Source organism: Sceloporus occidentalis, unplaced genomic scaffold (assembly GCF_023333645.1).
Source record: "Sceloporus occidentalis isolate IW3139 unplaced genomic scaffold, rSceOcc1.0.p SCAF_72, whole genome shotgun sequence".
Lineage (NCBI taxonomy): Eukaryota > Metazoa > Chordata > Lepidosauria > Squamata > Phrynosomatidae > Sceloporus > Sceloporus occidentalis.
In genome coordinates, this window is record NW_028317052.1 from 4,085,252 (window position 1) to 4,156,766 (window position 71,515).

Below are 71,515 nucleotides of genomic sequence, written 5' to 3' on the forward strand. Positions count from 1 at the left end.
TACCAGTATTTTAGAACAACTGAGTATGACTATAGCTTATTAATTGGAAGTCTCAGGGTAATTTCTTGCTACTAATGTAATACATTTTTGCTTCCAGACGACACTTCACTCACCGACCTGCAGTCTTTTTTTGATAACCTTCCAATACAGTAAGAAAAATGGAAATGGTCATTTTCAGATTTTTTTCATTTTAAGAAGAGACCTCTGAGGTCCCAAAAGCCTCTGGGGCTCTTCATCTTTTTCTATGTTGGTCCATAAAAGGTGTTACCTTTGAATAAGGAAACAGACTCATCCAGCAATGATCAGGGGAGTCGGCCACCTGCTTCTACAACCAAAACTGCAGGTGTTTTATTTGAAAAGAAGAATATTAAACCTGAGAGTCATGCCGCTACACTTTGAGATATTTCCTGGCTCTTCAAAACCGCTCATACCCTCATATGTGAAGGTTTAACTTCATTACAAATAGCTATAAGAAGGAAGGTTAATATTAATGCCACATTTGGACTTGCAAAGGGTTTCTGCAAAGCAAGAGGCCTTTTAATATGGAATCCATATTGGGCTTCATGCAGAAATGCAATTTTTATATGTTACTGACTGTATTCCACCTCTACGGCTGCTTCTCCTTTAGCTCCTGAGCAAGTTAAAGAGGATGAAAAGATTAGGCAAGGAGGAGGAAGGATTCTAGCAGAGGAGTCTTCTTACACAGAGAGTACCTTAATGCATTTATTCTCATGTAGAGGAAGAAATAAGAGGAGACACAGGAACAAAGCCCGAAGTTTACTGTCCGTAAGTCAGATCCCTTTTTATGTTTGCCCAAGAGGGGGGGATCCATCCAGACTGTTCTCTGAGCCAACAGAGGAATCTCGTGACGATCGACCTTGCAAGAAGCGGATTATTTTCTCAATGGTGGCATCTTGATACTCGTGCGACCATCTAGGTAGGCGAAAGGAACACTTTATTATTTCATGTAGTGATTCAACATTCAAGATTAATGCACAGTCTTTGGATATTGCTGGTTTATTGGATCTGACAGCATTAAGAATTCATATGAAGGGTTTAATTCACACACACAGAGGTATCCAAGTCTGTTTGCTAGGAGATACTCCGTATGGAAGTTTGACTATGCAAGAACAATTTTCCATGTAGTAACTGACTAGACTTACTAGATGTTTTACCCAAATCTCAGGAAGAGAAGTCTCTGAAAGGGGGGGGGGGGGCTTTTCATCCTACTATCAACTATGCAGAATGTAGTTATTATAAATAATTTAGTACATAGTTATTTGCAGTAATAATTTAAAAAGCTTAGAGTATGTAGAAAGTACAGGCTATACAGAAATGCTTTAGAATGCAGAACCTGTACAGAACAGTTCAGAATATCACCACTATGCCCAAAGGTATTGGAAACTTACTTAATACCATTGAACTTCAACACTGCTCTCATGTCTTCTGGGAGACTCGTTGGATCTGGCCATTCAAAGTGATCTGTGACCGGCACAATGTTTTTTCCACAGTTCAGTGCTGTGACAATCTCCTACAAGGAAAATTAAGTGAGGGCGCACGCATACTGTATAACATCTAAAACACAAGCAAGTGATATTGGTTATATGGGAAGGTTGGATTTAAACAAAATGCGAAAGTGACATTCATTCCGTAGTACACATACCATACTTCACAAAGTTGCCTCAACGTGGTTAGTAATACTGAAAGTAATATAGTTTTGGTGTTCGCAACTCTGGAAATCTGTGCTTGGACAACACCTCTGAAGTGGAAAAGTGTCTTACAGTGCAAAAATATGTACTCCAGTAAGTGCACTTACGTGAATAGATGCAGATGGTAACCTATTACCTTAACAATAATACATGTGGATAATTAATCAGTATATAACCTAAATGTAGGGTCACAGGGGAGAAAATTGTAGCATCAGATCCTTTGCTACTAGTGTGGAAAATCTTCCTACGAGGGCAATAATAGACATCATAATTGTATTCAATGCTTCAATGAGGTGTCAGTTGTGTCCAGTAGTAATATTGGGGAATTATTGCAGTTGTAGAGTATTATGGATGTCACCTGTATATTGCTGTAAGTTATTGCATGAGTTTCCTGAACAGTCTATTTGTCATTCTACCTTATGCACCCAATCTTTGCAGTCCTCATCCTCCATGCACTTGTCTAAAGAGCCAGCAGATAGGACCAAGACAAAGTTCCTGGCGCTGATCACACTCTGAATTAACTTGTCCTCAAATCGTCCGGCCTCCAACTTCTCCACATCAATAAACGCGCTGAAGCCATGTAAGTACAGATGGACCTTCAATAGACTGTCAAAAGTAAAGCAGATTAAAGCATATATTCATGGAAATATGAATCTGTAAAGCAGGACTATAAACTTCATTGGGCTTGGAATTTAAAGCCCGTCATCTGGTTATAACTTTTTCCATGTAGGATTTAAAGGTAATAGAGGCCAGGCTTGTATTAATCGACCATAATGAACATAAATTATTTTCACGATCAGGCTGTTTATGAAGTCGCACAGTAGTTTTATAACTGTATTTAGCAGAAATGGCTGCTTCATACACATATTCCTCCAATCACATACACATCACAACAATGACTTCATGATCTCCTAGCCTTATTTTTGTCATTTAAATATATACAGTATGTCTGGACATTAATATATATACACACCATACCACAGTTTAGAAAGCAAATCACAAGTGGGCTGAACTACAAGAACTTATTGCACATTTACCCTGCTGTGGACTGAGCTGCCAAAGGATCTTCTTGTGCTTCACAAGTCCATTGTCATATACACAATAGTTGAAAGCTAAAGTTTAGTGTCCTTGGATTAGGGATTTTTTTGAGTAGATTGTACAATCTGTCTTGTGCCCATGGTTATCACTACACACCTGGCCAGTTGTGATCCCGTGCTCCGTCTGTAGCTGATAAACACATCAGGGCCATCAGCGCTGGACTTGCCTGCACTACATGGCAAGGGTGAGTGCAGCATCTCTGTCACACACACATAAGAGATTAATGTCAGGTAAAATAGCCCACGGCATATTAAAGCGACATAGACCACCCTTTTCCTTTAAAAATAGGGCAGGGTTTTCAAAGGGGACAGGGCCCAACTGCTCTAAATATACATAAACATTAAGTTAATAATATATCATGTTATTCATATATATATTATGTAGAAAGTGTTTACTGTGTATCTCAACAACGTTATTGGTCATTTAGTATTTAATATTTTGAAATTATTTGTCCTTAGGATTCATATCTTTTGGCATGCCAATGGAACACCCTCAAAAGGTATAACTGACTTGTGCACGAGGCCCAAAGTCATTTCGGGTGAATTTTTCATTCAGTTTTCGGACCACGACTTCCGTTTCCTGCCCTTTTGGTTTGGATGAAATTTAAATTCCCAATGAAAAAAATGAAAATGAGTGGCAAAACCACTGAAATGTCTTTGCTTTATTCATTTGTTTGCCTGCTATGGATGAATCATTGCCCTCTCTCACACATTTTACGGGTTGGTTGGCAATTATTACTTTTTGGGGGTCAGAAATGCTTAAAAAAGCTATGATTAGCATTTTAAGCAGCATTCGGCCCAGAAAACATGCTTAAGATTCAAAATGGGTACGCGTGTTATGCATTCAAGAGTCCAATAAATCTAACAGGTGCTGCTTATTAAGCATTAGCAAATGTAAACTCCCCAGGAAGCAATCAAGGACAGGGTGCAAGAGGTCAAATACAGCAAAAAAAAAAAATGGCTATAGTTACCCATTGCAGTGCCAGAGATACACTACATTTGTGAGGTCAGGCACTGATGCTGGAGTTACGCCTCCTTCAGCATACTAAGACATTTTGGAAATGCTATGCTTCCAACTTTTTTCCAAAAGTTTGGGGAAGACCATTTTTTAACAATCTCAACTAAAACACCAACTTATAAAAGAGAGGTGCAAAGATGAGGAAAATAAAAACCTCTGGGGTTCTGTGGACCTCAGTCTTCTTTTTCTGGAAGGCTGTTCCTCATAACCACCACCCCCTCAGTCAAGTAAATCTTCCTTACATTAAGTATGACTATATTACATTAAAAGTACAAATTGCAGGTGTTCTGTGGACCTCAATCTGTTTCTGCTGGGAGTCTATTCCACATATCCACCATCCTCTCATTAAAGTAAGCCTTCTTTACTTTAAGTAAAAGTAAAAATCTCAGGGGAGCATAATTAATTTGCAAATGACAATTAACCATTTCAGCGCCTCTAAGGAAAGCTTACCTCTACAAACAAGCAAGGATTATATTTTAATTTGAGGAAGCACCTATTGCGGGCACTGTGTGTGTGTGCACTATGCCCCTCTCTTCTTTCTCTTGTCATTTATTTTTCTGTATCAGGACACTGTCTCACATACTGACTCCCTCTACTCCCCTCTCTTTACTCCCAGTCAGCATGGTCTTTGCATCTTCAGGGAGAGTTCAGCGGAGAATAGAAAACAACTGGAAACCATAAGTGAGCAAGTAGGGTGAGCAGATACAAGGCAGGGGCACTGGCGTAACTACAGGGGTCTGTGCTTCTAGGGGGCCCAGTGTGAAGCCTTCTTCCTGTCTCCTTGTACCGGTTCAAAATTGTTTAGAAAGGGCCCTTTGGACCTAAACTGCACGATATTATGGATATTGTGAGCATGGGTCATCTGACATCAAAATATAGTCTTTTACACTTCTAAAGGGTGGCAACATTCAACTGGCCAAGGTAGTCTAAAACACATTTAGATAATACACTCCAGTGTCTGGCTATCCTCTAAAAATAGTTTTTTAACCCCTGGACAATTTATTTTTCTATTTCTATACATGCATATAAATTTCCGTATAAAAAAAAGCCCCCATCATCAGAACTGAAAGCGCAGGAAATGGAATTCGTTGTCTGAAAACTAATGAGCCAAAAGCGAAACGAGAAAATTGTCCCAAATGATTCGGGTCTTCTTTATAGTGCTTTGTAGTTTTTTCAAAACCTTGTGCTCGGAGAATATTATCAAACCTGCAGATACACACATGCCAAATGCCACCTAACTGGTATAAAGTATAAACATGACTTCCTGATTCGGTTTCTGTAGTCAAAATTACAGAGATTATCGGTGATTGGGGAATGGATGATGGGCATCCTCACCTCTTGCTGCTGATAAGATGCGTGCCCGATGGAAGCCCGTTGTAATTTGGCAATCCTTCTCTAGTTGTTGTTCTGTCACGTGATGCAGGAAGTTACGGTCAATGCCGCATGTAACCAGGTTGTAGGTGTACTGTCTGAAACGTGGCTCCAAGCTGCCCAGCCAGTCTGCTAGATTACTGCGATCACAGGTCGAGTAATTGGCAAAGGTCTTCAACTCTACTAGGTCCCGCAAAAATCTGCAGAAACAAGTATGTGCCACCACAGAGGTAAAACCAATGCTGGCAACTGCCATCCTCTGAAACAGAAGCTCCGTGCTACGGTTGCATGTCAATGTAATATTGTTTTTTTCTAGAATGCCCATTAAGCTTTAGAAATCGGCTTCATTTTATACTTGATGATCAGAAATAAACAATGACAGGTTTTGTGACTGACTTTAATTTGTGGCACATTAAATCAGAAACATGTAAATGTGGTAAACAAAAATAGAAGAAATTAGGAACAGGACAAGTACTTTTTCACAGCACCATAGTACAATAGAACGTGTGTGAAAAGGTAATTCACTGAGGTTGATGCACTACGTAGAGATAACAGTCTCTACATAATGGAGTGTGGAGTTCTCTCTAACCATATATCAGTCTCACAGTTTCAATGCCTCGAGGTGTCTTAATCAGTCAAACCAAACACATTTCTAAAATGAACTAATTCCTGGTTTATGGCTCACCACTGGGGTTCAGTTTGATATAACATAGTTGTCATTACTGTTAGGGATTAGGGTTGTTGGATACCTCCAATTCTAATGGTAATGTGCAAGATGTGCAACTTTTATTTTATTATGTCCTAAATGCTGCTGCTAGGCTTATCTTCCTTGCACGTCGTTCCTCTTCTGCTTTCCCACTCTGTGAAATCCTCCACTGGCTCCCAATTACCTTTAGAATTAACCCCTTAACGTCCATTGCCGGGTCAGGCACGTCATGCAAAACGGTCACTTAACGACCTATGACGTGCCTGACACGTCATGAGACTTAAACAAGCTTAGAAAGTGATCAACGATCACTTTCTAAGCTTAAACGGTGTTGCTGTAATGCCTCGATGTCCAGGCATTCAGCAACACCGAGATCGGCATGATGGGCCATGTCTGGCCCCTCCCCGGGGCGTCAACATCCGCCATACATTGTATGGCGGCGGACGCCCGCTTTAAAAGCGTTTAGGAGGCGATCAACGATCACCTCCTAAACTTCAATGGTGTCGCTGGAATGCCTCGATCAGGAGGCATCCAGCGACACCAAATACTTACCCCAGGGCGGGCTGTGACGGCTCCGGAGAGTGGTCACAGCCGCAGCTGCACCCAGTCTTCGCCATCCGCAAGATGGCAGCGGCCCGAGAAAAAAAATAATAAAGTTGAAAAAGTTCGCTAGACGCTCTCCAGACCCTCTAGAGAACTCTGGCTCCACTTGCAGGTTGAATACAGGTACTGCATTCAATCATACAAGTCAATGGAGCCCAGCTTTCTAATCACTATGTGATTAGTAAAATATTTTAAGAAAAAATAAAAAGCTTAAAAAAAACATGGTAACATTTAAAAATTATTATGCTTTAGAGGAACTATCCAGTTCCAGCAAAATGTAAAAAAAAAGTCCAAAAAGAGTAAAATAAATAAAATAAAAAAATAAAGTTTATTATTATGAGCAAGTGCTAAAATTAGCGCGGTACCTTCCCAAAAATCCTGACATGGAAAAATTTAAATTTCAAATACCCAAGGGGTGTCTAATTTAAAAAAATGAATGGTTTGATGGGGTAAATTGTAGTGGCCAGGCTCAAAGATAGGGCATAGGCACAGACTGACCAAAATAGGGAAAAAAAAGCGCACTTCCCAAATGTGGCCTTTTAACCCCAAACAGCAGTCAAACCCATGCATGGGTGGTATTACTGTACTCGAGAGATGTTGTTGAACACATATTAGGGTGTTGTTTGATAGTGACGTATACCTGGAGCTATAAATGTATACCCAAAGTACAATTTGTATAAAAAAATACCAAAAAAATACTAACACAAAGTGTGGCAAAGGCTGGTGGTAGAATCTCATGCATGGAAAGGGTTAAAATACTAGCATTTGAAATACCTTGGGGTGTCTAGTTTTCAAAAATATATGGTTTGATGAGGTAAATTGAATTAGCCGGCTTCAAAGATGGTCCTATTAGGACATGGGGGCAGAATGACCAGATGTAAAAGTTCCAAGTTAAAAAATGTGCACTTCCTAAATGTGGCGTTTTACCTCCCAAACAACCCGACAAACCCATGCATGGGGGGTATGACCGTACTCGGGAGATGTTGCTGAACACATATTCGGGTGTTGTTTGAAAGTGATGTATACCAGGAGCTGTAAATCCATACCTGAAGAGCAATTTTAGCGATAAAAAACACAAAATAAATTACTACCACAAAGTTTGACAAAGACTGGTGGTAGAATTAGTGCATGGAAAGAGTTAAAATTCGAGCATTTGAAATACCTTGGGGTGTCTAGTTTTCAAAAATATATGATTTGATGGGGTAAATTGCATTGGCCGGCTTCAAAGATACCCGAAATGGCACATGGGGGGAAGAATTACCAGATTTGGAACAAATGGTTTTGAAATAGCAAAATGCTACTTGTACTTAATGCTCCATAACGTGCAGAAAAAAGCAAAAAAACATAAAAACATTGGGTATTTCTAAACCCAGGACAAATAGTAGAATATATTTAGTAGGTTTTTTCATTAGCTTTTTTGGATGAGTAAAAGATTTTTGGGGTAAAAGTAAGAAAATGTGGAGTTTTTTTAAATTTTTTTATTTTATTATTTTTTTTATGGGAAATTAAATAATATGATTAAAACAATGGTATCTGAAGAAAGCCCTTCTTGTCCTGAAAAAAACAACATATAATTTGTGTGGGTTCACTAAATGAGTGAAGAGAAAATTACATCTAAACACGAACACCGCAAAAGTGTTAAAAAAGCCTCGGTCCCAATGGTACAAAAGGTAAAACACAGCCTGGTCCTTAAGGGGTTAAATGTAAAATCCTGGTACTTACATATAAGGCCATCCATAATACTGCTCCTCCGTACATCTCTGCCCTCATAAGCAAATACTCTCCTACTCGATCCTTAGGTTTTTCCTATGGGCTAAGGCTCTCCTCCTCACCTCTTCCTTTTCCCATCTACAAGATTTCACTCGAGCTGCCCCATATCTCTGGAATCTACTCCCAAGGAACCTGCAGCATTCACCCTCCCTCCTGACATTCAAGAAACATCTCAAAACCCACTTCTTCAGAGAAGACGCACCATAACCTCCCTGTCACTGATACAACCCCCACCCTACCTCTCACCCTTCCTCTGTGCCTTATGTTTGTCACCCCATTCCCTCAGGATTGTAAGCTTGCGAGCCGAGCCTCTCCACCTAATGTATCAGTTTGTCTTAGTCTGTCAATTCTTGTCATACCCCTGGAATATATGTATTGTATTAAGTGCTGCGCTATATAAATAAAAGATGATAATAATAATAATAATAATAATAATACAATGCTGAGAAGAAGAGCAGAACCTTACATGCGCAGGGACATTTTGTAACATTGATACTGAATTTGTCTGTAAATAAGAAACAACTGTAAATATCTGGATTCTTACACTCAATTAATGAAGACCATAAGATGCTAGCTTTATCATTTTTCAAATTTACTTACATAAACATTGTAAGTGACTGAGCAATGTACTAGGTATTAAACTGAAATGTCATGTGTATGGAGTCCAGAGTGTATAGATGTTGCATTTACATCAATAGGGTTAGACCTGCTACCCGCAACTTTCTTAGGAATATGGTGGATCAAAACACCTATACTGACCTAAATACATATGTTAATAAAGAAATAATTTAATACGATTAAGTAGATTGTTATTTATTCATTTTTTATTGCTTTTCAGAAAAAGGTTATGCATTGACGCTTACCTTTTGCGAGTTATACTGGAGCTCATTCCCAAGTCATCTCTCAGGTCCATCTCAGAAAGCCTTAGAAGGAGATCCCCATCAATCTGGTGTTCCTGCAGTTACATTCAGAATTAAAAGGTGAGATTTTCTTTTTCAAATAAATATTATAAATACACTTCATGTAGAGAAACTCACTAGAAAGGTCTGGGAGTATTTGTTAAATCCAATTTGCTGCAGCCAATTTTGCACCTCCAACGGTTTCCAGTTAGGGACGGAGCGAGCAATGCGGGAAGGAACCTCTTCTCCGATCATCCGTAGAGCCTTCTTGGCCAAAGTGGACACTGTACCATCTATGGAGTAACACACTATGCGCTTCAGACTTTGTGTGGCGCCAATTTCATTGAACACCTGCAAAAAAAACCAAACATTTTAGAATAGGCTATCTGGCCCAAAATGTCATTCCAGAGTTACTGGAATTTAACTTTTATTATTTATTATTTGTTATATATGGCACCATGGTATTCAGCAGTGCTGTGCAATTTTAAAGAATTCCTATTTCACATATCCCTACAGTAGGTGCTGGGATAAATTAATAAAACGCAGATTTTTAGGCAGCTCTTTTCATGATTAGATATTTTTCTGAGATTACTCAATCGGGGATTTTTGGTGCAAATTTATTTATTTGGCAAGAATAGCCAGTGCTCACTTAGCTTGCTTGGGAAGACTACATTTTCCATGGTGGCTTTTGGCATAATACTAAGCAACTTGGATGCATTTGGGAAAATGCCAGCATGTTCTTGTCGCACCAGTAAGACGTAGATTCAGAAAATTCATTTTATTGCTATATCCAGTTTTTTTTACTTTTTTTTCAACTTTATAAACTTCTTAAACTTGATATCTGGGAATTATTACAGATAATGAAATGGATCATATATATCTATGTATAGTAAACTGAAAGAGCTCTGTAACCTGATGTTTATAGCAGATATCCATTAGCTTAATATCTAGGTAGGTTTGAAAGAGGACACCTATAAATTCAATATGTATGCTAGTGTACAAACTCTTCATTATGCCAGTAATACTTCAAAGCACCTGCCATACGGTTCATATGTGTCCACTTTTAAATGGATGAGATTGTAACCCTTCTTTCAGTCTGCTGTAAAGAAGTGTCATGCAAATGTTGCTGTTTTACTGAATGACTTTAGTTCTAATTATGCAGATATAAATATGTGTATTCTCAGTACTCTCCTTTCCGGTATAGTGTGATATCTACAGACACTGTGGTGTATATGATTAAAAGTAACCATTGTTCACAAGTGAAATCCTGAAATTAATGGTCATTATTTAGACAGTATGACATAAACCACTAATCTTAAATAGTATTTACCCCCTGGGCTGCTCTGATTTAAAGATTTACATTCACAATCTGTCTAATTGCAATTGCATAAAGAACCACATGGTGTCTACAGAAAAAAAGGACTCTAAGCAGCATCTACACCCTTTCTGTCAGCAATGCATTTCTCCGCTCTGTCCTACAGCCACCGTTATTACATCAGGATATGATGTCATATCCCAGTGACCTTCCTTAGCAGGACACATGGTGCTAGATATGGCACAAAATGGAGGCATTTACCTAGTGCAGGGGTGTCCAACCTGCGGTTGTGGGAGATGTAGTCCTGCAGCAGCTGGAGGGCCACAGGTTGGACACCCCTGACCTAGTGTAAATGGACTGGATAGAGACCAAATATCTCTCTTGTAGATGGCTCATTGAACAGAGGAGCATTGATTGCCCAATAAGACAGTCTGACCCATTTATGGCACCCCTTGGACTTGTCACCCTGAACACGGACCAGAATGAATCACTTCTTTTAGTGTTATTTTACGGGCTTTTTTTTGGCATTGCCTCCTGTATGTAATACAGAACTAGTGTGAATTCAGCATGGTGTGGATTTTAGGCTAAATCTTCCCAGACCCCCCTGTCAGGATTCCACTGAAGTTATACAGTAAAAAGTGTCCCAAAGTATGGCTCTGTATACCTGCACTTGTACACATCTTTGGGCATAACACAAGAAAGCCTGCTGTAGCTAGAGGTAGTTTCCACTCTGCCAGGGCCTAGGTTACCTTATGGTTATCCCCCTATAGATTCTGATCCCATTTCTTGTGTTGTATCCCTTGCTTACTTTTGTATTCTTCTGTTGTGACTTGATAGCCGCTTCTACACATAGATAGAAGACAGCAATGCATTGGGCCTCCAGCCGGGAACTATCCAGTAATGGCACCAGGCGCTGTAGATCACCAACATTCCTGCCCTGTATATTGTCACTGTTATCTAGAAGGGAACTAGCAAATTCCTGAGGGTCAAGAGAAGAGATAAAAGGTTCAACTAGTGCAAGAGTTCCGGATCTTTCCACCTCTTTCTCAATTTCCTTGTTTGTTGCCAACACAGTGATTGCAAGGCATGCATGGAATCGGATCTGATTATCCTCTTTGGAGAAGACCAAAGGAAAAAGCCACTCAGCTGCTCTCTTCTCAATCATAAGTCGCTGGTTAGATGGGCCACCATACATGGCACAGTTTGCCAGGGCAATTGCACAGTGACGCAGAATCACTGGGTCCGTCCATCGGCACCAAAAAAGGATAGAATCTAGACCTCCATCAAAGATGAGCTGTTTGCAGGTCTCCTCGGTGTGTTTAAACATATGCTCCAGGATGCCAGAGAGGCTCCTAGCAAGTTTAGGGTCATCTTGTTCCTTCGTAATATTCAGGATAACTCCTAGGCCAACACGTGCAATGCGATCCCTGCGGAGAGAAGGGTGTAGATTACAATTTTACTGTAAAAAAAACCCCCACAATTCTAGCAAAATATTATTCTGTAAATAATAATGCATTAAAGGTGAAATATATAGCAATGGACAATAATGTATTAAATGTTCATTTTTATATTTTGTATTTATGCTAGTGATACTTCTTGTGTTGGTTACATGGAACAGATATGATCTCAAGCACTGATTACAGAATGTCAAGGAATAATCCTGTTTCATTTTTGTATTAGACTTGATACTCAAACAAATTAAACTGAAAAGAAGGGTTGGAACCCATGCCCGTGGCCGCTTTCCTCGCTACTGATTGCTGGGATATGACGTCAGAGACCTCTCTTGTAACTGGCTAATTGAGCAGTGGCATACAAGGGGCTTTATTGCCTAAGAGGGTGGTGAGAGGCACTATTACCTTCCTGACCCTGCTGCACAAGTCATACTAGGCTAGATTACGCCACTGGACACATGGTCATCTATTCTAGAGAAATATTCACCCTTCTAATAAAAGTGTTAAATATGTATATTGTATAAATATTTAGTGACTTAATGGACATGAAATATAGCAAGCACACCAAGTTCCCAAATGTTCCGGTTTTTAGCAACGTTACTAAAAAGGGCTTTCAATTCTCTAAAATTAGCAGTTCTGTTGGAATATATCCTTGCAAATTTGCTCTATATTTTTGCAAAGGAAAGAATTGTCTTTGGCAGCCTACCTTTTAAGCTCGGAACAAACTGTACCTTTGAACATGTTACATCCCAGATGCAATAACGAATCAATACAGGATGTTGCACCACAATTAGCAATGTTTGCATGCCCTGGACAAAACCTGACTTCATAACATACAAACATTGTATTTCTGAACATCTTTTTAAAGGTATGCTAACAGGGAACATGCTATTATGACACAACATCACATTAAAAAGTAAAACAATTGTCTTATGCTCTCGATGGTCATCTCTTGCAACTGTTTTCATGTTCTAAAAAGCGGAACTGTCACGGTTGCAAATTTATGTAAATAAGAAAAATGCATAGCTTACAATTTCTTTTTTTAAATAATGCACATTTCTTGATAATATTTGGTTTAAACGTAAAAGACTACTGTACTCAGGGAAGATGAGATCTGTTGCCAAACCGGCATATATAACACCTTTTCCTGGCCAAAACCTTTCTCCAATCTGCTCCCACTAACCTTATAAAGGCTGCTACCAATCAATATCAGCAGTATAACAATAGAAGACAGACACTTTAATGGAGAAGAAGAACCATTCTGACCCACTGAAAACAATAGTGGAAGCATTTTTAAAATAAATAGTATAAAATGAGTATATTATGAAAACTAAAGCATTTAACATACTGTTTTCTAATGCTATGCTAGAGCCACGTATTTGCACTATACTGTATTGCTTGTGTGTTTTTCTTTTATGAGTTAATGGGCATATGTTGTTATACAAGTTGTTTTCCGAGCTACTTCAAAGCTAGCTAAATGATAATAAATTGAAAATCCAGTATGCACATTGATTGTGCTTACTCCATAGTCATTTCGGTGAAATTGCAGACAACTCGCTTCTAAACTTCGGTGTTAACTGTAATTAAAGGGAATTGAGATCTCTGCTAGAAAGCTTTTCGTCAATGCAAAATGTTGATATAAAGGCACTTTCGTGTAAGTGGATTGCCAGTATAAGAGACAGACTACAGTTCCCACTGGTATGCCTGGCCATGGTATGTTAAATGGTTGTTGTTAAATAAGTCAGTTTAGGTGAGAATGTTGGTCCATGCACACCTTTCAACTTCTGCAGTACTGGAGGTAAAAAAGCCCCAAGAAAATCACCATCATTGTTTTAAGTCTGCCAACAATATAATGCAGATCACTTAAATATATGGAAATGTGTTCTTTGGAATCTAACGTGAAGATTTTGTGCCCTCTTTAGTAATTTGGTTGAGAGTCCAGGAGATTTTTCCATCACTTTATTATTACTTTAATATTATGGGAAGGAATACCTAGTTTGTTCCTGGCTTACTAGTGACTATTGTACTTAAGATAAAATGTCAGTAGGTGGAACCTGCACCTACTTGTGTGGATACAACCTAGCAAAGTCTAAAACCATTCATCATCACAATCCTGCTCTAGGTCATGTGAGTGATAAATGGAAATCTTAAAGTATTCAGGAAGGGCAGGTATATATCCAGATATCATGTAAAAACACAGAGGAGATAATGGGACACTATACAAGTGAGAAGGACAGGGCATGGAGAATGGTGACCACTCAAGACAAGGAAACCTTGATGGACACTGGACAAAAAGGGAATAAAGTAAAGCCATGTTACTACTTGGCAAGTTTACAGTTCAGTAAAGGGAATAAACCATATTGAAACTATATTTAGAAATGTGGCTACCATTAAGAGAACAGGCTGTATGGAATGTGGAAGTGTCTGTGTCTGACAGAGGACACACATTTGGCATGTGACAAGTATTATAAGGAGTCTTGAATTGTAATTGTGTTGTTTCTCTCTTCAAACGCAGTAGCAAAAGGTTGGAAGTTGAAGCTAATAAGAAACATAGACAGACAAGACATTTTCTTGATGATGTGTGACGTATGTCAGATTACAATCTGTAATAAGATTCTGCTTCTGAATCACCTCTGGTTTTTCAGATTGGAACAGGGGTTTTTATTGAATATGTATTTCTAATTGCTACTTTAAAATTACAGTGTATGACACATATTTCAGAGTCTGTTTCAGCCTTGCAAAGTATATTATCACAAATGTTTAATGGAAAGAGCTCTAAGGTTAAATTATTTAAACCCTCCAGGGACACTGCAAACAGCTAAGTATGTCTAATAATACACGGATTACTGTAAACTCTAAGTAATGGCCGAACATCAAAATTAAACATAATATAGTTCTGTATAAAGAAGAATTCCGGTGTGGTGATTGTGGAATGATAACCAAGGCAGTCTCAAGAATGGCACTATAGAGGGGTAAATAAAGGTCATCTGTAAAGTCACAGCTTCCTATGTTTATGTTATATTGTGGGATGTTTACCGTGTAGCATAGGCTGAGTCTGCACTTTCTTCCTCAGCAGTCCTTTTGATTAGATCATTCGAAAGTACCCTTTAAATAAAAGCTAAAGGTTTAAATATTAAACCAGGTATGCCATATTCAAAGCCAGATTAACCTGCCATGCATCATATTATAGGGGGTCCATGTTTGAGACAGTAATATTATCATGTAAAAGAAGTTGGACATGCATTATACTGACATGTATATTCATTTAATATCTTGGGAGCATGACTTTGCATTTAAATGTTTAACGCAAAAAAAAAAAATCTCTACATTGTAAATTCAGAAGCAATAGGCTGACTTTAACCTGATTTTATATGTTGGTTAACACAGGCTACACACACACATAATAATACAAAATATATTTTAATTTTCTTTTGTTGGTTACCTGTTCTCTGTCACCAGAATCTGTTCCAGAAGTTGACAAGCCTGGTACTTCACTTCTTTCTCAGTTGATTGAAGCAAATTAAGGAGGAAGTCCAGAGCACCCTCCAGCCTTATCGTTTCACACAGGCCCTGGGCAACTTCTCTTCCTACTGTTGGCATTACCCATGCTTCTTCTACCATTTGAAAGATCTCAGAGATGTTGTTGCAAATACTCTGGGCACATACGGCCTGCTTTAGGTTAGAAATGGCCACATGCAAATCAGGAAGGACTTTATCCAAAGCCCCTTGGACATCATTTTGAACCCCAGGTGAAACCTCCTGACCTCGGCTTGACCCTCCAGAGGTCTGCCACCAGCATATATTGTTGACATATCCAGGAACTAAAAGACGGTCGTTGCTAAACATACTTATTAACCTGCAAAGTTTATAGGCTGAGATAAGGAGGGTAAGGACCATGGGGCCCTATAACATCTCTGAATGGGCAAGACAAGCTTTTAACAACTCCTAAGGTGTAGATGATAGGAGAGCACACCAGCTAAACGGGATGAAATAATAGTTATTAATTATAGTGGACAGGAGAATACACCAACCTGGTTAACAAAGAACACAGAGCTATTCCACAAGTATGAAGATGCAGATTCTCATAGAAATATCACAAAGGAAACAAATAATTTATAAAAATCGCTAGAATAATGGTAAACACATCAATTTCAACAGAGTAGGACAGAACGACCCCTAGCTCATATTGTAATAACAAAGGCACCCTGTTTTTTTTTCAGAAACAATAGGCACTGCATAGGCTTTTCAGGTTCCTGGATAGAATTGTTAGCTTAGTAGAGAACTACAACAAAAACACAGATCTTCTATATTTACTAACAAAGGAGAAGCAAGAAATACTCTATCACACAAAGACCAAACCTTGTGGGAATTAGACCTCCAGTACTAAAAATACACCATCAACGTCACTCCCGTCTCAGAGATAAACATTGAAAAACCTTTCCAGATATCTTCCCTGAATTTGCTGATTAGAGAATTTCACCAATGGATCTTCTAGAGATTGCAGGAACATACAACCAGATAGTTTCCTCCAAACAACCCAGACCAAGTGAATGAAAGCTTGATTCCATGTGCCACCTAACCTCCCTCTCTAAGTACCACTTAAGGGCATTGTTCCTCCACCATCCTGCTGATCATGATTTGCAGTTACGTCTTTATGATTCCCTAAAGACCCCCGATTGTACTCTATATTCCATATGACTTTCTCTCCATAACTGCCTCTGCTGTCTGTGTTCCAAGCATCTCACTCAGACAGTGAGCCGCAGGGTGACGTCATGATACATCAGCCCCACCTCTTGGCAACAGCCAGACTTCGTTACCACGGTGACAACATCACCTGCTTCTCCTTCCCTCAACTCCAACTACCGCAGCAACCCGATGAGAGGCCTTGTCACTGGCGTAGCTTCGAATCAGCGAAGCCCCTGCTTCGGGCGGAAGTAACAGTGTCAGCGCAGAACACTGCTAGTGTTGTTAGAAGCATAACACGCTTGTTTAAAATGAGATAGAATAAGATGACCAAATTTTAAAACCTAGAGGGCTAGTTTAAAGAAAAACACATCACACGATAATGGTAGAAATGCAAAAAATACATACATATATTTATATTTTTACACATTATTTCATTGAATATACCAAGCCAAATACTAAAAATATCAAACACTACATTTATTCAATACATATGTTTGTACATATCAGTAAATTGCACACTTATTTGAGGTACGTGCAGCACACGTAAGATAGTTTTGTGCCACACTTATACAAAGGAAACAAAATCTTGGGCAGAAAATATAAATATACACAACCATGACACACGTTCGCACCTCTAGTGTAACCGGTTTTTGGACTGCAACTCCCATGGCCTCCGTCATCATTCATACGTGGTTGGCACTGAAAGGGTTAACAGGATTTAGAACAAGCAAATAAATGAATAAATATATTTACTTAAGACTTAATAGTGTGTCCGGGGACAAATAGACGTCTCAATTGGGGGGCAGGTCACCCTAAGATAAAGTTAATAGATACATTTAGATAAATTGAGATAAATAGATAAATTTAATAGAAATAAAATCATGCTTGAGGAATATGGGGGAGACGCTGCATCTGAAATCATAGCTATTAAAATGAAAGTTAATGCCTCTATAAAGTGGACGTTTGTGAGTTAAGATCATTTGTTCCCTTCTAAGAGCGAGTGAGGACATGTCCTAGACGCTGCATTTATGTGCAGCTATTTAAAGGTCCTTGTCTGTTAGTCAGTTACATATTGGTAAGAGTGTATTATGAAGCTATTGATGTTCTCCCGTCGTTTTATACTCAGTTGCAGTGGCTTCGATTAATCCATGTGTACTGCATGCGATTTGCAAAACAAAGTATTTAAATTACTATGTATTTAAAAACTACACAATAAAGTTTCCTTTCAGCTCACACTATAAAGGACAAATGTTATCTAGGCGCACAATTTTTAACATTTCTCTCAATATCTGTTGTGTCTAGGTCAAAAAAATGTGTCAAATTGTCTATAGTATTACTGTGACTATAAGCAAGTACCCAGGAGCGTACCTAGAGTATTTGGCACTGGGCGGATCCTATATTTGGCACCCTTGCCTCCACTTTCAAAAATGCAAAAACACCTACACTCTTACTCACTCTCTCCCACTCACTCTCTCACTTTTACGCACACTCTGTGACTACCTTCTCCTCCAACTGTTTCTCTGTCCCTGTCTCCTTTCCCACATCCACGCTTCTTTTCTTGCCTCTTCTTCTTCTGTCTGCTGATATCAGCTCCCCTGACCAGTCCTCATGAAGGGCTTCTTCAGAGACGCGGAGCCTCCACGCGCATCCTCTCTTCCGATTAGAGGAATGGGGAGAGACTGTCCACGTGGTGTACACTGTGGCTTTGACCTTTTCCAGAAGTACTCTGGGAGGCCTGGTCAACAGAGCTACACTGGGGAGAAGCATATGAAGAAATAAGACAGAAGAGGCAAGAGAAGACCTAGGAACATTGAGGGTGAGGGAATTTCTGTGATACTTGGGACCTCTGTGTTCCAGTTGGGCACCCCCTAATCAGTAGCGTACCTAGCGGGGGGCGGTCCGCACCGGGTGCCGCTCATCAGGGGGGTGCCAACTTGCCGGCACCCCTCCAGAGACGGACAGCAATGTCCGCCGCTGGAGGAGCAGGCTCGCAAGGGAGCGGTATCGGAGGTCTTTAGCAGACCTCCGGCTCCCTTGAGTGATTTTAAGCCGGGTTCAACCCTTGAACCCGGCTTAAAACCACTCAAGGGAGCCGGAGGTCTGTTAAAGACCTCCGATATCGCTCCCTTGCGATCCGCGCGGCAACAGCTGCTGTGCGCCGGGATTTGTTGTCAGATCCCGGCGCACAACACTGAAGCCGCGCCCACTGCCGTCCGTGCTCTCTGACCCGGAAGAAGACAGAAGAACTGAAGAAGAGGAGCGAAGAGGAGGAAAAGAAGCTGTAAGGAGAAAAGAGGAAAGGTAGGAAAGCATTCAGTGAGTGAGTGAGAGTTGACTGGTATGTGTGTGGATTGGTATGTGTGGATTGGTATGTGTGGATTGGTATGTGTGGATTGGTATATGTGTGGATTGGTATATGTGTGGATTGGTATGTGTGGATTGGTGTATGTGGATTAGTATATGTGTGGATTGGTATATATGTGGATTGGTATGCGTGTGGATTGGTATATATGTGGATTAGTATATGTGTGGATTAGTATGTCTGGATTGGTATATGTCTGGATTGGTATATGTCTGGATTGGTATGTGTGTGGATTGGTATGCGTGTGGGTTGGTGTATGTTTGGACTGGTATGTGTGTGGATTGGTGTATGTGTGGATTGGTATATGTGCGGATTGGTAAGTGTGTGAGAGTGATGGGTGTTATGCTGTACCATTTCCAATGTATTTTTCATTATATAATTATGCTCTAGTACATCATAACTCCCATCACTCTATACTGTTCCATACAGTGGCAGAGCTGGGAGACAGAGGCCTTGCACCCCCACCGCAGGACTCCTAAAAGGTAAGTGAACTTCAAAGTGGGAGAGGGTAGATAGTTAGGAGGGGGTAGATAGGGAGAAGGGAGTGAGACGGGGGGATAGGGGGTAGATAGGGAGAAAGGAGTGAGAAGGGGTAGGTAGGACAAAAGGGAGTGAGAAGGGGTAGATAGGGCAATCATACTCCTATCATGCCAAGTCTGTGAGTACATCCTGGAATCTGGGTATGCCTGGGCATGATACAAATGTGATTGCTGTTAACAATCATATATATATATATATATATATTAATATTGTTATTTAATTGTTTTGTCCTATTTTGGTGTGTTACTTACTTGAAATAAAAGTGTTAGAATTTTTTTTATGGTGTGGGGGGTAAATGCTGCATTTTCGGTTTCAGTCCAGAATTCGTTTCGGTGCATCCCTACTACTAATGAAGTGGTAGGCCTACACCACATCAATGTTTGGCTTAGTATATAGTGATAGGAGTTATGCTGCACTATTGTCAATGTGTGGCTCAATGTATAGTGATAGGGATTACGCTGTACCACCATCAATGTGTGCCTCAGTATATAGTGATAGGTGTTATGTTGTACCACCGTCATTGTCTGCCTCAGTATATAGTGGTAGGTGATATGCTGTACAACCGTCAATGTCTGCCTCAGTATATAGTGATAGGTGTTATGCTGTACCACCGTCAATTTCTGCCTCAGTATATAGTGATAAGTGTTATGCTGTACCACCGTCAATGTCTGCCTCAGTATATAATGATAACAGTAAGCGTTATGCTGTACCACCTTCAGTGTCTGCGCCGGTATATAACAGTAGAAGCTATGCAGTTTTAAAGTGGGGGGGGGTGCCACATACAGGATCTGCCCCAGGTGCCAAATACTCTAGGTACGCCCCTGCCCCTAATAAGTGGCACCCGTGGCGGACCACTTCCTCAACACCTGCCCCCCTAAGTACATCACTGCAAGCACCTGAATATGGTATATAGTTACCTCCATTTTAAAATTGGTATGTATGTTGCATGCATGGTGCACCAGGTCCTAGGGCCCCCAAATGTTTCTATTAAATACTTTGAATGAATTCAGTCAATCAACAATTTCATAAATATGAGGAAAGGAGGCAAGACACCTTGCGGTAGAGCATCTTTGTAGGGGAAACACTTATTAAATCTCTGATACAGTTGATTGTAGTGCCGTTACGTACTAATTTGTCATTGAAAGGGTTTAAGGAATCACAATTCCACTGATACCCCACCACAGCACCAGCTGAAGTCTCTTTTTTGAGTAATATGGAAACATTAATAGCAAGCTCCTAGTGGAAAATTGTAATAATAACGGTACTCGAGGCCTGTAATAAATTCTCTCTGCAGGATACTCTATCAGCAGCGGGATTTATATGTTCAATACATTGAGATGCTATCTTTATCACTAACCATGTTCACTTGTCAAGAGCTTAGCACTTTACTGAGGAACCCCTCTATACCGTGGGAGAAGCTTTTTTAAATCTTATATATAATTACAAAATGCTAAATATTGACAATAATACTTTCACTTAACATACTTTTTTCCTAATTTAGCGTTAAAATGCTTTCTTTCACTATTATGAACTTTAATCTGCTATTAATGTTAGTACTATACACATTTGGGATGTATGCATAAACTGTATACTTAATTATATTTTTTTCAGACTGAATATCTTTCTTTCCAGTCATTACGATTTATTTTTGCTTGTTTATATGATTGAAGCCTATGGATTTGTTGCTATATGGAAACAATCCATAATTGACATAGTGACATAATGCATCAGCCAGCTTGTGGGGATTTCTGAGCAGTCAGCAAAATTTTAATGATTAATGTTTTTCTTGAAATTATAAAAAATACAATGTGAGCTGTAACATTGTACTATATAATATTACCATTAATTTAAAGCTACTAAACACCTTAACTTCCTAATAATTGAGGTGATGTCAGCGCCAAACCTTAAGCAGGGATGAGTTCATTCAGACGAGACCAAATACAAGGCACAAGAACACATCTGCCACACAAAAGATGACCGTCTGTCGCGGATTTTTTCGTACAACCTGGACAATCTTATTCCAGGACAATGAATTGTTTTAGGACATTCAAAAAGCAAGGAAAAGTTGTGTTGTTGTTATCATATCAACCAAGTAAATGATGCTGCATATTGGACCATTCTATTGATTGCTATGATGAGAAAATATTTTTTCCCAGAATCGCTATTTATATATAACCCTTATGGAATAAAGAAAAAATAGTCCAGGAATAACTTGCATAATAATCCAGTTGACCCCTTGGATTTTTGGATTGCTACCTTCCTGTAGCCAGTACATTACATCTAAAAGTAATTGGTAAAACCCTGTTAAGTGAGCATATAAAGGATCCCATTGGGGGAGAAATTCTATTTAAAGGGTGTGGCTGCACCTTGTGGCCATATGTGGCATTACATATAACATGGAGTCACCCCACAGGCAGCTCATTGTCTGCATATTCTGAACAGTATTTCTGTAGTAGTAGAATCAGTGTTTTTGTTCAAAAACACAAAACACTTGTTTTCATTTTGCAAATATTTATATTACTTTAGAGATTATTCCCTTGCTTGATAAGTACCACGCACACCACAAGGTTAATGACCCGTACTGTAGTTCTGAGAGGGTTTGGTTTAATTTGTGGTGCAGTTTTTTCATATCTTATGACTCTGGTTTTGCTGTTCTCTCATTTTGTGGTGTGTAATTTGTTTTTGTTGTTTTAAAATATGTGCAAAAAATTTCTGAGGTCTGAATTCCCTTTTTTGTCCTATTAATTTAGCTTATGACGTGTATTACTTATACTATTTCAAAAAAGGATTTAGCATTAAATCTAGAGTAGAGGGCTGTTACATAGGGCAGGATATATATATATATATATAGTGTTGCAGGTTTGCACAGTATGCACAGTACTGCATACTACATCTTTATATAGGCACAGAACATAATAACATAATAAGAAAAAATATTTTCTCCCAAGTCGGCAGATATCCTGAAGAAGAGCTGTTCGATTGGCCACGTAGATCCGCAGAAGAGGCAGTATAAAAATGCCAAACCTGTTCTACGCTTCATCGCAAACAGAGAAGCTTCCTTAGCTGTGCGATGTGACATCACCAATTCTTGACAACACTCTTGACAGAAAAGTACTCTCTGTAGAATAAAACTTTAGCTTCTCTGACTGGAGAATAATCCTCCGGGGGCCATTATCAAAGGAAGCCAGAATACATAACTGGGATCAATGCTGTTTTTCCACAGAATTTTGGCATTTTGTGACAATAGCACTTAAAGCATTCATTATTTAAATGTATAAATCTACAGGGAATGTTAAAGGACCACATATGGTTATTATTGGTTCTTTTAAGATGCATTTTAAGTCTCTGAACCCCACAAGTATTTTTGTTCTTTCTACAACTACAACCCTTTTAAATCGACGTTGCAATGCATTTCTTATGCACCTCAACAAATGTTGATCATCGTTTGAATTTGCTTTACCTAGAGCTTTTCTCAAGTGTTCAGAATAAATGTAGGCTAACCGGGGAAACTAAAGTGCAAGTTTGCATGAGAATTTAACATTTTGACCCTCTGTCTTTACTCTTGATTATAAATGACCATGACCACTTGTACAGTGAGTTTTTTTCTAACAAGACTGGATATATCTCTCACACTATATATATAAAAGTCTTGTCTGCGGCAGAATTGTTGTTCACACTGGATGGGATTTAAAGCCCCATAAAGTGTGACCCAGAATTTGCATGTAGACAAAGGCGAATATTGCTGTGCGCGAGGAAGAGTTGGTCTGCCAGATAGTGTTGTATACAGTTGTAAGGGTATGTCAGATAGCCTTATGCGCAGGGTGTTAAATAATCATCAAAATAATCATCGAGGGGTTTTTTTTAGACGTATCCTAACCCTTACAATTATACATTGTTCAATAATGATCTCAGCATTTGTTGCTAAATTAAAATCACAACTCTTTTCCAAACTCACGTAATGTTATTAATCTTTTGTTTAGTGACTAAACGCCATAGAGCTGGAATAAGGCCAAACTCCCTCACAACATACATAGGTCACAGTGCATGACCAAAAGGAGAGGAGGTTGTGTTTGCCGCTATTACTGTTTCTGGTTTAGCTCCACTGTTCCCAAAATGATGAGCCAAGCTGGGCATCTAACCTGCCATTCCCATTTCAGAGTATTTGTGGTGGCTGTTGGTAACAATAGCAAATTTATATTTTTGGGCCCCAAGTCTCCTAGTTGTAGTTTGGTGGTCCAGACATTTGCGTCATTTGATCTTATAGCTGGGTCAGGATTGGCCCATAGCAACCATACTAACAAAAAAGTTAAAGAGAATTAAAGTCCAAATGATACCAACCCAAGATCTCTTTCAGGTTATTTTAAAAAAATGTAAAGGAAATCCTTCTCAAAATACTTTTACTACAGTTTATACGAAAATCCTTCTCTACTATTCTGGTAAGTATCAGGGTTGACCATTGGAGTTTCACTGTTGGGACTTGTCCAACCAAATCAATACAGTTGGCAAGTGTGTAAAACATGTTACAAAGATTAAAACAACCCGTCATGGATAGGATGCTAGATTCCTACTGAGAAATATTTGATATTAGATGGTTTTCTCATTCCCTGCCTTAGCATGCCTTGAAATTGACCAACCTGTCTCCAAAGGCATTAATTGCCAAAGGCATATGGACTAGCCTCAATCTGCCTGTTGTTTTATAGATTAAAAAAAGGTTATTCCACACGTCCCATACAGTCTATTGTTTCTACAGGGTCTAGGGGGGCTCGTTCATTTGACTGGGATTGGGTGGTCCTCCTTTATACAAAGTATGCAAAGTTAATTAAAACATCAAGTCAACTCCATATATAAATGTAGTTATAAAACTGTGATTGGAGAAAATAGATTGTTTTCACTCCCTTAAAAGTTAATATTATGACTATTGAATCAACAGCTTTAAACAATTTTCAAGGGTGAAGATTCTATTGATATATCAAATTTGGTAAAAGCAAACAGAACAGAATTAGACAAAAATGTCCGTTAGAACTGGTTGGTGGATGAAGTTGTAAATAGCAGTTTGGAAATAGTTAAATATAGCTTAGTAGATAAGGGTAATTGTTGGGAACATATCAAATATTGTTTCTCTAGGTCAGATGATGGTTATAGCCACGTAGAATATAAAATGGAGAAAAGGATTTTTCTTGGGCAGAAAGGGGATATCACTAATAAGGTCTTGACATATGTTTGTTATAGAGGCACTTTTGGTTGCATTCTTATCTTTTTTTTACTTACAAATGTATTCAGCTGTCCCAACCTTTAATTAAACTCCATATTGATCCCGTTTAATCAGGGATCAGCTTTAGTCATAGTTGGGCCCAGGACAAGCCTATCCCAGTGCACCCCCAGCCAAGTCATAGCTATTCCTGGTGCAGTTCTGTGGAGATCTTGGGGTTTTTGCGCCTCCTTATCTAGGGCAGATGTTGAAGGATCTCAATAGGCTTCAAATGTAAGCATGAGCCAATGGCTGCCCCTATTAATGGCCCTGCTTTTAAAATAGGAGTTATGAAAAGATTGGTTTTCATATCCTTGCTTGCGATGTCTACTTGGCAGTGAGATTACATTGATGAATGGATTCTATTACAGTAAACTGCTCAATAGTGTGTCATATTATAAGAGACAATGGGATTCCAGGAATAGGGCAAGGCTTTTTGATAATCTCTTTAATCTCTGTAAACAGAAGTGGTGAAACTGCAAACAAAGAAGATGATAAACTATCTGGTCAGAGAGCAGTGGGCTCCAGAGTAGGTCAGGACATGTGAGGAGGACAGACATGGCATCCCTGAAGCTGCTTCTGCTCCTTCTGCTGGGGGCTGTCTGTGTGGTCCAAGCCGCTGAAGGTAGGTGAGAAAGGGTGCAAGAGAAATGGATTTACTCAGCAAGCGCTAATATTGCGTCTGTTGTGTTAGAGAAAGGTCAAATAACCATTGAACACTGCTGCAGAATATGACAGAGTTTAATGTAATTAAAAATGACTAAATATTTATGTTGTGTTTCTTGGTTTCTATGCTGTTAAATCCATTGCTAAAAACTTAGAGCTGCCCTGATACTTTTAATTGCAAATCACTTTACTTATACAATAACAGATGCAAATGCAACTGTGGGTTACTTCATATCAGTTTGTTCATTGTGCCCTGGCCACATTTGTTAATGATTTCCTGCAACTCATGGCCAAGAGATATTGTGAAATATCAACAACAAACAAGATATTACATCAAACAGATAAGAGGGGAATGTCAGACTAGTAGATTCTATAGCAAGACATGAAAGTGGGTAGTATTCTATGGATATGTAGAACGCAAATCTCACACCCTCAGCCAGAGAGCGAAAACCCATAGAGCATTGTACACCTCCAGATCTCTTTGTCGAGCAATATGACATTTCTGCTGGACTGGGAAACATATCATCATCATTTACTCCCATCAACCTAGACAGTTGCCTGTGTACAATATATGGAATGTTCCTTGAAATGTTTTATTTGTGATCCGCTTTCATGTATAAAGAAACACTGTGGGTATAGATCAGGCTCATATACACTTCTAGACACACAGATACTGCTGTCTGGGGCAAAGAGTCAACCGTTTTTTATTAGTATAATTTTAAAGCAAGTTGTAAAAACACTGTGTCATTGTCAGTTTAAAAAACAATTACAGCTTTCACATAATACAAAACAGTGTATTTGTGCTTTGTATACTTCGTGTCTTTGTCTAATCTGCTAGTCAGTAATTCCTTATCATACTGCCTTGTGGCAAATTATACAATGTCTTAATCACCCAGGCCATCTGGCAAATCTACTTAATTGGCTAAGCAAGGTGATAATAAAATTGTTGCGTCAACACATATAACAACATGAGTGTCCTCTTTCAACAAAGAATATTATAAGTATTTTAGTATTTTATTCTATTATAATTATTTTACTTGCTGTGTTCTGTATGGTATAGGGCTTTTGTCATTTTGGGCTCATTATAAGCATACAGAAGCATTATTTTTCTTAATCTGCAGTTCCACACATGGCCACAGGGAGTGTCTGTAACTGCCTTATTGGGATCATTTCATCAACATTATTTTTGTGCTCCTAATGAAAGGTTGAATGAAAGAGCTGATGGAGCTGAAGCACCCTTCAATAGGATCATCAGTCCAACAACAGTTCCACAAATATGTTCTCCTTAAACAAAAGATTAGTAATACTTTTTAGTTGGAGGTTGTTGAGAAAATGAGGTGGGGTTAGAGGGGTGCTGTTGGAGGAAGTGGCATTGGTGAGTGGACACCTCATTGTGTTCTATACCAAACACAAGATGCTCGATGACAAGTGTGTTGTGCTCTTGTCTGTCCTCAATAAAATTAGCGCCATACCTTATGAGTCCCTTAATCCATCACTGTTGCTAGGAATTGGTTATCTTTAACTCTAGCTTCCTTCTATGTTTTGATTAATTTCTCAGCAGACTGTAAACGTTCTAAAGTAATGTTTGTTTAGATTTATATTAAGGTGACTAGAGGACCCTTTCATAAAACAGTAGTTAGGTTAGTTATTTTCATGCAGAACTGATGTAGGTGTTCCATGGCTATTCTTAACTGGTGCCACCCAGTACAAAAGACAGCCATATCATGCAGTTGTTGACATTACAAGCTAAACCACGCTGTAATAGAATAGGACTAGGGTCGCATTATTACACTCTAAAAGAAAGTCATGGAACAACAACTATTTTAATGAATAAACCACGTCATCAGAATAAATGTCTGTCAGACTATAGTTAAATGTTAACTCTAGGTTGGTATTTACCACTAAATATCATGAAAATATTAGAGATTGTATAATGTTTCCATTACATAGGACAAGAAATGTAGCTGCCCCTGGTGAATAGTGCACTTGAGTTTCCCGGTGACAATGCCCCTGTCCACCTTCAGGACTAGATGTGATGTCAGTGCCCTCCATCTGTGTCCCGGTCCTAGTTATGGCTCTGAGTTTATTATACAGTTCAAATTTAAAACATTACTGTTAAATTAAATACTAATTGTATTTTGTTAATTATTTACATGGTTTCATTACAGAGTCATGTGAAGGGTTTTGTTTTGATGGCTTTATCGCAAGTAGGAAGTGCCAGTGTGACATCCTCTGCACATATTACGGGAGCTGCTGCAGTGACTATGAGGAGGTCTGCAAACCAAAACGTAAGAACAATGTCAGCTAAACACACTCTGATATGTACAGTACAGTGCAAACATTTTAGGCAGGTGAGAAAAAAATGTTGTAAAGTAAGAATGTTTTTGAAAATAGACATGTTAATAGTTTGGTTTTATCATTTAACAAAATGCAAAGCGAAGAAAAATCTAAATCAAATAAATATTGTCTTCAAAACAGCATCAATTCTTCTAGGTACATTTGCACAAAGTCAGTGAGTTTGTAGGCATATAGTTAGGTGTAATTATACCAAAGACAACACAATCAAAAACAGCTGTGTAGGAGGAATAAAACTGGGTGAGGAACAGCCAAACTCACTAACAAGGTTAGTGAAGTTTAATGTCAAAAGTCAAACACCATGGCAAGACTAAGTACAGCAACAGGACATAAGGTAGGTTTACTGCATTAGCAAGGTCTCTTCTTGACAGAAATTCCAAGGTAGACAGGGGTTTCCAGATGTTCTGTCTAAGCTCTTTTGAAGAAACACAAGGAAACGTTGAGGAGACAAAGTGGTCGGCCAAGGAAACTAAGTGTAGCAGATAAAAGACACATCATGCTTACTTTCAGAAAATGTCTGGCAGTGCCATTAGCTCCGCATTGGCAGAACACAGTGGGACCCTAGCACAATCATCTACATCCCGGAGAAGTGGTCTTCATGGAAGACCTGGAGACAAGGCCAATCAATTTAATGGTCTTCCCAATGCTGAGTCGTACAGCCAAATCCTTATGCAATAATATCAGAAAGGCATCTTTCTGCCCCTTAATGTATTCTGCAGCATTACAACGACCCCAAACATACAGTCAATGTCATTAATCTATCTTCAGCATACAAAAGAACAAGGAGTCCTGGAAGTGATGATATGGATGCCACAGAGCCCTGGTCTCAACATCAAGTCTGTTTCGGATTACATGAACAGAGTGAAGCCACTGAGGCTGCCTAAATCCACAGAAGAACTGTGGTTAGTTCTCCAAGATGTCTGGAACAATCTACCTATCAAGTTCCTTAAAAAACCGTGTGCAAGTGTACCTAGAAGAATTGATGCTGTTATGAAGGCAAAGGGTGGTCCCACCAAATGTTAATTTGATTTAGATTTTTTTTTCTGTTCACTCACTTTGTATTTTGCCTCAAAATATGACTTCTAAATTATGATGGACAGGATTGTCCAGTGTGTGTATTTGAAGCAGTCTGCAAGTGTCAAATGAGTTGTTCAGTCTCTACATCACTTGTAAAAATTAATGTTATGAAGAAAATGTGTCCTTTTTTTCAGAGACACGAGGAGATGTGTTTGCAGTTCCAGAAGATGGGGACTATGGTGAAGCAATCGAAATATTGAGTGAAACAGAGACTGTAAACTCAACATTATTTGAAGATACAACAATCCTTAGTGAAGTCACAACGGTTACATACAGTACACTACCAACAACAACTGTGGCTGAAACAACAGTAAATGTTACTGACCAAACCCATCAGACACCAGATTCGCTGTGTAGTGGGAAGTCTTTTGATGCTTTCACCAATTTAAAGAATGGATCCATCTATGCCTTTCGAGGTACATGGTGGGGTTAAAATAAAATAGTACTTTTCATATCAATATGTTAAGTTCCGCACATATAATGTATGAAAATGTACATGCAAGATGAGACAAGATGAGACCACCTATGATAATTCATGGTAAATTGTGATATTACAGGAGTTAGATCACTGGGATCTTAAAGCCACTTTCCAAATAGATTGAGATGTCATTTTAGAAATATGAATATCAACATGAATAAGGTTAATCGTGCTCAGACATAGGATCTGATTAGTCATTCTACTTAATTTTTCATACCAACTTTTGACATAACCTAGACACAAATGCAGCTTGGGCCCTTTGTCATCTAGTTCCCAGGAATTCCCAAGTCTTTGCCACCCCCATTCCCTGAGAGCCTCCAAAAATACTGGGAACCCAATAACAGTGTCTGTGTTACCCACTACGACCAGTACTGGTAGCTCAATGCCATAAGCTTTCATAATATATAAGCAGATTTTTCTTATTTCTGTAGTGCTATGGAGAGTATAGGAAGTATGCTTGTCAGATGCAGCTACACTTGTTTTGTATGATGTCCATAGGTTCCATTGTATTATATAATTAAGATCATTTTATACCATTCAACCCTACAGCCTGTTCCTCTGACTTGTGCGAGGCTCTTCTAGTTAAAGGCTTAGACCGCACTGATCAGGAGAATGGTGTGACTGGGAAGCATGTACATTTTTATATGTAATAAGATGTTACTCTTACTGCTGTTTCTCCTGTTTAGGCAAATACTTTTATGAGCTTGATGATAAGAAAGCATTGGATGGTTACCCCAAACTTATTAAAGATGTATGGGGTATAGATGGTCCAATTGACTCTGCTTTCACCCGTGTCAACTGCCAAGGAAAGACCTATCTTTTTAAGGTAAAGGGATGCTGACAGAATAAAAAAAAAATTATATAGCTACCTAGAGAAAGGGCAATGTCAGATTTTTATCCATATTGTGAACCTATTTTACCTGGTGATCTAGTAAGTTGGCAGTGATATCTGTCTCTGCCATCTCTGGTCTCCTTGGTGTGTTTCCTTTTCTCCTGTTCCCTTGAATATGGAGACAGTAAAGAGCTTCTATCATATACCATCATATGTGACAGGGAGACAACATATCAGCCCCCTGCAAGAAAAGGGGTAAACATATTGTTCTTAGGGGAAAAAGGGCTAGTAGTGTGGGAGGACCATGCAGCAATTAGGACACAGCTGCAATAAACTCAGCTACCATTATAAAATTGTTTTAGGGTAAACATTACTGGCGCTTTACTGATGGAATTCTGGATTCTGGTTACCCCCGTGAGATCTCTAATGGTTTCCACAAAATCCCAGATGATATTGATGCAGCCTTCGCTCTTCCAGCAAATAATTTCCAGGGCAAAGAAAAAGTTTATTTCTTCAAGGGTATGTATAATCGTGTGCTCCTCCTTCTTATATCATGTATAGCACAATTAATATATATTTTATACATATTTATATAATTATTTTTAATTTATTTCTGTTCTCCCTGATTTACCCCAGGTCCAATGTACTTTTAGATTGTTACGGGTGTTTATTTTGCTAAGGGTGGTGGGAGAGGTTTGTTGAATGCACCATTAATATTCTGTACTATGAACTCAGTTATAACAGTCTTCATTTTCCTCTTCCGTCTGGGTGCCTAGCTATTAAAAAATATGCACCGCTCCATCTATAATGACAAATATTTCCTTGAAATCAGAACAGTATCTTACAATATGTTTGTTTTCTATGTTTAATATTTCTTACAGACATATAATATTGTCTATTTCCGATAGGTAACCGATACTGGCAGTATGAATTCAAAAACCAGCCCACCTGGGAGGAATGTCTTGAAACAGAACCATCAGAGCTGTTTACACACTATGTAAGGATACAGGATAACAGCTTGGAAAACTTATTTGAACTTCTCTTTGGAATCTGGAAAAAAAGTAAGTCGCAAAACAGGGAGTTCATTTCACAGATTTCAAGATTGTAAGCTTGCTTGATCAAGGCCCTCCTCACATGTTGTTTCTGTATGTCATCTTGTTATGTTATATACTAATTGTTACGTCCTGTCCACCTTTTGTTAAACTCTGCAGAATCTTTCCCCATTCGCAGTACCAGAAAAAATAGTCTGGTTATAATGTTTCAAGTGCATCGTACCTACAATAAAAAGAACATGCGATAGATCTTCATCTTCTCAGTAAGCTTGAGTAGTACAGAGTACAGTGTAGTTCTCTGTCCCCATATCCAGGGAGTACCAGTGGCACCTTCTGAGAGATTAAAAAATATATGCACTCATTAAATCATGCGAACCCCATTATAACCTCAATGTTAAAGAGACTCGGAGCATCCAGTCCACGAGCCAATGATTGTCCCGATATCCTAACCCCCAGATTTACTTATGCTACACTGTAATACCCCTAGGTTTTAGGAACCCAACACTTGATATATATACAAAGGAGCTGCAAATGAAACCCTAATTAAGGTCGATTCACTAAACAGTGAGTGTATGCGGATCCCCTGTCAATCAGGGGCAGGAGTTAAGTAATGAAATAGTAAATTCCTTACCTTGCGGCATGTTACCAGTGGGATGGGATTAAAATATATAAATTAACCTATGTGATGCATAGAGCCCATGACATACCTCCTCCCTATGGGGGACTTGAAAAGGGAGAAATAGGCCTAGAGACCCCCCATCCCCTGCCCATTGGGATGGGTAGGTTAAAGTAATTATAACCCTTTGCAGAGAAATAGAGCCCAATGTAGGGGAGAACAAGGTACTTCCAATGCACCTTGTGGGAGACATAATTACAGTACAAGCACTAAATTGGTGCAATTTACACTTACTTTTAATGACATCCAGCAATGATCATCAAAGCCATTGACTCCCTAATTATGCCCAAGTAAAGGTAGAAGAGCAATGATGTTTGACAGCTGTACTGAACCTTCTCATACTCTACTAGGGACTACTGGTGCACAGCATTATGACAAACACACTTTTTTTAAAGTTTTTATTTTTAAATAATTTTTTTCCGTTTATATATTTTTTGTTATTTAAGGTTTTGTGAAATACCAAACTTGCATGCCATTACCTGCAGCTCACAAATTCAAAGTCCCATTCTGTCACATATACTCCCAAGCATCTCATATATATGTGTAGTGTACTGTATATAGAGTAATATAGTTTTGCAGGCATTTGCATGTGAGGGCATGTAGCCTCTTTTGAGTCAGGTTGGTTGTGTTAACATAACGGACCTCTTAATTTCTCAGTGAACATGTTTGAAAACCAGAATATCAGGGAACCCACTCTTGAAAATATCCTAATGTTTTTGTACAGATCTTGCCTACAATATATTTGGACTTTTGTACATTATTCTTACCATGTTGTTGGTCTGGTCACCAGGTAGCACAGAAGGACCACGATATATTAGCCGAGACTGGAAGGGGGTTCCCAGTAATCTGGATGCTGTGCTGCCAAGCAGGATATATGTCCCCAGACAAACAAGATCGTCCTTACGTCGTAGTAAAAGAAGAAAGTCTCGCCGTAGGAACAACCGGAGGAAAAGTAATAGGAGGACCTTCGATCATGATTTTCTTTACAGCTTGTTTGATGATGATGACGATGAATATTCAGATCCCGACTGGCTTCCACCTGAAAACATACCTCGCTGCCAGCCTATCCAAAGTGTCTACTTCTTCAAGAAAGGTAGGTCGAGCCTAGTAAAGCCACCAGCTTTTAACAATAAAATAAATTCATTAACTGAAACTACCTGTTGCATGTGCCTTTTCTTTGTCAATCAGTGCAACCATTTCGGATACTTACAGTATATCTAGTTTAAAAGTTTGCGTAATCAAAGCTGGGGGCAGTGGCAGCATGTGGCAGAGACGGCATCGTCTAGTTACTTTCCTGTGCCAAACGTCCCTCCCTTCTCACCAACTACCTGAGCCAATAAACAACAATCAGCAACTTAACAATATGGCAGACATAACTGCAGGGAGTGGGGAGTGCTACATGTCCAGACCCTGAGAGCGAGAAGATAGAATACCTTTCCTTGGATAAATACATTAGCTGAAACTTTATTTCAAGGATCTAGGATTTGTTAAAAGTGACGGATCTGTTAGTCCCGTTTTTCTTGTTCCAGCCAATCCTATTTCTAAGTTTGTAGAATTTCTTCCATTTGTTGTGCCTGTGTTCACCTGCCATATAAACAAATCCCAATCATGACTCGCCAACCTAGCAATGTCTATGATGTTCACTTTTAGTCCAAATAAACCCAAGATAAGCATACTACCTATCAGGATAATTACTAATAGAAAGAAAATACAGAATAATCTAGAGCTGATCTTGTGTAGTGTCACAACAGCATTAATGGAAAAACAAAATGGACCATTGCTTTATAATTGGCATTATACAACGCACCATCAAAAGTCATTATAAAATGATTTTTAAAAAGTTGGTAAGTTGTATAAACATGTATGTTTTTGAGATATGTGTAACAAAAGATTGCAGAAACTTACAATTTCTGTTTTAGCAGAGTGGACATTAAACATCTGAGCCCAGATATTCTATTCCTGTCCGAGAACCTTACAGAGCTAAACCTCACCCCACTTCCCTGCTGCTAAGAGCCAGAAAGGGGCCATGACCAACAGGTGTAGCTAGCCACACATCATTTCAGGGCTAGTCCTAATACATATGAAAGACGTGGGGAACAGGCATTGTGAATTGAGCCGATAATCAGCTTTGGGTAGACCTGCGTTACGTTACGGACTAATTTTATACAGTTTATTTGATTTTACTGAGTGCCTTGTACTTAATACTGAATTCTACAGAGCTTGTTACGTGAGATACAATACGCATTGCCATTAAACTTTAATTAGACTCTAATGTCATAACCATAACTTTGGACTGGTAGGTATAATAAACTGCTTCAGTTTCTTGTATGTCTAGTATGATTTTATGTTTCTTTTTTCCTCCTCAGATAAATATTACCGAGTGAACCTACAAACAAAGCGAGTGGACAAGGTCTCTCCCCGTTACCCGCGGCCAATTGGAAAGTACTGGTTGGGCTGTGAGGCAGACTAAAGAGAGCGTATTATTCAGTAGAGAATATTCTATATATCTATTAATGTTCTCTCAAACTAGAGTTTCTTGCTTCTGTGTGTATATGAAATAAAAGGTACAATAAAAATGACATGCCGTGTGTATGTGCTCTTCTTTTCATATTTACGGGGCCCATAAAGCTCCTTACTGCTATTTTCTTCCGTATGCCTTTACTGGGTGTCCCACTGGGGTGCCCCATTCCTCAGGGTGCCAGACAATACAGATAATGACCTAATTACACTTTAAAATAGTAGTGGACAGATTTCTGGGTGATTTAATAAAAAGGCAGCCATTCATGATACTAACCTCCACATGTTAGGGTTGAGTGGATACCTCCTAATATCGAGGGCAAATGAGTCATTTTAACATTGCAAAGGAGAAAAATCTATCAAGATTTCCAGGCGTTCTAATGAGAAACCTTGCATGCATGCATATAAAGTGTTACCCCTTATATCATGGGGGTGATTTGATGCTTTGAGCAGCCAGGACTGTTGAGGAAAGAAGAACCACCGGGAAGTACGGTTCTTGAACTACAGCTTCTCCTAAAAGAGGAACTCTTACCAAACATTTTATTAGCAGTATCAGAGAAAAACATGTTTTCATGTTTTCTTTTTAGAAACCTTTCTAGGTTTTTCATAACATTTTTAGACAGCTGCATATTAGTGATTATTATGTGTCCCAGCAGTTTTATTTTAGCCTAATCTACTAGACAAGCACTTCCAACTCCTTATCACAATATATTGTGCGATAGAATCAAGATTGTCTCAATCACACTCAGTCACACAGCCTGACGCTGGCTAATGAAAGTCTATGGAGTAAAGGCCTTCATTAAACAAGCAGGATTTGGCATTCTTAGCATTGGCATAGCGAATCAGGTCAATGTGGTGTGTGAGCAGGTAAAGCCACCCAAAATATCACATGACTGATAACAATGGCAGCCTCTAGAACTTCAGATAAAGGAGGTGTATTGGAACAAAATTAGATGAAACCAAGTTTTGTGCACAGTACTGAGACTTCCCCTTTAATGTAAGGGGCTTTTTGCACATTAAAGTACTTACAAAGTAGTTTAGGGTACATTGTTTATTGGTGGGACTGCATAGGGGCAATAAACTCCTTAATTAGTTCTTTGTCGTGTCTTACATTTTGGATAACTTTAAGCCTGTCCCATGCATGTTAAAATTCCCTCACACTATTAGCATCTACCATATCTTCTGTTCCCTGCATAAACTTTCTTCCATTACTCTCCTCTTATCCTCTAACTTTCTCTTGTTCTAACATGTCTCTTCCTTTGACATAAACTTCCCTGTAAACTCCTGTACTTTGTTATTTTAGTATTATCTCTGAATTGGTAAACAAGCAAAAGATCACTAGTTATTTTATACCCTTTTAAATTGTAAGCTCTAGCTGCTCACATGTATTTTTTACATCATTGCCCTTCTTATAGTATTCATTTTTGAAAATAAATACATAGCTGTGACGTTTGGGTAAAGCTATCGCTCCCTCTAGTGGTTCTTACAGATAACTAGTCTAATAGATGAAGACTTGGACAACGAGTAGGTACTAACATTTACTTTTTCAGTTTGTCCCTGGAGGGCGCAAGAGGTTTCATAGAGTTTTTTTGGTAGTAGTGATTTTTACATATAGAAAAAAATTTAAAGTTTCCCCAGCTGCTGGTACCTACTATGGTGGCTTTGATCCACAATTGAAGGAACTCTGGTGCACAAATCGCAAGGATGTCCGCATGTTGTCCACAATACCAGGGCTTGTTAGAGGGGTAAATATCTGCAAACCAAAGTGCATAATTGAATTCAATAGGTCCATGGGGGGTAAACGTTTGGTAAAACAAAAATATGGCTTTAAAAATGTTGCCAATTATTTGATCTGAATTGCAATGTTTACTTTATTTATACTGTATCAACAGGCAGGCCTAGGAAATGAATATACTTCCCTACAATATAAGCTGAATATCATTCAACAATCCCTTAACCCTGGACTTATACAGCCTGAGAATTTTGCCAGGCACTGCGGCAAACTTTTTCCAAGCAGGATTCCACCAACTAACTGCAAAATAAAAATTGCTGCAGAACCATTGTAGCTTCCACCGCCATTCTTGTGCCAAGGACTTCCTGGTACAAGTGATCTTTAAAAATAATTTTATAATACAGTTTTATTTTTTTTTGTGTTAGTTGGAGGAATTGGGGAGTGCAATTTAAAGTTGGACTTGTAGGAAGTGAAAAAGTTTTTGTAAAACTGAAAAAATGTGGGGAAAGTTACTATATCATTATTTTACTTTTACAAAATATAAATGCTATTAAAGATGCAAGGCAAAGTGTCCTATAAATTACAAAAAAAAATATAACAAAATCCCCAATGCATGTGGGGTGTTTCTGTAATCCACCAACTTTTGGTGCAGTTGCTTGTAACATGCAAAAAATCCTAAGAAATGCAGAAAAGTTATTGATATTTTCTAGAAACGTGTACTTTTGTGTGCTATTCGTTGGTTCTTTGTTCATAATTACGGTTACAAACCCAACATACTAACTCAATATACACCTTCTAATATTTATTGCCAGAAAGACATGCATAATCTAATTTTTAAATCAATATACTTAATGTATATAAAAATAGTGATAAATATATGTATATATATATATATATATATATAAAATTAATCTAGTTTAAATGATTAAATGAAAATCATACATTTTTTTACTTATATCCTAAATGTTTCACTGTACTACCAGCAGCATTCAAAACAAAGTCATATTGGTCCTTGAAAGATATATGACTTTTGTGGGTATACTAACAATTTTAAGGTGAAAAAGGATGAAAATACTAATAAATGAAAGCCTATGAAGTCACCAAGGCAAACACAACTCCTAACTCTCCGGACAATGCACCTACTAAAAATATTGACCCTCAGTCCTTTGAAATGTTCCCCAGCTTCCTCATTATCGCAAGTCTTTTCTGAGGTGATTGGGGCCTGCATCTCATTCATTAGGCTAACAACCTATACAGAAGGTGTAATGAGGAAAGGATGAATGGGCCTCAAAGAAACAATAGCTGAACACCCTTGTGGCCGTCTGTCTGTGTAAAATACACATTGCAGCTATACATCAGGCAGCAACCAAACCGGGATACATCCTGCTAGCTGCCCTACAGAACGGGAAGACATTTCTAAACGGCTCTACAACTGGCCATCAACCCCAACTAATAAATACATATCTGTGCTTCACTCTCTTCCCAATGTATACAAATACATCATATATACGACTTGGATCCTGGAAGATACCACGATAGAGCAGCCATCAAGCTATATAATGAAGAAAATATCATGATGTTACAAAATAAAATAAATATCCAAACATAAATAAGGTGGGAAATTGCCATTTGAACTCACTGGCTTCGCTTTAAATTGGGAAGGGCAAAAAGGGCAAGAGTCTACTGAAAGATGGCCTAATCCATAGTTCATTTACTGAGGTGAGGCAGAAAACCCTACGGATTTAACCATGCATTAGAGCCAACCAGGACATGCTCGGTATGGTTGGCCACATCTTTGTCATATACACTAAAATTCAAGCCTGCACATTCCCATTTTAGTGAATAAACCTCAATATCCAAAAAGTTACTTATGTAATGTTTTAAATTATTTTCAATTATGCATGTGTAAGAACATGGGGTATGTATCAATAAAAGAGTGAGTGTCTGTAGCACCCCGCTGATCTCATGGTATATATGTCGCCTTCCGGTAGTTATCTAATGAGTTGTGAGCTTTAGTGAATACCCAAGGTGAGAACTCAAGGTGGTGTCCTTTACCAGACACTTCACATCTCAAATACACTTGAACATCTTTGACCCTTACTTAACATATACCAAAGAGGTAAAGAAGTAGAAGACTAAAGACGTCGGAGAAGCCTCTTACGCACTCTGTTATATTAAATGCAATATAATGACATCTTTCAAGAAAAAAAGGTTCCCACAGTTCCCAAACTATACTAAAAATAAGATCTCAGCCCAAATCTGGTTTTTAAGGATGTATCTGATTTTTACAATTACAGAGCTTTGATCGTTAGCATTCTTTGAAAAGTCATCACCAACACCAAAGCTGGTAGCAATACATCTTTTTTGCCACTGCTTTACTGGGCAGTATATAACGGTAAGATTCCACACCAATTATGTTGGTCTCCATTGGTCCAAGTTGCCCTTGAGGTGTGAAACCTATGAACATGTGAGGCAGATTACACATAATTATTACTTTACAGCTTTTATTAAGGAAGTTGTCATAAATACCGTGTTACTTAATGTATGTATTTTAAAATTTGTATTAAAGCTGAGGCAGAATAAGAAATGTATGTTCAGTGCTCTGGAAGCAAAGGCAGAAGTTTTTGTTGATTATGTCAGGAGACATCCAGGAATCTACAAGATTCAGTGGAGCCATGGTAGAGTTAGCCTTCGAACAAGTAGTGGAGCTTCTGCTCCAAGGGAAAGGACTACCAAGAGCCAAACACTAGCTTTCCGAATTCTGGTGGCTACAGCTCCTATGGTTCCATCACCCTGTTAGATTTATGGACATCATGCAGAGACACCCTTTGGGGCAGGCAAGTCGGGTGGCTGCTTGGGGTGCCTGGACCTGGGAAACAGTCACCCCAGAAACTGCCCCCAATATGTATAAGCCCGTCTGATACCAGAAATGAGTGCAATGGAAGCCTCCACAATGTGTAGAGGGCATACAAAAGAGATCCATGCTTACATTGGCAGTATAAAACTGGCATGGGGTGTATGCATGTTGAGGCTTATTGTCTGGGCTGCATTTTGGTGTAGGGCTAGCCCTGACATCATGAATAATATGCAGGAGGTTTTATACTGTATATCCTAAGGACTTCAAGGCAGTCAATATTACTAAGTATTACTGTGTGTTAAATGTTTATTGTGGAGTTAAAATTTGTTATGAAGTTATAGAGTAACATTCTTGTATCTCTCATAGTTATGTTGATATGAATAAAAGGCAGATGTGACACCTGGCTATTATCCCTACTCAGGCAACACTGCAAACATATAATCTGATTTAATAAACAGCTATATTATTACAATACTGAACATGAAATACGATGAACACACATGAAATAGATAGATATATGTGGAGAGAGAGAGAAAGAGAGAGAGAGAGAGAATTGGATAGATAGATAGATAGATAGATAGATAGATAGATAAATGATGGATAGATAGATAGATAGATAGATAGATAGATAGATAGATAGATAGATAGATAGATAGATAGATAATTAGATAGATAGATTGATAGATAGATAGATAGATAGATAGATAGATAGATATAAGTGGATAGATAGATAGATAGATAGATAAATGATGGATAGATAGATAGATAGATAGATAGATAGATAGATAATGGATAGATAGATAGATAGATAGATAGATAGATAGATAGATAATAGATAGATAGATAGATAGATAGATAGATAGATAGATAGATAGATAATTAGATAGATAGATAGATAGATAGATAGATAGATAGATAGATAGATAGAGGTAATATTGTGGACAGACAGAAGTTACTCACACTAAGCTGATAGACTCCACATCCAGACAGACATACAGACAGAGCAGGAAACTAATATTTTATTCCATTGATATTCATCCCCAGCTGCTAGAATTCGTTTTCTTTTCATCGTATCGCCTCTTGGTAAATTCGAGCTCCTGTAGAGGCAATTACACATTTTTCTTTAAAAAGTTATTATTTTTTTGGTCTTTTTAAAGGAAATCACAAACTAAATTCTAGTTGCAAATAAAATGCAAATCTATAATATTATAACGGTTATTATTACAGGCAACTGAAAAGCATCCCACCAGCGAGACATTAATACACACACCCTGTGTAACATCTAAACATGTATGCAGCACGTATGATACACATATGAATGCAGAGAATGGGGAGATGTGCCCCGGTGCTTCCTTCCTTTGCCCCCCCCAGCACCGTCTGGTGGGGGAGGCAGCCCCGCTTCCTGTGAGAGGAAGTGCCGGGCAGCCCAAGGTGAGACGCTGCATTTCCAAACGTGGATTGCAAAGACCCGAGGATGCAGCGGCACGGGCTGGAGTCCCAGGTGTCAGACACTTTGCATTGTGAGTCCGTCCCGATCAAAGGGGATGCAGAGCTCAGAGCACTTCAAAAGCGGAGTGAGGAGGAGCCACGGGGACCCCTGGGGTCTGCCAGAGGAGGGGGCTCACTGCGAGTATAAGAGGCTTAGACGGTGCGGAGCAGGTAAGACAGGGAAAGATCCAGTGCAGCCGGGACGATCACTCGCACTAACACATGGAGCGCATCCTCAGATCGGACTATTTCACCATAAAGCAGCCGCCGGTGCCAGACTGGAGCAGCCAGGAGAATGTGCCAGCACCAGGTACAGACGGATGGGCTGGGGGCATCGCTACCCCCGGACAGGGCGGTGCAGGGCATCGCTACCCCGAAGGAGTGACCTGTACAGGGCAGATGCAGGGCATCTCTACCCCGAAGGAATCCCGTGTAGGGCAATTAAGATGAATTAACTACACCCTTTATAAAGTTACAAAAATCTCATACCCCCCTTTTTTAATCGATCTTTCTTTTGTTGGCACCTGAAGGGTAAAATCTATAAGCACCCGGCATATGACATGATATATAATGTGGTTGTAGAGTTTCGGCATTTTATTGGAAGAACGTGTCCAGAAATCATAGTATCCAGTTCTCAATGGGTTAGAATAGTGTTTCTCTATCTTATACCAGTTGTGGTTCGGGAAGCAAGTTAATCATCAGCTCATCAACAACAGAAACAATTAGCAAACTTTTTTACTTTACCAAGATGGGTGGTAGATAAGTGGAAAAGCATCCCAGAAGAGGCTGTAAAGGCTAATAAAGTGGGGGGAATTTAAACTTTCCATCAGATTCTTTGCTTCTATCAGTCTCCACATTGCTCATCCACAAAATGCAATAAATAATTGAAAAAGAAGTAAATGCCTTATATATAACAGCAAATTGTATCCTCTTTATAGACAAATCAAAGCACTGCTTGCCCCAGGTTAATGGGGGTTCCCCTGCTCAGAGGAAGAGGAAGAGGACCCTGTACAGCAAGTGGCAGCAGGTGGAGCTGGAGAGTGTGTTTGCTGTGGTGCCTTATCCAGATATTAGCACAAGGGAGCACCTGGCCAAAATCATCAGGCTGCCAGAATCCAAAGTACAGGTAAGTCATACCGAATATCTGGGGAGGAGGAGGGATATAGATGCATCGTCCTCTACACTTGTTAAAAAAACATGTTGATCACCAGCTGTTGTTAGACTACCATCCCTATGATGCTCGGCAAGGAAAGTGTAAGATGAAGCTCACTATCACCTGGAAATATTTATTCAACCCTACTTGTTCGGGTAACTTTCCCTATCCAAATCCCACAATGAGCTGTTTATGGTAATACTAAAGAAAGAAAATGAAATCCTTTATCCATAGAGTTTCATTAGTCAGCTGAGTGACTAAGACTGAGGCTTTCTATTGTTTACCACAAAGCAGTATGATAAGGAGTCAGGGTGTCTAGTAGCTTGGGCTAAGATAACAGAACTAGTAGAACCAGGTAGAAATGGCTAATATGGGGTTGTGTGAAAACACAGTATGCAAAACGGTAATTGTTTAAAATGAATGTTTTTTTTAATAAAAAATGATTTCAAGATCAACATTCCCGTTTTATGTAAATACTTTTTATTAAGTAATTAACCATACTTCTTTCTCTATTGACAGGTTTGGTTCCAAAACCGGAGAGCCCGGAAAAACAAGAGTGGAAAGCTGGACAAATCTTTATACAAGAGGGGCTCTTCCACCCGGACACCGTACTTGCATCTAACCGCGCAAGCCCATTCACAGATCTGTAATTCCAGAGAGCCTCTGATTTCCATGCAGTTCCCATCAAACCAGCCTCTGGTTTATGGTTCATACTGTCAGCAGGAGGCTGGCGTACAGCAGGTGCCATGTCAGCAAGTCGTCGAACCATCGCCTCCACATTATCATCAGCAGTATGATGACACCGTGCAGTACAACCATGGACAGCAGGGGCTACAGTGGGGGTGTTATCCCCCCAATAAACAAAGCCCACACTACGGATACGACACCGTTCCAGCTCAGATGATGGAGCTGGAACATTATATGACTTCTCAGTTTTCATATTTAGGGGTGTTTCCTCAAGGAATGGATCAGAATGGATCTCAAACCTCATTAGGATCTATATCTGATCTCATATACAATTCTGCCATAATCACCAATGCTGGAGAATCCTAAACGTTTTCTTTGGAACTCAAAGGATTTATCAGATGATACATTCTACCATAAAGACTAGACTATATGAAGCCTATGGAAAACTCGAACCAGCCTCCAAGACACTTATAATACAGCTGGAGTTACGCGACAGTAGCTGCCGAGTAACCATATTGTGAACATAAAACTACAAAGGAGAAGGGTCCCTCGATTCTGGAGTTTGATTTGTTAATGCTTTGATTTCTAGAGAAGGAAGTGGTGTTAACACCTACATATTTCTGTTTTGTTTCAAAAATGAAAAGTCTAAAAAAAAAAAAAAAAAACAGTAAAAATTTAAAATATTTGAAAAAAAAAAACCACATAAGTTTGTTTTTTTACACAAACAATATGCTTTAAATATTTGGCAAGATAAAAGAAGATAAAACTTTAGGCCATATGTATCTACAAACTCTTTTGAGTGTGAACTCAGTAATGTACAATAGCTATGTTCTACAAAGAAGGCTTCTCATGTAAAATCCGGGTGACATGTTTTCCCGACTCACCCCGGGTGTTAGGTAATGTAATAACTACCAGCTATGTTCATAGTTATTAGTAGTAATTTAACCCCTGGAATGCAAGATGGTAACTGCTATAAGCTTCTTTCAGGATTGATATCATTTTGCCACAGTTATCCCAGTATAACCAGGCTGGATCTTGAACCGTACAAACGAAACACACAAATAAAGTATATCACACTTATATACTGAACACGGTAATTTTGTTGAAAAGACAAAACTTTTGTGTAGATTAACTGTCAAGGTGAAATTCTCTGTGTAAAAGCAGAGAAATCAGGTTATTCTCATTTACATGTAATCAAATATTGTAAAGTCTGGCAAGCATTAAACCCATATCCTAGCATTCTTGTCATTTCCTATTGTTTATTGAATTATAGATATAGCATCATGATATTCCTCACTGCGGTACAGTTTTTGCCATTAAGAACACAGTTTACACCTCCAGTTTGGAATTGTCGCATTCTCACCATACATCTTCCTTGATTTTACGTTGTTTGCAAAAACACGGACAGTGGGGTGAAATCACTAAAGTTGGAATTTCTTGGGATTTGAGTTTTAAACTCACCGGATTTTACTAAAAATTATGAAGGGCCAAACTGGTCATATGCAATAAATGGTCCAATTAGTCACTTTCAAGAGATCTCACTGATTTAAACTATGAAACCAGAATTCGGGACAGCTAAGACCAAACAGGTCCATCTAATCAGCCCATAAGCAGGTATTATACAAGGCCAAGTACTTATTGCAGGTGAAGCTCACTGTGGTTGGCCCTGCATAATGCATAGAGACATAAGCGAGTTGAAAGTATAAATTACCTGCACACCTCCTCTTTCGTGTTGTGTGGGAGGCTAAATACAGTAGTGTACAATTTTTCCAGCATATTCTTTTAATCTTAGCAAGGTGACAAAAGGTGATTATAAGTTTGTTAGCACCCCGAGTCACACAAGAAACAACTGCGCACATCAACTAAAAGCATCCTTCATCCCAAAGAAATGTAACGGTGAGTCTCTTAAAGTCACATGTAACACCTAGTATTAAGGGGATAGTATCGCATATTGCATGTGACAATATGGCAATTAATTTAATCACTAAATGTAGAATTGTACATTTCTAGATGCCTAAACTTTTAATCTTTACAGTTTACAATGCTGATCAAACCTCTCAGCTGAATAAGTTATATAAGTTATACATACCCAAGCCCAATTGCATCTGAAGGTCTCTAAACGTGATCATTGCTATAGGCTGAAATCAGACCGGATTCACTGCCGAACTCACCATGGAGTAACCTTACTACACTCAAGTTGGGCATATCTCCCATTCAGAGTAATCAGACACTAACAATGAATAGACCTTGTTTAGGGTGTGTGCTCACCCTCAAGCATGCACTCATTTCAGCAAATAATTGATTTGGTATTGTCTTGGGTTTTCTCCAGATGATTCTCATGCTCATTATATTGTGAACAACCCCAGAACCCCTTTCCTTGGCGTGAAAGCTGCCCCAACCTACATGACCAGAGTGCATCTCCTATACCGGGATTTCTTGTGTATGTAAATTATTACCACGTAAATCCCAAATATACAGTGCTGACAATCCTATAATCTTCATATTCCTAATCAAGACATTCAACCTTATCTTCCTTTGTGAAGACCACTCTCTGAAGCTCAATATTTGCGTATTAAAATGTCTATAAAGCAAGCTTTCGGTCGCTATCAGCTTAACTCCCCTTTTTTTTTTTAATTTTCAATGGATTGATAGTATTATATTGCAGTTTACTCTTGAAGAAGTTTGCAATCACATCCCTATGAGCTGCAATCCTGGAATATCACAGTCATCCGTAATGCCCACTAATCTTCATGAACATTGCTTTAATCTGGCCGTTTATTCACAGATGATTGTCAGAAAGATGCGGCTCTGGATTTATTTATATTACCTAATCCTGCCACAACTTCATAGCGCCAGGTTCGATCTCTACATCTAAAATAAAAATTAAGTGTTTTTTAGCAGGGGCTTAACAGATATCAGAACATTATTTGACAATGTTAAACACTGAAAATCTACCGCAGGATTGGATCATGCAAAGCTGTATTCAAAAGGTGAAACTTCCACAGCCCAGCCGTGACATGTAAGTTTCCCTATTTCCCATATGAATAAAATGCCATGCTGTCTAAAACAGCACGATACAATAGTTTTTGGAATAAAAACCACGCAACTAATTGGAACTACATAAGCCTTGCACTGTTTTATGTCCTCACTTCACAAATCTCTATGAATGCATTTACCTTATACACATCACCTTGTGAGCAGAGCCTATTGGAACGGCTAGCCTTAGTACGTCAATTCTAGTTTTGTCATACCCTTTGTATTGTATATGTCTGTATTGTAAGAAGACTGCGTACATTGTTAGCGCTATACAAGTAAAACAGAATATACACTGGGATTGTAAGATTTTATGCGTGTGTATGTCACATGTCCTCATGTAAAATTTACCTATTTTACTGCCCTGGTCATAAAATGTATCCTGGTTGAAAATGTTTTTCTGTGCTAGATATGTGTAGCTGGGCAAAAGATATGACTGTTTTCCCTATTATTACTGTAAGTCCTACTGCGATTCTGAGAAAGCAAGTGACGTAAGGATAGAGCGCTCAAATACATGCTGCTAGAAGAAGCAATAAAGAAAACACAGAAAGCTTACTTTAAAAAGTTGCTGTCCCACCCTTCAAACTAATTATTATTTATTTATTTAAGATTGCTGCCTTATTTTTGTCACGCATTGTCATACGGCACCAAAAACAGCCACTATTAGATTCTTAAACATGTTCCTGGTTGGTTTCATGTAATTAAACCTTCGAAGGAAACAAAAAAGTGAAAAATAACAGATCAGCTGACGTTTATTTGCTTATCACATTGTTTAAGTGGGACAAAACCTTCAATCACTGCACATTAATTTATACATATACAAGTAACAGCTTAAATGAGGTAAAATGACCAAGTTATTACTGGGGCAACACCTGAGGGGATAACCCTCTAAATACTAGACAAATGGTGTGTTGGTAGAGGCACAATATTGAATAATTGGTATTAAAAGACATAACTTTCTCAAAATCAAAAATGCAGCAGGGCATCAGCCGTTATTAACTAGGAATTCCGGCATCAAAATTATTCACATGTGCTAAACAACACGAGGCTCTGTGTACATTTTTATTGCAATTTTAAGCACTTTATGCAGTGACAGACTGTAAATAAATAGTTATACATACAAGGAAGTAATCTATTTTACATTTTGGGAACGCAAAACTATGCTTTATACCAAAAACCCTTAAATAACAAACATTTATTTATTTTGGTCAATTTGATTATTATGTGCTGGTCATTTGTTTAGGAGTTGTCCTAAAAATAAAAATCTTGCAGTCTGGCATTAACGGTGTAAGTCGGGATATCTCTCGCAGCTGCAACTATCTTACAATTCCATTAAATCCTGAGTGATCCCCATGGAAACCTTTACAAACTTTTTCAAAGTAAATGATTTATGGATAGAGGAAAAAAAGGATGGAAAACATCCAGTCACATGCCCAAAGTTTACTCCATGTACATACCTTAATTAGTTTTGGCTTGAATCCCCTTTCCGTTTTTCTTTTGGCTTCTCTCTGCGCCAGAGAGAGGCTTTGGTTTCTTGATATTACAAGAACCTTCTAGTAATATCATCCCAAATCACAACAACACATGTTCCTTGGGCAAATCATGACATTGCTATGAGCACCACCTTACTGTATAAGCTGAATACATGTTATGGTTCTAATGTCAAGGGGAGAGATGGTAAAAGCAAGACGATGCCAGTGAAAAGGATGGCAGACACAATCATTATCCCAAACGATGTCTTAGTAACATGTATGCAAGACAGAAGAAATAAAAGAAGTGCTGAATAATAGTAGTCGAGTGCAGTCTTCTTCAGGGTTTCCTGTTCATATTCAAGTATGATTTCACGCAAGTTGTTGACCTCTCTCCAAAGCTGTGAAGATTCTTGACGACATTAACATGAGTCCAGCTCAGGAACATTGTGAACTTTGTCTTGTAGCTTCTTAAACCAATGACTACAACTCTCCAAGCTCACCTTCCATTGTCCGGACCAGGACATACAGCTCTGCTAATCCGACCAACGATGCCACGATCACAGACGTGAGAACTCGCTAGAAGCAAAAATTTAAATGACTCAAAAAATGTATGCGACCTGAAGGCTGGTAGCTTCCCCCAACACCCCTCAAAGTTTAAATTGGGGAAGAAATTCAGATACCAATTCCACTGTCTTTCCAGTATTCTGCCAATGCCAGCTATAAAATATATTATTGGGTATGCACAGGTTGTTGAAATAATAATATGTACATCACTATGGCAACCAGAGCATTAATATTAATGAGTGCTACAAAATTAAACTGATAAATACCATAGGTAGTCTCTACTCACCGCAGATACTTCAGAAAACACATACTGGCTGCCAATGTAAGTGCAAGCAAAAGCAGCGGCAATCGTGACAAAGAAGTTAAAGACCGTTATCACCATCGTCTTCAACGGTCGGACTGCGACAGACAAAGAAAAAAGAAAGGACAATTACAATAGCAATTTTCCAATAATCTTTAAACAGAAATTCTTCACTGCAGCAACAAGTTATGGCAAAGCCAAGTCTGTGTAGTGCTTAACATTATTATAATGAGTATAACCAATCAATGAAAAAGTATCATTAATGAACTTCATTTTGCCGATATGTCATGTATATGGGATTGTGTTCACGAGTGATTGGACTACAATACACGCTTACTGAATATACGCTTACTAAATGGACCACTGAGTGTGGAATGAGCTTTCCACAAAGGTAATTAGAGAGAAATGTTTAAAGGGGCCACAAAATTGTTCCCCCTGCATCACTGCTGCACTCCTAAAACATGGACCTCTTAATTCGGGTGCTAAACGGGTTAAGAGATTTAAATTATTTTGCAATCAGGCATGTGACTACCATAAAAAGGAAGTTATTTCTTCCAAAGTGAAGTCTTTTGGTGGTTTTTGTTTTTTTGTAAACTAAACACACTGACAAAGCAAATTAAGCAGGTGTTTGATGTCCATTGATATCAAAACAGAAAGTGTCAATAAGCCACGTCCTGTTCTTTTGTTGCCTTACAACGAATACGCTAGACAAGAAAAACAAACACTGAGTGTCTTTCCTAGGCATTTAGACTTTAGGCATAGCCTATGTTATAACCCAACACACTGACCTACTCTGAACGCTGTAATTCAGTATATAAAGCATAAACAGTTTATTATATATACGGCAGTATAATCAATTAAAATATCAACCAGTCAATTAAAAATATCATGTGTGTTTTATCAGCCCGATAAACATAATGGTTATGTTAAACTTTGTTTGCTTTGAAATGCATATTCATATTTTTCAGGCATTTCACAAACTGCAGAGGCTTTATCTAAGAGTCTCACAAATTGAGATTGATGCTCACCTTGTCTGCTCAGGTCAGCCAGAGTCCCATGTCGATTGGCCTGAGAAAGAGAGAAAAAGAGAAATTGTAAGGAAAGCAATAGGTCAGATACCAGATTAATAAACTATACATATGCTGAAGCATTTTCAGTGTTATTCCAAATCTAGTTGTGAATTGTCTAATAAGAACGATGAATTGAATCAGTCCTGACGCGAACACCAAAAAACGAAAAAGGGCACTGGCTGTGAATTTAATTCCCTTTTGGTACACAAGTGTCATAATCGTGTTTCAAGTGTAAATACAGACAGACAGAGCCAAAGTCTGATTATGCAAGCGTCTAATGACTGTGTCAAAAGTAAAAAAAACAGGCAAAGATTATGTTTGTTCTTAGCACTGGGATTGAACAAAAACATTAAAAAGATGGATTTACACAAAAGTTAGACATAAGCCCTCTCCTCTTATTGGCTCTGAGCTCCATGATGAAGGGGTTAAACAGGTCAGGTATATAATCCCATGCTCATTTTATCACAGATATACACTTTGGGTACATGTCCAGTTAAGCCCCCATATAAGCTGATTTGGTATGACAGAGGAGTTTTTTGTTGGGGGGCACTTTGTTCAGGACTAGGGCTGCAACTAACGATTATTTTAATAATCGATTAGTTGGCCGATTATTTTTTCGATTAATCGGATAAAAAAAAACAATATGCAAATTTTTTGTTTATTTAAAATAATTTAATGAACTGGATGTTAAAAAACAACTTAAAATTTACATTAACATTCTTATTTTGTTATGATGTAATAAAAAACAATATTTTCAAAGTACAAAAACCCAAACACAATATTTATGAAACAAAATAACCCCAAACATTCTGAAAAGAGGTGGACTATTACTGTTCAAGAAACTTTGCACCCGGCACTTTGCACCCGGCACTTTGCACCCAGCCCTGGCACTTTGCACCCAGCACTTTGCACCCAGCACTTTGCACCCAGCCCTGGCACTTTGCACCCAGCACTTTGCACCCAGCACTCAGCACTTTGCCCCAGCCCTGGCACTTTGCACCCAGCACTTTGCACCCAGCCCTGGCACTTTGCACCCAGCCCTGGCACTTTGCACCCAGCCCTGGCACTTTGCACCCAGCCCTGGCACTGTGCCCCTGCACCCAGTCTCTAACTCTGCCCTGCACCCCCACCCCCACTCTGCCCTGCACCCAGTCTCCTGCCCTGCATCCCCACCCCCTGCCCTGCATCCCCACCCCCTGCCCTGCACTCAGTCTCCTACCCTGGCCTGCCCCCCCACCCCCACTCTGCCCTGCATCCCCTGAAACCCCACCCCCGCGAATCGCTCTGTGCCAGTGGCTCCGTTCGCACAGAGCGGTTCGCTCTGTGCGAGTGGCTCAGTTCGCACAGAGCGGTTCGCTCTGTGCGAATGGAGCCACTCGCACAGAGCGAACCGCTCTGTGCGAACGGAGCCACTCGCAACTAGAAGAAGGTGGAGAGTGCAGCGCGTGTAGCGGAAGCGGGGAACGCTCGCGGAGGTAAGTAAAAGGAGCCGAGTGCTCCAACAACGAATCGATCACTCGATTAATCGATAACGGAAATCGTCGACAACGATTTCCGTTATCGATTATTATCGATTTTATCGATTCGTTGTTTCAGCCCTATTCAGGACACATATACATTTCATGTTTTGTCGACAAGCACATGCAAAGTGCTGCTCTGCTGTAGGTGGGATGTAGAAGATGTAGTAAATGATTTCCTTCTGGGGGCACAATATGTGTATTCAAGGGGTATGAGAAGACTACAGCCGACAGATACATTTATTAAAGAGAGTCCGCAAGCTTACAATCTAGGTTTTTTCTTGGACACATTTAATGTTTTCCATGTTGTTGCCCATCACCTATATTGCTGCCCTGCAGTATGTGGGGTGTATGACCTCACAGCAGGGAATACTTTATTTAATCAAGTTTATATATACCCACATAATGCAGGGAAGCACCTTATAGATTTTGGTAATCAACAAGTAAAAGTTAGCCGAGTCCAAGAAAAATGGCCGATGCAGCAACCAGAAGATGAAATAGGAGACAGCACTGGGGGCAACCAGTGCAACAGACTATATGTGTCCATAGGTTGGCCCACTGTTAAAAGATTTATTTCATATTTTCTGATGTGAAAAAACATTTGACTTGACTGAAGGCCCCATACCTGGCTGCTAACATTCTTTGTTATCCGTTTGTACTCCTCATTTGCCAACTTTGCTTTGATCTTTTCCAGGCGTGCCACAAGCTCTGGGTTCTAAACAAAGAAAAATATATATCATATCAGTAAGATGCCAAAATGTCATGCCTGAATGGGTTAGGGGGACATAAAGTTAATGTCAAACTGGGGGTAAAAATAAAAAAGGTACTTAAACAGCTGCAGCTTCCTACCCCAGCTGTGTCCCAATGTCCTGCGCCTGGCTAGGTGACGATACACAGAATACTGACATGTAAGTTTGTGCTAAGCAACTTTCTGGCCTCCCTACAACCGGGGTATTTTTCCAGAAGCAAATGCTTATTTTCTACCCATGCAGGAAAATATAGACGTCTACAAAAATAATGAATTGACGACCTAATATTTAAGAACGCCCTGAAGTAAGTGAGCCCGGGTTAAGAGTTTACATGGGCAACATGTGGCTTCTGGTTCTGAGCCCAAACCTGGAAAGATTACTTACACGTTCCGGCACTTCCACTTCTGGCAGATGGATTTCACTGCCTTCAAGAAGCTCATGGAGAAAGAGCGGAGAATCTAAAACAAAAAGATGACCACCAGCTTTACATAAATATGCTTAAAATTTGCATAATAGTACACATCCATTTATTAAACGTATGCTTGCGAATTTTACGTAACTGCGTACATTCCATAGAAAAATAATTTCCTGAGCGTTACTAGATTGTAAGCTCACAAGAGCAGGACCCTCTTCTCCTGTTGTGCCAGTTGTTGTTTGTGATTTTAATCTATCCTACCGACTCCGATTGTGAAGCGCTACGGTATCTGCCGGCGCTATATAAATAAACGCAATGTAATAATGTAGCACTGATGAGGTGCATGTCACTAATATTGTTCTAATAAATTTCCTTTATCTGCAGATCTCTGGGGTATCACAATAAAGCAGCGTATGAAGAATAACGTCTTCTAATGATATTCTGTACCCCAAAACTTTCACTAGCATGGGAATTTTTTGCAATACTTATACTATTATCACTGCGCCCTCGCTAACAGACACCTTTACCCGTAACTCCCTCTAGATCGTAAGCTCTTGAGCAGGGCCTCCTCACCTGTTAGTTATATATATTGTCCTCTACTCATTGTACAGCGCTACAGAATATGATGGCGCTATTAAAACAAATACGGTAATATTGCTTCTCAGTAGACAGTATAAGGCATAAGTATGTGTGTCAGAGCTGCAGCATATACATGTCTGTCAAAAAACACTGATATTTGCAAAGAATAATTGCGTAAGAACGGAAAACATTTTCACGACAATACAGTAATGACGGAAAGCCGAAGTTACTGCCAAGGTGAAGCCGGGTTATCCCCGTCTGACCTTTCGCCCTCAGGACTCCATGCAGCTCCCTCAAGACACTAAAAGGCACTATTGCCCCGGGCCCCTGGGCCAAGGCTTTCTCGGCTATATTCCTGGAGTCCGGTGTCAGACTAGACTTCTCCTCGTCCAAGGCTTTTAGCAGCGGCTTGCCGGCCAGGTAAGCCCTCGCCATAGTTACTCACGAGATGCGGAACACGCGCGGCATTCTGGGAAGAAGGTCAACCCTCATGATCCCCGGGCACGCAGAGCACGTCTTCCCAATATCACGCGTCTGACGTCAGCTGTGCGACCCCCGCAGCACGATGGCGGCGTGTGTTGCGCGGCGCTGCTTATCGGCGCTAAGCCGATACCGGAGAGCGGGTGTTTCGAGCGCTTTGGGTATTGAGCTACGGACAGCTCCCCTGCGACCCGTGTGTGCGTGTCGTTTTCAACAGGACCGGTCACTGTCTTCCCGGTAAACGGGGACGAGGGGCACAGGTCAAACCGTGTAAATGCATGTTGCTGGGTATAAAGCGGGGTCCCGTTGTAAATGTGTTCGTTCGGTACCGTGCATATTGTTTTAATGCATGTGCCTACGTTTGAAGCATGCACGATGGTTATCGCTTTATGTAACGAGTCATGCAGCGCGTACATGTGTCAGCTGCCTTAACTTGCTGTAATGATCTATAGATACGTGCGCGCTTTTTACGGTTAGTCCATAGCATGCATATTTCTACATATGATCCAAAAGCGTTATGTAAAGATATTGTATGTAAGAAATGCACCGCATGTCACTGTATGTAGTGTGGAAACTGTGTGTAATCTACTTGGTGGGCTTTATTCGCTAAATGGAGTGCTGTCAGACCAGATGGGCAGTTCTTGTCGGCAGTCAAATTCTATACTTATAAACTCTATTTTAACATCTTAACTTCACTATATAATTGTCCTACCATAGGGGTTTCTTTACAATCTCCTCACCTCTTGAATTATACATTTTACTGGGCCCTTTATAACAAATAGCGAAGCAAAGTCTCCTGCAAGCTGTCTGAATAACCCCCATTGTATGGATTTCTATGAACCCCCACGAAGCGTGTGGCTGTACGTGTAAACACGGCTCCTGCGTTTTCATCCTTGGCAGGAGCTTCACCTTATGTTGACATAACGGGCCTGAAATACACGGCTAATGCCGCCTGGCCCCAGTCCAGCCTGAGTGGGCGCTTGGTGTGTTTGGCCGCAGCGTGTGTTACGGTCTCATCCGTATAATCCGCGATATACAATGCTCTGCGTGGAAAACGAAAACCTTTTCTCTGTGCTCGCGGATCGTGTTTCTTGGAAGGGCATTCGTATTAGTTAGAGGTCGTTTATACAAACCACACCGGGGTTCTGTAATCTGTGCTTCAAACACAGCCCCGTATACATTCATTTTTGTCTCCTGTAGAAATTACTAGATTGCACAATGTAACCCTATGTTGTCTTCGCAAAATGGTGCACACCTTGGGGTTTATTCACTAAGGCGTGGGTTTGCATTAAGGTTGAGTTTCCAGTTTGCCGACCTTACTATGTATTAGAAATCACCAATCCCCTTTAGCGTGTTATGCAAGGAGATCCTTTTAAAATACATAGTTAAAACAGGTTGGAACCGTGTCTTATGCTTTGCGGCCTGCTGAGCCCATCTTGCAGGAGTAGTTTACCAGGGTCGGCCCTTAATAATGAATATTGAAGCGTGTAAGGTTGAAGCCACAAATTATAGTGAGTGAAAGCTGCTATTTGGGGAAAAGGAACACAAGTATATTTGTGGGTGTCCTGAATTCGTATGGCTGTCCTCTTAAGAAAACTATTTTGCATGCTTGCTTTGACTGTAATCAAAAACCAAGTCGTATTGTGAAATACTACAAATTGGCAATGCCTTCTATCGTAATGACATGTTTCTGCAATAGATAAAGGGCATGCTGCCACGAGGGCCGATAAACCTTACACAAGTGTTAACAGAAAAAGAAATCAAAAGACATTAAAAGCTAACCATTATCAGATTCAATAATAAAATAATCCTCAGGCTATTCACTGAGATCACACAGGAAATTTAAAGGGACGCACATTAATACATATGGTTCTGCAGAATCCTCCCAAATGTATTTGCCCCTTTCCCTGCCCCACAGCTGATGTACTCATCGGCAGTCAATGCCAGCACTGGCTCCGGGGACGCTATGGGCAGATACCCGTGCGCAGGCGATCAGTGGCAAGGACAGTTGGGCCATTGAATAGGACCCAAGAGGGCTGCCTTCTCTGTGTCAGAAAATGTTATTTTAATTTTTGAAGAATTGATATTAAAGTGCTTACTGAGTACATTAATCAGGGATTTGACGTAGCCTCCATGGAAGAGGATACATTGTTTAAATAGTGTGGTTTAATGCAACAATATATGGAAAGCAATATTTAAACCATAAATTCAGTAGGATATCTTTCTAGCTATAAAATAAGCATAAAGAATCGTTGTACTGTCCCTCCCTCCCTCATTTTTGCTTTTAGCATCCTTGTAATGCGTGCTTTTGTTTGTTCTATCAGAAACAGACCAGAGGGGAAAGTGTTGGAGACAGTCGGTGTCTTTGAGGTGCCAAAGTCACAGGGGAAATATGAAACGGGTCAGGTAAGTGGTTAAATTGTTTAAAAAAAAAATATTAAACTGGTCCTGGCAGTCGCAATATAGAGACTCCTCCTCACAACTTAAGTAGAAACAAAACTATAACCCTCCCCTAGACATTCCCCATGTGCTTTTTCCTCACCCACCAGGTAAGGGGAAGAAAGTGTCCCCCTTTGTCATTTTCGGAATCCCCAGGTAAGCTCCTTAACACCGGCTTATGGTACTCCACGTGGGGTACAGAAGAGGATCCCCATAAGGACAGAGAGTTCCCAGGTCTTCTGTCTTCTCTGTGGAGGGTTAACTCCAGAAAGTTATTCCCTCGCTCCTCTGGCTTGGCAGCAGTAGCAGTGTACTCTTCTGTAGAGGCGGGCGCCGTCAGACATACGCAACGTTTCCTCCTCAGCATCTGGACATGTAGTTTCGTCTGATGCGGACCTATTTTTGAAAGGAGAAAGAGAGGTGGTAGAAGATTTTGACATTTTCCCTATAGAGGAAGTAGGGAAGTTGGCCTCTGCAGTGTACTCGGCCCTGAAGATGCCAGATTCTAAATATGAGTCTAAACCTGAAGACCCCTTCCATGGTTACTTAAGAAGAACAAGTCACATTCCCTGTCCACGAGACAAATGTCTTTAATGGCAAATGTCATTAAGTTTTAAACTTTGTATTCCCTTGGTGTCTGTGGCCTGGTCAGTAAAGTCATGGCTGCAGCGTCTGCAGGAAGATCTATCTGCAGGGGTATCAGACAGAGATGTCACCAGGAACGATTTTCTATGCGATGCAACTATGGCGAACTTGAGGATGGCAGCCTGCTCTACTGGTCCTGGTTTGTAGAGCCTTATGGTCAACAGGCTGGTCTGCTGATGGTTCTTCTAAAGAGCAAGCTGTGTTATATGCCTTTCATGAGCAAAGGCATTTTTGGACCAGAACTGGAGTCAATGCTGGAGCGTACTACAGGAGAAGTTCTGGTTACCTCAGAAGATAGTTTATTAAGAGAAATATCATCTCCTTTGGAGGTTTCAGGAGTCAAGCGGAACCCTGCAGTTCAAGGTCCTCAAGGGAGAAAGTCTATTTCTTAAAGGGGGTCTTTGAGTCAATGCAGGGGGAGAAGTGGTGACAGGACTTACAACAGAACAGTGGCTACATACATAAACCAACAATGAGTTATTCTAACTCAAAGGAAGGAGGTTATTCTTCGCTCTCTCAATCTCACTGGGAAGCCTGACAGCAGTCCATATTCAAGATGTTTTAAATAGAATTGCAAATTTCTTGACATGTCCTTCCAAGGAAACTGGACTCAAAGGAGTTTGTACTTTTGCAGCAAGAAGAGACAACCGGGCATACGACGTTGTACAAAAAATACCTAACTTTGGAGGTCCTACTCCCTGTGTTCCGTAGTGTTCCGTAGCGTTAGATGGCTTTTCCCAAACCTGGAGTCAAGGTCTGTGTTTCCACTACTTCAAATCTTAAGGGTTATACAAAAGGTCCAGAGAGAAGGTTCTTCTGTTATTGGCCAAGGAGAGACTGGTATTCGTAGCTGGTATGGATTAGGGCTGCAACAACGAATCGATAAAATCGATAATAATCGATTATGAAAATCGTTGTCAACGATTTTCATAATCGATTAGTTGAATCGATTTTTATCGATTTATAAAATTATGTTTTTCAGAGCAAACGCTCCGAAAAACTCCCGTCCTTCTATAATCCGATCTCAAACAGAGATCGGATTATAACTGTAGAATCCAGACCCCCCGCAAAGCTGCAGGAGACCTGGATCCTCTCTGCCACCCGGTGAGGGTCTGTGCAAAACACACAGACATCCTCCGCTTCTCCCCTTCCGCTTCTCCCCTCCACTTCCGCCGGGGCTTCTATTACTGAACCCGGCGTCATGTGACCTTCCGGTGCGGCTTCCATCATGGAAGCCCCAACGGAAGCGGAGGGGAGAAGCGGCTGTCTGCGCGCATCACACAGACCCCTACCGGCTGCCGGAGAGGATCCAGGTCCCGCTGCAGCGCCTGCAGGGGATTTGGATTTAAGTGTGCGATGTGCGCAACCTCCGGTACTTCACCTCACTGCCACTTCCACCTGCCCCCACCAGGGGTTAATATATCAACAGAAGAAAAACAGGACAAGTAAGCAGCACTGGGTAAGTATTATCTTTATTTTTATGCTCATTTGCCCTGTGTTTCTTCTGTTGATATATTAACCCCTGGTGGGGCAGGTAGAATTTTTGCGGGATCTATTAATTATGTGCATTTGTGTTTTTTTTTTTATGTCTATAATATTTGATTTATTGTCCATATATTTATATATATTTATATTGTATTGTGTATTTTTTTTGTCTATATTTAATAAATATAAATATAAAAAACAATTTTAGTGATGTCAGTTTTTCTTATATCGGGGGGGGCATAAGACATATCAGGGGGCACAGTGGCATAAAGGGGCTATAAGGCATATCAGGGGGGACAGTGGCATAAAGGGGCTATAAGGTGTATCAGGGGGGACAGTGGCATGAAGGCGCTATAAGGTGTATCAGGGGGGACAGTGGCATAAAGGGGCTATAAGGCATATCAGGGGGGACAGTGGCATAAAGGGGCTATAAGGTGTATCAGGGGGGACAGTGGCATGAAGGCGCTATAAGGTGTATCGGGGGACAGTGGCATGAAGGCACTATAAGGCATATCGGGGCACAGTGGCATCTCAGTGGAATATAGGGGTAAAAGGCATATCGGGGCATGGTGGCATATCAAGGGTAAAGGTATATAGGGGGCTATAAGGCATATCAGGAGGGCACAGTGGCATATATGGGGCTATAAGGCATATCAGGGGGCACAGTGGCATATTAGGGGACAAAGTGGCATATCAGTGGCATATAGGGGGCTATAAGGCATATCAGGAGGGGTATAATGCATATCAGGGGACAGAGTGGCATATAGGAGGTATCCCCTTATACCTCCTATATGCCACTCTGTCCCCTGATATGCCTTATACCCCTCCTGATATGCATTTCTGGGACAGAGAGGCAAGCTGGGGGTGAGATGTGCATAACTGGGCAAAAATAGTTTACATGAATATTTACTAGTAAAGCTTTTTTTGGTATTTTTTGAGTTCTTGTTAAAATATAGCTTTAATTATTATGTCAGTAAAATAAGAAGGCGAATCGTGAAATGCCATTGTAAATTATATGTTTTTATTTAAAATAAACGAAAAATTTGCATATTTTTTTTTTACCCGATTAATCGAAAAAATAATCGGCCAACTAATCGATTATGAAAATAATCGTTAGTTGCAGCCCTAGTATGGATATCTCAGGGGGCCCCCATCCTTTCTCTTACCTGTGTGTTCGGGGCTTCTAATGCCCGTATCCCAGATCCCCAAAACCTGTGATTGAAGGGGTCCTTCTAGATCAGCAGGGCTTATTAGTTAAAGTGGTCGCTACTCTGCCCAAGAGCAGGAAGTCTGTCACCTCACTGAGGTGTTTATTTTTTAAAATCTGTTTATTCAGATGAAACATTAAATACATAAACATTTCCAGGAAACATCTAGTCCTTAGGGGCTTGACAGGCCCCCATTTGAACCTTTACAGGAAACTCGGTTTTATAACTTTGAAGATTGCATTCCTAATAGCCATCGCTTTGGTTAGGAAAATGAGTGAACTACAAGCCTTATCGTTGGAGACCCCTTTTTTTGGAGATTTCAGAAGTAAGTCTTCTATGCTTTTATGGAATTTTTAGTTAAAGTTGCTTTGGAGATTCATCTTCTCACGGTTTGTCCAAATCCAGCACCTGACTCTGAGGCTAGATGTGAGAAGATGTCTTCTTGCGTATCTTTAGAGGACTGCGTTTTAGAGAGTATTTGGTTATGTCTTCCTTGTGTTCTCAGAGCCTTGATATCTTGAAACTCATGAGGTGATGGTGAAGGATCCCCGTCAAAGAATAAGCTTACATTCTACAAGGTCAGGGGCAACATCTTGGGCAGAAACTTTTCCGGATTGTATTTGCAAGACAGCCAATTAGAACTTGCATACCTTTTCCAGGGAGGAAGGTTATTCAGATGGCCTTGCGTTGACACCGCAGCTTATATTTGTTATGCCTCTCTGTTGTGGCTACCAGGAATGGCAAGGGAAAATGAGAATTCTATTTACCAAGAATTCCTTGCCCTTGCTCATCTCCTGGCAGCATTTGTCCCCAACCAATAAACAGGTTTTTGTTTTTGTTTTTTGTTGTTGTTTTTTTTGCATTATTTTCTGCTACGTCTTTAGTCACACATGGGGGAAGTCTAGGGCAGGGGTAAACTATAGTTTTGTTTCTACCCTACTTGAGTTGCGAAGAGGAGTCTCTACATATTATGGCTGACAGGAGATGGGAAAGGAAAAGGAATTTTTTTTTTATGATTTACTTGTGTGCCATTAAAGTAATTATTGGGTCCACTTTCTCTCAAAATTATTTTTAAACTAATACATGTAACAATACATGTAACAAAATGCTTGATAATATATACAATTGTTTATTTAAAATGATCTAGTTTTTTGTTTTTCTCTATACATAGCGGCTCTGTCCCGCTTTAGTATTTGTCTAAATTTCTGAATACATAATGCCCCCTGTAAAATTCAGTACTTATGTTTCAGTAAATGTAATGGTATAGTATGCTTAAGTCTTTAGCCTCTTAAAAATGCACATTACCTTGCCATTGTTTCTCTTTCAGCTCTTCCTCCATAGTATCTTTGGCTACAGGGGCATCGTCCTTTTCCCATGGCAGGCAAGACTCTATGACAGAGATGTTCCTTCTCCTGTTTCAGAAAAGTAAGTCTCCCCTTTCCGGTTAAGCTAATGCTGTGTCGTTGCAAGTGGAGTAAATGTGTGGATATTTGCCCTCATACAATCATAAATGAGTAATTCTGTCTGCAGGACAGACACTTCATCAGCTCATGGATCCAAAGAGGTCAAAGGCAAAACTCACACATATTACCAAGTGCTGATAGATGCACGGGACTGTCCTCATATTGTAAGTGATATTTTTATTTTCTTATTATAGTAGTTATTAACTGAAAATACACGAATACAAACTGTGCTTATCCTTATTAAGTGGAGTACAGTTTATTATCTTTCTGGTGTTAGGAAGCACTTATCTGGCATATAATACCGGTGGTAGTTCTACGTCACCTAGCATTCTTAGTCGTTTTGCTATACCTTTATATCTTTGTTATGGACGTTTATTTGCAGTAACGGATTGACCTCCTCGCTGTTTTCTTTTCTCTCAGTCACAACGGTCACAGACGGAGGCAGTGACGTTCCTTGCAAACCATGATGACAGTCGGGCCCTGTATGCAATTCCTGGTAAGTAGCTAAATTTTAGCAGTGTCTTTAGTTTATTATTATTATTTATTGTTTTATATAGCGCCATCAAATTCTGTAGCACTATACAATGTGTTTAAATGGACACTGTCAGAGTTCAGGGTTTGGTTTAACCTGTGTCCAATCAAAACGTGTTTTTTATTGTAAGTTGTGTTATTTATTCTTGTGAAGGTTTGGACTATGTAAGCCACGAGGACATTCTTCCTTACAACTCCACTGACCAGATACCTATTCAACATGAGCTGTTTGAAAGGTTTTTGAGTTATGATCAAACCAAAGGTAAGACTGATTTTTAATGGTCTTCGGTGGATTAAAGGTGCTCGGTTCACCAGACCTGAGAAGTGTTTTGTTCTGCTCCGCAGTTCCACCCTTTGTAGCGCGAGAAACCTTGCGTGCGTGGCAGGAGAAGAATCATCCTTGGCTTGAGCTGTCTGATGTGCACAGAGAAACAACGGAGAACATCAGGATCACAGTCATTCCCTTCTACATGGGAATGAGGGTGTGTACTGTTATTTAGTATTCTATGCTGAATGGTTGGAGTTGAATTGCTATAACACTTGGTACTTGAACAGGCAGCTACCTGTTGTACAGGTAGCAGGTAGGTGGTGGAAGGTGTGCAGCCTTAGTCATACTGCTGTCAAACTGATTTCTGAGGAAATTATCCTTTTTGATTGTGTGTCTGTGTTGTGCATTTTGAAATGAAGACCTGCACCTCGAGTCAATGTTGTATTTAGTTTGGGCTGCCCTTGGGCTGATCCACCCCAGCACCCTAAATTACCTCCAAGGCCACTGCCCTGTGTGCTGTGAACCTCCCAATCTGTCAAAAGGGATCCCTTCTCCTGGCTCATGGAACTGTGCCAGAATATGCCACCGCCATCTCTTGTTCTTGGTAGAACATTACTTTTTGAAGCGAGTCGCCATACCTTTCTATCGTCTGAGTGAATTTAGCTAGTGCTCTCTAACACTTGGGAAGTGGCCTTGTGTTTCACTAAACTTCCGCTTACTGTGATACATGTGAAATATAAATCAAAATAGAAACCTGTACAAGGCGGTGTAAGTGTGTTGGTTTTCGGCGCAAAGAACCTTTCTATATGAATTCTTGCACAGGCTCTGCAATTTATCTGACCGCATTTTGTTTTTAATCTACAGGAGGCTCAAAACTCGCATGTATACTGGGTAAGTAGACATCAATGTTCTCTTCGGCTGCTAAGCTTACGCTTAGTACTAAATCTGGTAACAACATTACTACTGGACTGCGACAAATATGCGCCAACCCTGCGTGTTTTCAGGTTATTCATATGAACCTGGCTGAGTAACTGGTAGCTTCCGGAAAACTAACATCATGTTAAAGAAATTATTTCCAAACCGTGTTTTGCTGGCATTGTCGCCCTACTCTGTCTAAAACAGGCTTCCGTGTTGTCAGCATAGACAGAAGTTGTGTGTGTTGGCCCTAGCGTCTTCCGAGTGACTTCATATATAATGTGTGGCCATGTTAGGAAGCAATGCTGATGTAGTAATTTTCTTATGAATATTTTTTTTACTACACACTATAGAATATCTATATGTCAGACTCCGCAGCGTATTTGCTTTGTTGTATTTGTTAGTCCAAGGCACAATCATTTTGTTGCGTGTTCTTCCTTGCAGTGGCGTTACTGCATCCGTTTGGAGAACCTCGGCAATGAAGTAGTTCAGCTGCGTGAGCGACACTGGCGCATTTTCAGCTTATCCGGTACCTTGGAAACTGTGAGAGGGAGAGGTGTCGTCGGCAGGGTGAGAACTGTCTCGTCTGTCTATTTTGGTTGTTACTGGTTTGAGTAATTGTCAGTGAACAAGATCCATGGAATTTAATTTCTTTGTACCAAGTTGCTTTGTTTTATTTACAATGTCCTCATTCATTAACAAAAATTATTTTTGCTCTGCCAGGAGCCAGTTCTGTCTAAGGAACAGCCAGCTTTTCAGTACAGTAGCCATGTTTCACTGCAGGCATCCAGTGGCCATATGTGGTGAGAATATGTATTGTTTTCTTTCTTTCTAAGACACGTCTGGTTTTTCATTATCGAAAGGGCAGTATTGTAGAAATGTACCAGCTGTGTTAAACGGGAAACAAACAAGAAATCTCAACGAAGTGGGAGACTGAGTTAATACAAGAGCTTGGTTAGTTTCCCCTTTAATTTAGGGGTATTATATCGCAGGTCAGAGAGAGACACTATGCCTGACCATCTATGTAAATCTAACAGTATTGCGGCTGCTTCTAGTGTTTTCCTCCATGTTTTCTCAATAATAAAAGGCAGCTTTTACATTTCAGATCTCTTAAACACTGCATTCACAAAGCAAATCATTTCAAGTTGTACTTGAAGAAACCAATACGTAATCTGAATGGTTTAAGGAGGAATAGTTTAATGTTTGGAGTTTTTTCTTCTGATTTTGGGGTTACGTTTTGATACAAAAGCTTATAGCCTTCCTTTAAAGTACACTTTTGTGCGTTTCAGGGGTACATTCCGCTTTGAGCGCCCTGATGGCTCACATTTTGATGTCCGGATTCCACCTTTTTCTCTGGAAAGCAACAAAGATGAAAAGACGCCCCCATCTGGTCTTCACTGGTAGTGTTGCTGGAAGAGCCTTGGATGCGCACAGCACTTTGTAAAACCGCAACAGAAAAACAAAGCCACCTTACACCCCGTATTGTGACAACAAAGCAGTTTGTTAAATGCTTCCGCAGAAGCCCCTGTCTTGTCTCTGGGTTGGAAATGGACAGGACTCCATTCTCGTCAAACTGAAGCTGAGGTTTCCCATGTCGCTGAGTGTTCAATTTTTCTGAAAAATTCAAGGACGTTTTTGGGGAATTTTTCTTTTTTTGGCCCCTTGCATCCCTCCCTTTTTTTTTCTTCAATAAAGTAATTTTAACAGTCAATTTGTTTGTTTCAGCCTAGTTACCAAATTATACCTCTACTTTATATCATGTTCTTTGTAGGCAGATTTTTTTTATTTTTGGCAGAGAATCTGACCTCACAACGGATCTCTAAATAAACCTGAATGTGTTTTTGCTCATGTGGGTAATATGAAAGTCTGATTTTGGTCTTAGGTTTTCTGACATTTTAGTGAAAACAGAAGCTATGTCGAAACTATGCAGCATTCACGCTTATTTCAGTAGTACTCATAGGACATGTATATGCCAACACTGTTCTTAATGGGGATTAAGTAGTTTAACGGTCCTTTAAACATTTACTATCCCAGGCTATATGGAATTCCCCGTTAAGTCTGCAGAGGTGCTAAATATTATAATGCATATATATTGCTGAAACTGTATCCCAACCTAATCTTGGTGGGTATTTTGATACAATAAATACATGGGTTAAGATTTATTTTTATTGTGTAATTAGAACTGTGACTTTTAGAACCCAGTGATCCTAAATTATTTCTGATGCCTTCAAGAAAACTGGGAATCCTAGACGGCTTTGCACAAAAAAATGAAATTGAGCAAAAACAAACCCTAATGAAACAAACATATTAAATAAAAAAAAAATATATATATATATAAAAGTTTTAATTCTGTGATCTTTATCTCAATTGGCGCTGTAGCTGAGAATTGCTCGTGTACAATGAACTGTACAATTCTGAAAAATGTTGTAAACAATAAATGGTGTGTTTATGAAGTATACACAAAACAGCAAAATATTTTTGGCTGAATCATAGGGGCTCAGGTAGAATTAAAATATTTGATAAACCCTTTAGAATGGGTTAAGTGCAGGGGGGGCTGGGCCGAGGGGCAATTGCCCCCCCCCCACCCCCCAGGCCGACCAAAATCTAATCTGAACGGCCGCTGGGTGCTGATGCTGCCGGCCGGCACTACATTAATACTTTTTTTATTTTTTATTTAATAAGGCAAGCATTGAAAGTTCCGCCCCCTAACACTCAGACTGCTGGAAAAGTAATCTAAATGGCCGCTGCGTGCTGATGCCGCCGGCTGGCGCTGCTATGATACTTTTTTTTATTTAATATGGCAAGCCGGATGCTTGCCATATTAAATAAATAAAAAAAGTGTTAAAGTAGCTCCGGCCGGCGGCATCAGCACGCAGCGGCCGTTTAGATTACATTTCCAGCAATCTGATGGCCGCATAGTGATGGGAGGAGCGTGAGGGGTGAAAGCTCCGCCCCCTCGCACTCAGACTGCTGCAGCACCGGATGTCAGGTCACTGACATCCTGTTAGCTACCGGAGGATGGCCGTGTATAAGGAGTTGAAATCACAATTATTGTGCAAACTACCAGCTCCAGGACCCTTAATACTCAAAAATACCCTAAAAAAACACCACCAGCACCATCCCTTCCTTCAGGATACCCATGCCCATGAAGTGGCCATGAAGAAGATCAGCATACAGGACCAAAACTGTATGAAATAACACCCACAAGCCCACTTTCCAGAGTCTCCAATACTGAATAATGCCAATAAATGTATACCACCCAGACCTCCCCTTCCTCCAGAACCTCCAATATTAACCCCATCAAACCATGTATTCTTCCCGCATCCCTGTTACAACTTTCCCGCATCCCACACGACACAACTTTCTACTCCTTTCTCCCACCAACTGACTGCTCTTACCAGTTACATAACAGGACATAAGGTAGACCATATATTAGCATTTAAGGTAGAACTTTGGAGTTTGGAAATTAACAACATTAACAGTTTCACAAATCAACATAACATAATATCACAGTGGGCAGGTTGGCAAATAAAAGGAAATGAAAACAAAAATTTCTCAGTCACAGCTTTTATTAAATATGACATTTTTTTACATGAATTAATAAAGAAATAAAAGTTTCTTACAAGAATATCGCCATCACTGTTTTGTTCCATGGAATAAAATGGCACTTTTTCATCCAAATAATGTTATTAGGGCCTTTTAACACTTGTGTTTTCTGGCATTTTAATACAAATAATGTGATAAAAAGAATGTTTTATAGTTATTTGTATGGCAAATAGTGTGACTCGGGTATGTATAAGGGGTGCATGTGGGTATAAGAGCGCGACAGCGAGAAACTATTTGGGGCTGGTCTTCAAATGTTTCCAGTACTGCTTTTCGTTCCCAGTCCGGCCCTGTCTGCATGCCTGGGGTTTTCGTTTTTTAACCCCTGCCTAACCCTAGCGAACAAATTTCCGCTAATTACCGTCACACTAACTAAAGCCAATATAACGTATCTAAAGCAAATGAATGAAAAAACGCAGCAGCGTGACGGAATACGCAGGCGCTCTATGTAAAAGTCATCACTGGAGTAACTTTTCTCTGCTTCATAGCCCCGCCTCTAACCACACCCTCTAGAACAAAGAAAGACCTCCCACTTACAATGTTGGGCCAGTATGGTTACCAGTAAGAGACTGGGAACGGAAAGCGAATGGGTTTTTATTTATTTAAATTATTTTTATTTGTTCTTTTTATTATTATGATTATTATTTTTTAATAGCATTATTGTCACAGAGAGCGCATTGCCACAATTGGATGTAGCCGACCAATGCTCTCTCTGTGACAAAAGCGCTATTAAAAAATAATAATAATAAAATAGCATGCGTAAGTGTGGAGCGCTGGCCAAGGGGCCTGCCCTGCAGACATTAAATGAGATGAAAGCACTTAATATTGGTGAGATGATCTGTCAGTGTTATGGAATCTCTTAATGTAGAGAGGCAGTCAACCTCTAACAGTTTAGAGCATTTTATGCATGTGTTGTGTTCTAGAAGTTGCTTCTTTGAGACCATTTTAAGCATTTATGTGCATGCAACACTCCTGTATTTTTGGATTTGTATTTGGTGGGTTAATTTAAGTCTCAAAAAAATAAGTGAGCCAGATAGAAGTTGAGAATACATTTTTTTCCTTTCCCTCTGTAGAACCGAGCCTAGCGACGTATTACCATTTCATTGGCGAGTTTTATAAACCAGGTGAGTGTTTGTGCTATTGTGACACATAGACAGGTTAATGGTATGATACAGGGAAATTACTTAACGCTTAACCCCTTCAGTCCAGGAGCTTTATTTTTTTTTATTTGCATATGTGGGTTTAATTAAGAATCCACTTTTCCATGTTTACCTATGCAAATTATACATTTTTTTTTTGAGTACAAATAAGGGTTTCATTGAAAACCATAGAAACATGCACAAAAATGAGTGATGGTATGGTAAAGAAAACAAAAAAAAATGGAATAAAGGACATAGCGCTCAGGAAATGCAGTATTAAAACTACTTGAATGTATATCTTGACGGCAGACCAAAAATAGAAACAGTTTCAGAGCAACCAAACAATTTTTTTTAGAAATTTTAGTTCTTGCACCTCTGTAACCCTTCACCGACAGTATCCCCTAATTAGACATATCCTGCATACACTTGTTTTTCTTCTAGAGGGCTTCTTTTTTAAAATAGTTAAGACTTAATGACGCGCCGTCATCTTGCGGGTGGCAATGTCTGGTGGGGTGTCCTGGGGTGGGTGTTCGGGGCATTTCAACAACACCATTGAAGTTTAGGAGACAATTATTGATTTCTTTCTAAGCTTTCTAAGGCCCTCCAATGGGTGTTAAGGGGTTAAGGTCCGTACAAGCGACTCTGTTGGTCGCCGGTAGGGGCCTCCTGTGGCATCAACCAATGAAGGGCAGCTACCTTTCATTGGTTCATGCCAGAGGAGCTCAGTGGGGGTGACTAATAGAGTCGCTCATAAGGACCTTTGATTCCTGGCGCTTAAACTTTACCTGGGGAGGTTCCAGGAGTTAAAGGTCCTGTACGCTTATAAGCCGCCATATTAGTTTATTTGGTATTCGGTTTGAACAACAAAAATGCACCACTCATGTTCTCCCGAATACCAATGCAGAAATCTAATTAGCATGAGTGTCTAAATACGTGTGCCAGTGTGTTTAAACAGCCTCGGTCCCAAAGGGTACAAAAAATAAAAAAAACAGCCTGGTCCTTAAGGGGCTAAACTTTTGGAGCCGGGAGACCAGACCAAGTTGCTCTGTGGTGTAACTTGTCCTACCCTTTGCCATGGAGAAAGAAATCCCTGTTCCTCCCAAGTCAAGTTCCTCAGAACGGTTGCTTTAGGTATACAGGGCAAAAAAAAAAATTGTGGAATACGAAGATTTCTTCTTTTCACAAAGACGGCACCCAAGTCTTAATGCTAACACACACACTCCCGCTTACACGCTAACACATATACACTTGCAAACACACATTCATGCTAACATGTACACATACACTTTCGCTCTAACATGCACACATACATACATAAATATGTACTCAATATAGATTACAGGGAGGAACAGTCGAGTATTCATATTGATTATCAGTGTTGTATACTTGATGTTGTGACACACATGGAACATTTCAATTTTCTTTTCAGAACATAAAGTCTCAAGACTTAAATATTTTATACTTTTTATTCTACATTAAATGATTACTTCTAACACAGATTTATATGCTGCAGCACCTTTATCACAAAGGTACTTGTGTGTTTTTTTTTTGTTTGCGCTATTAGCTGAACCACGTCCACGTTGATCTCTCACTGACACCGATGACATCCGTTGAGTTTCCTTTACAGGTTTTACTCTGATAAGCGCAAGGCGGGCACGTGGTTTTGGCAGCACTAGGGCAACATTTGGTAATCTGGAATAAATGATTAGTGGTTAGTAAATCGTAGGTGCAATGATGATGTCATTTGCAGTGATTATGCAGATATAAAAAAGCTGAGATACATATATTTGTTCAGGAGTCAGTGAAATAATGTCTGATAATTGGAATTGTAAAGGGTATTATGTTACATGTAAAGAACAGCACTTACAGTCTTGTTCGCTGATGGAATCGTAGCGTCTGATACAGTCTTCGGCTATTTCACTCAAGGAATCGTCGTAGGGCATAATACAGTCTTGGGCCATTTCCATGATGGAATAGTTGTAGCGCACGATACGCTCTCTGGCTCTTTCAATGATGTAATCAGTGAAGCGTCTGCTACAATCTCCGTCTCTCTCACCGATGGAATCGTTGTAGCGTCTGATATAGTCTCTGGCTCTTTCAAGGATGGAATCGTTGTAGCGTTTGATACAGTCCCTGGCTCTTTCAATGATGGAATCGTTGTAGTGTCTGATACAATCTTGGGCTCTTTCTCTGGTGGAATCATCGTAGCGTCTGATATGGTCTTGGGCTCTTTCACTGGTGGAATTGTTGTAGCCTCTGATACAGTCCTGGGCTCTTTCACTAGTGGAATTGTTGTAGCCTCTGATACGGTCTTGGGCCGTTTCACTGGTGGACTTGCTGTAGACTATGATACAGTCTTGGGCACTTTCACTGATGGAATCCTTTTGCATTGGGACCTTAGGCCGTTGAGATGGTAATTTTGGCTCAAAGGGCAAGTGGTGTGGGCATCTGCAAATTATATATGAAAATTTGGATTTGTGAAAGGGCAAGTGTTAGAAAAATGCTTATGTTATCTTAATTTTTTTCTTGACAAAGACATAAGAAAGCAGGGAATGTCTAGTCTATGATATATGCACACGTGTACTCTATGTTGTTCTATATATATGTGCAAAGGGTCAAGTCTAGGCCATTCTTAATTATGCAGCTTAAAGAGGTGTAACTTGCTTGAAAAAGTAACCAATCATAATGATGCATGCTATTAGAGGTTATATAAACCATGTAATTCAAACATGTAATCAGACAACGCTTCGACTTTTGTGTGTTGTGTGCCTTGTCTCGATTATGCGCATGATCTAAATAAAGGAAAACGCTTTCTGAGGAGAATTCGACCATTAATTCAACCAACAGCAAGATAATTGAGTGTGTATGTGACGGTTGTAACTGTGCACTAGGCTATTGCCTACCTGTTAAAAGAAAGCCAAAACAAATACCAGGGTATTACCCCATTTATAATAGTGATAATATGGCACACAGGGATGTCGGAAGAACACTAAGAAGCAGGGAAAGTTAAATAACTATAAAGTTTAGTCTTTTATGCTTCTTACTAAATTTACCTTTTGTTCTCCTCGTACAAGCTTGCACCCCCTCTGAAGACGGCTGCTCCAAAACAGCTTTTAGCGGGAGCAGAAGGCACCAGCGGACGTTCCGCACCACGTTGGATATGAGGTGGGATCAATGGGCTATAGTTATAGAAACAAATGAACATCAAAGCCAAAGAAAAATCAGGTAAAGCACTATTTTATGATCTTCATTTTAGTGAGTTGGGTGTTTTAAACAACATTGTGTCTGTTAAATAGTTAACTATATTTGATCAAAGTATTTACCTAGGAAATCGGGCACGAAGTTTATCCCACGGGATCGGTGTAACCAGCCTTCTTTTTACCTCTCCTTTGCCTTTTTTCCTGTTAAATATGCAATCGTAAAGTCTCCCTGGTCTTTTTGGGTCTCGATTACAAGTCAGGACACTAAATGAAAAAGAAAAAAAAGATTATTGTAAAGATGAAGCCTGCTATGAAATCTATATATGATCTATATAATCCGAACGTTTGAGGGCAATTTGACTTCAGAGAGAGAGAGAAACTGTTACTTAGCATAGAAGATTTAAGGCTCTCTTGGAGCAGAGGACACAGCGGGCATCCTGTTGGATAACAATAACTGATGTTTTTAAAAATTAAAAGCTGTACATTTTATAGGGCATGAAGGGGATCCTGTGATGATTGTTGGTGAACACTATTAGTGACTTAAAAGCATCTCATATTTCTATGCGCTGCACAGAAAGTGAGCGATGGACATTTACAGTGTAGGAGTCCATTGCTCTGGATCTAATGGCACTATATAAAACAATAAATAATAATTATAGTAATAGGCGTTAAGGTTCCCTTTTCCAAATATATCACCCCAACATGCTCCTCTCTTACCTGGCTGAAGGAGGTTGACTAGATGTTTCTTTAAGATGGTATTTTTTGTGGCGTTTAGCATATCTCCTTATGATGACATGAGGCTGATTTGGAATAAATCGCCTTATTATCCAATAAACTAACAGAAAAAAAATGAGTAAAGCATCCTCCATTTTCACATATGAGTAAACAACTCTCTCTCTCCTCTCGCAAAATATGAAACTCAGGCTCAGGTGTCTGTGTTTGACCAGACAGACCTCTGACATCACAGAGAATTCCGGAGAGCAATAACATTGTGACGTAATATGTGCAAGAGAAGCTAACTGCCGTATCTTTGAATATCAAAAAAAAAAAAAAAAAAAAAAGGAAACAACCAATATTCATGTACATAGAGACGGCGTGATTGGGTTTTGACAGCTTTGGGTGAAACCCGGAGAGTTCCCAGGTCTGCTGATCTGCGATAATATTATTATGTTTTAGATCCAAGCGATTTCCGCAGCACTTCTTACAGTCCGTACATTCAAAGAGTCTGACAGAAATAGAACTTGCAGACTGAGACTAATAAGATATTGTATTTTTCTTTGGGACAGCTCGGGCTTTCTTGTGAAATCACATTCATGTGTGGAACACATTGTTTAGGAATATCGTTTTAAAACGTGTGGAAGATGTTTTAGAAATGCATTTTTTTCACAGTTTTCCGTGCAATATGCAGAGCGGTCCTCATTAACCGCTCTGCATGCAGGACCAGACTGGCCCCCCGGGATACCAGTGATACCAGCGGGCGCAGACCAACATTCAAAACAGCCGGTGAGCGGCTGCAAGTGGGATTGAAAGCCGCTGCCGGCGCCTAATGTGGTTAAAGGGGCCGGCGTGCACGCACCGCGTCGCCCAATGGCCGTGCCTCAGCACTTTGTCCCACGTCTTAAAAGTTAACCATAACTGCCCCTAAACTAATTGCATGTACTCCAGATAAATGACCTAATAAATTGGTATGGTTGATGCGGTCTGTTAATTTAGGGGCATTTATTGTTTATGGGCTGTTAAGGGTTAATTTAGGGGCATTTATGGTTGATGGGGTGTTTAGGGTTAATTTAGGGGCAGTAATGGTTAATGGGGTATTTATGGTTAATTTAGGGGCAGTTATGGTTGATGGGGTCTTTAGGGTTAATTTTAGGGACAGTTATGGTGGATGGGGTGTTAAGGGTTAATTTAGGGGCAGTTATGGTTGATGGGGTGTTTAGGGTTAATTTAGGGGCAGTTATGATTAATGGGGTCTTTAGGGATAATTTTAGGGGCAGTTATGGTTGATGGGGTGTTAAGGGTTAATTTAATGCTGAGGACTGAGGGTTAATTTAATTAATTTAATAAAGTTAACTTAAGGTGCAGTTAGAGGTAAAG

General features: G+C 39.7%; 5 protein-coding genes across 5 annotated transcripts; 3 read left to right on the top strand and 2 right to left on the bottom strand.

Annotated features, from left to right (window-relative positions):
- Window positions 1-803: 803 nt before the first annotated feature.
- LOC149286121 (NAD(+) hydrolase SARM1-like) lies at window positions 804-15,836 on the bottom strand. Its single transcript, XM_089494468.1, has 9 exons — window positions 15,382-15,836; window positions 11,297-11,915; window positions 9,312-9,524; window positions 9,138-9,229; window positions 5,160-5,395; window positions 2,904-3,006; window positions 2,126-2,315; window positions 1,410-1,531; window positions 804-933 (listed from the first exon to the last, which is right to left on the bottom strand). The coding sequence occupies exons 1-9, from the start codon at window positions 15,834-15,836 to the stop codon at window positions 804-806; spliced, it is 2,160 nt and encodes a 719-aa protein (XP_089350594.1).
- A 9,497-nt stretch (window positions 15,837-25,333) lies between these two features.
- LOC149286122 (vitronectin-like) lies at window positions 25,334-34,381 on the top strand. The gene is made up of 8 exons (XM_089494434.1): window positions 25,334-25,400; window positions 27,610-27,729; window positions 29,008-29,289; window positions 30,038-30,177; window positions 30,546-30,702; window positions 31,092-31,244; window positions 32,702-33,004; window positions 34,278-34,381. Exons 1-8 carry the CDS (start codon window positions 25,334-25,336, stop codon window positions 34,379-34,381), a joined length of 1,326 nt encoding a protein of 441 aa, XP_089350560.1.
- Window positions 34,382-40,727: 6,346 nt separating this feature from the next.
- On the top strand, window positions 40,728-42,711 carry LOC149286123 (homeobox protein SEBOX-like). The gene is made up of 3 exons (XM_089494435.1): window positions 40,728-40,815; window positions 41,444-41,631; window positions 42,178-42,711. Exons 1-3 carry the CDS (start codon window positions 40,728-40,730, stop codon window positions 42,709-42,711), a joined length of 810 nt encoding a protein of 269 aa, XP_089350561.1.
- Window positions 42,712-47,330: 4,619 nt separating this feature from the next.
- LOC149286124 (vacuolar ATPase assembly protein VMA12-like) lies at window positions 47,331-52,480 on the bottom strand. The gene is made up of 6 exons (XM_089494436.1): window positions 52,309-52,480; window positions 51,436-51,509; window positions 50,928-51,017; window positions 48,744-48,783; window positions 47,701-47,813; window positions 47,331-47,426 (listed from the first exon to the last, which is right to left on the bottom strand). The coding sequence occupies exons 1-6, from the start codon at window positions 52,478-52,480 to the stop codon at window positions 47,331-47,333; spliced, it is 585 nt and encodes a 194-aa protein (XP_089350562.1).
- A 130-nt stretch (window positions 52,481-52,610) lies between these two features.
- Window positions 52,611-62,883, top strand: LOC149286125 (polymerase delta-interacting protein 2-like). Its single transcript, XM_089494482.1, has 11 exons — window positions 52,611-52,762; window positions 54,850-54,931; window positions 59,630-59,727; window positions 59,833-59,929; window positions 60,186-60,261; window positions 60,451-60,558; window positions 60,642-60,778; window positions 61,429-61,455; window positions 61,924-62,049; window positions 62,203-62,282; window positions 62,769-62,883. Exons 1-11 carry the CDS (start codon window positions 52,611-52,613, stop codon window positions 62,881-62,883), a joined length of 1,098 nt encoding a protein of 365 aa, XP_089350608.1.
- The last annotated feature ends 8,632 nt before the right edge of the window (window positions 62,884-71,515 follow it).

Excerpts from the sequence above, each read along its gene's own strand:
- LOC149286124 (XM_089494436.1), bottom strand. The coding sequence starts at position 52,480 with ATGGCGAGGGCTTACCTGGCCGGCAAGCCGCTGCTAAAAGCCTTGGAC. Across the intron at positions 51,510-52,308 it reads TGGAGTCCTGAGGGCGAAAG|ATTCTCCGCTCTTTCTCCAT; the intron begins GTCAGACGGGGA and ends TTTTTGTTTTAG. Across the intron at positions 51,018-51,435 it reads AAGTGGAAGTGCCGGAACGT|AACCCAGAGCTTGTGGCACG; the intron begins GTAAGTAATCTT and ends TTCTTTGTTTAG.
- LOC149286122 (XM_089494434.1), top strand. The coding sequence starts at position 25,334 with ATGGCATCCCTGAAGCTGCTTCTGCTCCTTCTGCTGGGGGCTGTCTGT. Across the intron at positions 30,178-30,545 it reads GAAAGACCTATCTTTTTAAG|GGTAAACATTACTGGCGCTT; the intron begins GTAAAGGGATGC and ends AAATTGTTTTAG. Across the intron at positions 31,245-32,701 it reads CTTTGGAATCTGGAAAAAAA|GTAGCACAGAAGGACCACGA; the intron begins GTAAGTCGCAAA and ends TCTGGTCACCAG.
- LOC149286123 (XM_089494435.1), top strand. The coding sequence starts at position 40,728 with ATGGAGCGCATCCTCAGATCGGACTATTTCACCATAAAGCAGCCGCCG. Across the intron at positions 40,816-41,443 it reads GGAGAATGTGCCAGCACCAG|ACAAATCAAAGCACTGCTTG; the intron begins GTACAGACGGAT and ends TCCTCTTTATAG. Across the intron at positions 41,632-42,177 it reads TGCCAGAATCCAAAGTACAG|GTTTGGTTCCAAAACCGGAG; the intron begins GTAAGTCATACC and ends CTCTATTGACAG.
- LOC149286125 (XM_089494482.1), top strand. The coding sequence starts at position 52,611 with ATGGCGGCGTGTGTTGCGCGGCGCTGCTTATCGGCGCTAAGCCGATAC. Across the intron at positions 60,262-60,450 it reads GGCCCTGTATGCAATTCCTG|GTTTGGACTATGTAAGCCAC; the intron begins GTAAGTAGCTAA and ends ATTCTTGTGAAG. Across the intron at positions 62,283-62,768 it reads GCATCCAGTGGCCATATGTG|GGGTACATTCCGCTTTGAGC; the intron begins GTGAGAATATGT and ends TGTGCGTTTCAG.
- LOC149286121 (XM_089494468.1), bottom strand. The coding sequence starts at position 15,836 with ATGGTCCTTACCCTCCTTATCTCAGCCTATAAACTTTGCAGGTTAATA. Across the intron at positions 11,916-15,381 it reads ATTCTGGTGACAGAGAACAG|GGATCGCATTGCACGTGTTG; the intron begins GTAACCAACAAA and ends TTCTCTCCGCAG. Across the intron at positions 9,525-11,296 it reads CACAACAGAAGAATACAAAA|GTGTTCAATGAAATTGGCGC; the intron begins GTAAGCAAGGGA and ends TTTTTTTTGCAG.